Source organism: Danio aesculapii, chromosome 9 (genome assembly GCF_903798145.1).
Source record: "Danio aesculapii chromosome 9, fDanAes4.1, whole genome shotgun sequence".
Taxonomy (NCBI): Eukaryota; Metazoa; Chordata; class Actinopteri; order Cypriniformes; family Danionidae; genus Danio; species Danio aesculapii.
In genome coordinates, this window is record NC_079443.1 from 20,602,495 (window position 1) to 20,674,583 (window position 72,089).

At 34.8% G+C, this 72,089-nt stretch overlaps 3 protein-coding genes across 3 annotated transcripts in view; 2 read left to right on the plus strand and 1 right to left on the minus strand.

The window, feature by feature from the left end:
- The window catches only part of cryba2b (crystallin, beta A2b), a 7,268-nt gene extending 6,214 nt beyond the window's left edge, over nucleotides 1-1,054 (plus strand). Inside the window, exons 3-4 of the mRNA XM_056465032.1 lie at nucleotides 1-35; nucleotides 802-1,054. The exon at nucleotides 1-35 is cut by the window's left edge and continues 108 nt beyond it. Of these exons, the coding sequence (XP_056321007.1) occupies nucleotides 1-35; nucleotides 802-949 (183 nt within the window). The 3' untranslated portion in view covers nucleotides 950-1,054. The remainder of the gene's footprint in view (nucleotides 36-801) is intronic.
- Nucleotides 1,055-3,380: 2,326 nt separating this feature from the next.
- Nucleotides 3,381-7,776, plus strand: fev (FEV transcription factor, ETS family member). Its single transcript, XM_056464880.1, has 4 exons — nucleotides 3,381-3,470; nucleotides 4,300-5,425; nucleotides 5,873-5,944; nucleotides 6,580-7,776. Exons 2-4 carry the CDS (start codon nucleotides 5,338-5,340, stop codon nucleotides 7,125-7,127), a joined length of 708 nt encoding a protein of 235 aa, XP_056320855.1. The 5' UTR covers nucleotides 3,381-3,470; nucleotides 4,300-5,337; the 3' UTR covers nucleotides 7,128-7,776.
- An 11,116-nt stretch (nucleotides 7,777-18,892) lies between these two features.
- cdk5r2b (cyclin dependent kinase 5, regulatory subunit 2b (p39)) lies at nucleotides 18,893-21,440 on the minus strand. Its single transcript, XM_056465081.1, has one exon. It carries the CDS (start codon nucleotides 21,262-21,264, stop codon nucleotides 20,356-20,358), a length of 909 nt encoding a protein of 302 aa, XP_056321056.1. The 5' UTR covers nucleotides 21,265-21,440; the 3' UTR covers nucleotides 18,893-20,355.
- Between the last annotated feature and the right edge of the window lie 50,649 nt (nucleotides 21,441-72,089).

Genomic DNA, 72,089 nt, shown 5'->3' on the forward strand with positions numbered 1-72,089 from the left:
AAGGAGGTTCCCTCAATCAAAGTCAACTCTGGAGCGTAAGTCACTTCTCCACAGCCTTTCTGACACATTTCATATGCTATTATATTATAAGTAACTATATATTAGTTCATAGTATATGTTTAACCAATTTTTCAAAGTCCAAATAAATAAATGATTAAATAAATTTTATAGTTATGTGTTTGAGTAAAACGCACGTATATATTTTTAATTCTGTAAACTACTGATGACTTTTCTTTCAATCATTTTTTTGCCATAAATAACAAGTGTGTTTGTGTTTATAGGTTTATATTCATTTATAAACAATACAATACCACTGTTTTAAGTTCACTTAAAATATCAATAAAACGTTTTTAATAGTCAAAAAATAGCTAAAAAATATCAATATTTTATGGAAAAACCCTGTTCTTTTAGTGTAATACCCCTCATTTTCAAATCAAAGTGAATAACACCATTTCTTTTTTATTCTGACAAACAAAAAAGGAAAAAAAATACAACAAATTACAACATTTTAATTAGAAACCTAGAAGAAATGTTACAACAGCATTATAGAATAAAACAAATATTATCACTCTACTCAAACCCATATCTATTAAAACCAGTAAACCCAGGAATCTTTTAAGTGGTTTCTTAATTTGTTTATTCCATAGTCTTACTAAACTTATTTCTTACAGAGTCTTGCACTTTTTTGTGTATGTGCATCTCCATGTCTTTGTGACAAAATAGTGTCCTTTACTGAGTCTAGCAGCTTTGTGTTATTGGTTATGGGGTGTAATAAATGAGCTTTGCCCTTTTCTCCGACAGCTGGGTAGGCTATCAGTTTCCCGGTTATCGTGGATATCAGTACATCTTCGAGAGAGACAGACACGAAGGAGAGTACAGATGCTACAATGACTTCGGCACCCAGGCACACACCAACCAGATCCAGTCCATGCGCAGAATTCAGCAATAAGAGCCCACCATGTCATGCCGTATCAATACTATAGGCAATAAAGACATTATTCAAATGCTTGTGGCAGTTCCTTGCTTTTTAAATAAAACAGCTTTTCTGCTCAAATCGTGGATCTGCAAGTCGTGATTCTTGACTTAAATGAAACAGATGCTTTTATTTAAGCTGCATGAATAATTCAAACAGGCCGTTCATAATTCAAGGTAAATGAAATAAGCCATTGTACTAATATAAAAAATTTAGGATGTTTTACACCATCTGAAATCAGAGTTTTTCTTAAATATGTCCTAAACATTCTATTTGAGAGATATGAGACTGAACTATTTCTAATAAACAAGAGCATGAATATGTGTTCTTTGTGTATTGGGTTCATTAATTTCAGCTACAGTAAATACACAACATATGAAATCTATTCTATATATATATATATATATATATGGATGGATGGATGGATGGATGGATGGATGGATAGATAGATACACTGTTAACAATTTGCCTAATCTACAGTAACTTACTGGCAGCAGTTCTGTAAATCAATTGCAGTAAATATACTGTATTTATTTACAGAACCATTAATCTTGCTGTATATGCATTTATAGTCTGGTATATCTTTACTGTAAAACAGTGGCCTCAAACTCAAAGTGGAGGAGATGCTCACAAACTGAATAGCGGGTGTGTGTGTGTGTGTGTTTGGGTTTGGGTCAGCGGGAGACAATGTCCTGTAGAATGGACAGTAACTTACTGTAAATTAATTACAGCAAAAATACTGTATTAACACTTACAGCACTATTGTACTGTGTATGCATTTACAGTATTGTAAATATTTACTGTAAAATATAAAGTAATTTTCACAATGCAACTTTAAAATGCGGTAACATACTGCATAATTGTCCTACAGTAAAATACAGTTCACACTACAGTTAAATACTTTGTCATTTACAAAAATTGTCAATAGTGCATTAACAATGTCCTGTAGAAACTATAGTAACATTCTGTAAATCAAACACAGCAAAAATACTGTATTTACATTTACAACACTCTCACTGTGTATGCATTTACATTATTGTATATATTTACTGTAAAATATACAGTAATTTTCACAGTGCAACTGTAACATATGGTAGCATACTGCAGAAATGTCCTACAGTAAAATACAGTTCACATTACAGTTAAATACTGTCATTTAGAAAAATTGTTAAGAGTGCATTGTTAACAATGTCCTGTAGAATCTACAGTAACTTACTGTAAATCAAATACAGCAAAAATAATTTATTTACATTTACAGCTTTGTATATCTTTACTGTAAAATATACAGTAATTTTCATCATGCAACTTTAAAACACGGTAACATACTGCATAACTGTCCTACAGCAAAATACAGTTCACATTACAGTTAAATACTGTGCGATTTACATCGTTTACAGTGCACTGTAATATAATGTGTCTATAATATATACTGCTTGCTTGTATAAACACACACACACACAAAGGAGAGCTATTTGATACAAATCTGATCTTTATAAATATATAAAAAAGTAATATTGGAAAATAAATGTCATGCATTCATGTTTTTGTATACTTGTTTAAAATATTGCATAGTTATTAGGTTACATGTGCAATCTATATATTCAAGTATCATAATTAGGAAAGTGTGGATGTATATAAAATGAATAAAAAATATTCTATTCTATTGTATTACATGACCTACGTATTTTACAAAAAAAAAGATTATATTTACTATTTACACAAGCATTTTTTTATTTATTTATTATCATAATCATTATTTATATATATATATATATATATATATATATATATATGTATATATATGTATATATATGTATATATATATATATATATATATATATATATATATATATATATATATATATATATATATATATGTATATATATATATATGTATATATATGTATATATATATATATATATATATATATATATTATATATATATATATATATATATATATATATATATATAAACTATTACTCATATATAAAGGGGAGGCGTTAAAGTTCAGACTTCAGCAGTTGTAGCTGTCCGAGGTCCTGACCTTTGTGCATTACATGCATCGTAGCCTGCTGTTTATTTAAACATGAAGTTTTAATCGCTGTAAATGAAATGCTGAAAGTTGCCGAGGTTTAACCCAAGACACGGATCGTTTTAATAATTAAGCGATAAAGGAAGTAAGGTGTCTTTTTCAACCAATCTGACGGTCTGCAGCTCTGGATCCGGGTGTGATTCCGCCTCTTGTTTGCGGTGTAACGTTCGGCGATCGGCAGTATTTGACTGCACACACCCAATGCTGGATCAGATGTGGACGCGGCAGCCACTGTTTGAAAACACGTTCGCACACCCAGACCAGGATCTCCTAATAAACGTTCACCTGTACACACCTTTACCAAACACACATTTCACTACGAGCTGATTTAAACTGCTTCTCAGTGAATATAAGACAGACAGGAGTGCTGAAAGCAGCTGGAGCTCAGACATAACAGCAGCGGGTAAGTCCACTAGGCTATATTAGTCCACTGGGCTATATTAAGAGACCAAATTAGGATAGAGTCCGTTACTAGTATATGGTAGACAGTTTATAAAGCTCAAATCAAACCTTAGAAATCCATACTGCAAAAATGGTTATCCATTAACCTAAACATACTGTTTAACATGAAAAAATATGTTTTATTAATAACTTGTATTAAATGAAAATCGTATTTAATTGGCTTAAATAACTAAAAGTTGCATAAATAACGAAAGAGAATTTATATGATATTTTATATAATATCATAATGCTTGCCAGCTACATTGGCTAAAGCTGTTTAGAAATGTAGGCCACATATCCCTAAAATAAAATTAATGTTAAGACCGAATGGCACAATTTACCCCCTTCCAGGAAGAAAGGAAACACGTATTACCATTTCGATTTTGTGATGCGGATTGAATTTTATATTAAATGTATTGTTATTATTATTATTACTACTACAAATAGTACCATAGTAACTCCCAGTTTTATTCGAACAATTTTAACTCAAAATTACATCTGAATTCGAAAAGCAAAGCAAATTAAGTCAGTTTTGACGCGTTTGGGATCTTTTGTACCATTTTTGTATGATTCTTAAAATTGAATAAGCACTTGTGGATTTAGCTTTAAGGAGCAATTCACTTTTCCAGAATGTAATTAGGCCAAATACAGCTATCTCACGTTATGAATACACTATTTAGTATTTATATCGGGTTAATTAATTTCAGATTTACGGCTTCCTCTTTAAATATACACTAATATATTTCTTTCATTAGGCATAATGTACTATTCTTTTTCTTTGTTGCATTTAGGTGTACCGGATTTAATCGAGCCGCTGTGCATGTGGACAAACTCAAACACTGCCTTGTATCCGAGGCTTGTTTTAAGTTGCCTGCGATCTCTTTAATGACTCAGGCAGCTAAAGCAAGTCTGGGAGGCCAGAGACAACACGACAGAAACACACAAAGACATTCAAGATGATGACAATGTGTGTCCTTGTCAATGGGGATGCTGAGCTGCTGATGGGATTCTTCATTTGTACGCAGTACAGATTAGGCGGATTTACATGACCTATTTTATCATGAGATCTTAAAACAAATATTTACTTTATAGCCAGTTTTAAATAATGAACACACACCCCGACAACAGTATACTAACAGTTTAATCGCCACAAATAATAAAGCATATCCTCCTTTTCTCCACAACCAATAACCTTTGTATTTGTATTTTGAGGAGTGTTAGATGGTGAATGTGTTTTAATTATTTGTAACAAAGTTCTAAATTTATCTTTCTTTTTACACAATATTTTAAAGATTGTTGTAATTTACTTGCATTATGTTGTAAGATTGTTGTAATTTACTTGCATTATGTAACAGTCCTGAAGTGACCCCATCTATTGTGTATTAAAGCAGCATAAGTTTGGGCTAAAATGTTCTTGTTTACCATTATGCACTGAAGCATGTTTAAAAGGTAAATATTCTCAACCAACATGGAGCAGGCCTTTCTGTTTGCAAAGAGGTAAAAAGGCGAAAAGAAAGAGGATCTGAACCGGTTTCCATGTCAACACTTCAATTCTCCATAGAAACTCTGATCTTAACGCAGAAACTTATTAAACCTTGATGGTGGATTGATAAGGCCGAATTTTCTATCGGTTCCTTTTTATTGTGGAGACGGGGAGGGATGACAGAGGTAAATTGCTCTTTTAATTAAACCAATGCACCGAAGGAAATTGCTGTCTGAATATTGTCTCAGAGATGGGGCTTGTGACAGTTGCCTGGAAACTTCAATCTGTCTCACATTTATTCCAGATCACAGTTTTGAGATAAAGTTTAATAAAAATCTTTGCACCAATGAAAGCCTACCCTTTCACGTCCACCACCGCCGCCACAATGCGACATAACAGCGGAGGAAGCCTTATGTTTAACATGTATCTCTCAGGTACACAGTCTTTTTGTGCGTAAAATGAGAAATATTGCTGAAAAGAATAGGGAGACGTTAAGGGTCTGCGGGCGCGTGCTACGCGCACCACCGCTGATGTCTCTGACTTCTCCATCTGGAACGCGTGTCCTCTTTTGTCGGAAATCGGATATCCTTTTTCCTGGACGCGTTTCCTGACCTCGACGCTTTAGTTTGGGCAAATACATCGAGCAGCAGCAGCAGGACAATACTCATAATATTTAACCTCTTTTACTGAGAACTGTTATTTATTGATGAGCGAAATTGTGTTTTTTCTCTCTCAAAAATTACAGAGACAAAACACGTCTGATGCATATAATCTGTTATTATTATTGTTACTCCAATATGTATTTTAAAAATACTACAAAATATAGCATAATTAAAGCTGAATTATAATTGTCAGACGTCTTTTAAAACGCTTTCTTCCAGACCCCACAGAAAATCTTCTGAAGGAAAGCAAAAGCTCCTCTTGGACCCCCATCAACACAGGCGTGCAAAAAGGTAAGTGTTGGGTTGAATTGTTGATAAACAAATATTTATTTTTTGCTGATTTCCTTTTTGCTAAAGTATAGTATTGTTATGTGTGCATATGGGCCAAAAAGAAAAACAAAACTATTTTAATTATTTTTTTATCTTTAAATGAAAAGGCTTCTAAATGGGATTTCTCGGCAATGCAGTGAAAAGACCATTTTGTTTGGGAAAATATTTCAAGATAAAAGTATTTTAATTTTAGTGAGTGCAATATTTAAATATTTTACAATTTTATTTACTAAGTACAAAGGAAAGGTTCGATGTTGAAAGCTCTTAATGGAACTATACGGGACATAATATACGGGCTAATACTGGTGTAGATTCAAAAAAACGATGCACCGAGGAACATGTGGAAAATGAAATAAAGTGCTTTATAAAGCAATTTCTTTAAAGTCATTATTTACTCTCTTTCACATAGCCTAAATAAAAGTGTTCTAAACAAGACATTTCGCAGCAAAGCCATTGAGAAAAGATCTTGAGTTCTACATTTCAATCAGCAGTTCCAAAATAATCATTTTATGAAAATATTTTAAAAATCTAGGCTAAATGACAATTTTCTCTACAAAGAAACATGTTCAAATGAAAAGTTTTGTTTTGTGTTTTAGGAAGTGGACAAATCCAGTTATGGCAGTTTCTCCTGGAGCTGCTTTCTGACAGCGCCAACATGAGCTGCATCGCCTGGGAGGGCACGAATGGAGAGTTTAAACTGATAGACCCGGACGAGGTGGCCAGACGGTGGGGGGAACGCAAGAGTAAACCGAACATGAACTATGACAAACTGAGCCGAGCTCTGCGCTATTACTACGACAAAAACATCATGACCAAGGTGCACGGAAAGCGCTACGCGTACAAATTTGACTTTAACGGTTTGGCGCAGGTGTGCCAGCCCTCCTCGACCGAACAAGCTATTTATAAGTTCCAGAGCAACTTCGCTCCCATTCAGTTTTCAGGTATTTCCAAGCTCAATCTGGTTGCTCCGGGTGTTGGTCCGTCGGGCTTCTCCTACTGGCCGGGATCTCCTCCGACTCTCTACCACAGCCACAACCTGCAGCCGCCTGGACCCTTCGGTGCCGTGTCTGCGTCGCATTTAAGCTGCGTTAACAATATTAATAGTTTAAATAACCTCAATAATATCAGTAACCACTATAACTGATTTTCCTATCTGCCTCAGGAGCGCGCGCCGACAGACTAGCCCACACGAGGCTAATGTAAAAGTTCAACAAGCTGATTTCAGTACACGTAGACTAAAATAGTTCAGTGACAGGTAAGAATCAAAATGAATAGGCTTTAATTACTTTACCACATTGCAAAGAACAGTTTGGACATAGCGTTTGGTGGACTTCAGGATAAGAAAACATTTAGCGCCATCTTTTGGATAACAAACACTGTCGCGACAAATTCATCATGTTCAGCTGAGGAACACAAACACGTTTTGTTTGATCTCCAAACCTTCATGGTAAAATTCACAACTAGAAAATCAACGCAGTGTTGCAGGAACGACTCTACATGGTAAGAACAAATTGTAAGCAAAAACGCGTGTTCGCTACACTTGGAATCGAGCATATTATTCACATTGGAGTAGGCTAATGGAGCATTTTAATATATATTTTTTGCTATTTATTTAAACCAATAATAATGAAATAACGGACACTGTATGTCTGAACATCGGCCATACATTTTAAAAAGTGTATATCCTGATAAATTGTAAAGAATAATTATGATTTTTTTTCGTGGTTCACGAGAATCACCAGTCTGTGTTCTTCTCTGTTGCTTGTGATAATATATTAAAATCGTTATTGTAATATCCCTGCTCTCTTTTATTTATTCATTGAGTGTTTGTAACTAAAGTGATGGGCTAATTAATTTGGGTGGTTCATAAAGTAATTTCTATTATTTAGAAAAATCAAAAACTACTTTAGCATATTTTATTATTTAGTATTTTGCACGATTGTGTTTGCTATATTCACACTATTTATCAAAGGAAAATCCATTACAATCTATGAAATGTTCCTATTAAAAACACTATATATATTACAAAGTTTTTTTAGGGACATCAGTTTAAAATAGTACAATTTAGTAATTTAGCCAGAGAACATTTTAAGGTTTCCTAAAGAACCTATTAATAAAAACAATATTTAAACATCCATATTTACAGTTTGAAGAACAATTTCATAATCTGAAGAACTTTTTTCCTAAACAACCTTTAGTGCAAGCAATAAAACAATTGTCATGGCAAGATCCTTTATTTTTAAGAGTGCATATTCCATTGTGAAAATGCACCATGGGTTTATTTGTAAAACTATACAAGATTTTTAGAAGATTGGTTTCTATTTGTATAGATTTTGAATTTAAATTTTGGTTTCCCACGGTTTAACTTCCCTACCCCATGTTTGTTCTTTCATACCATTCAGATAATGGGGTATAGTTCACCCAAAAATGAAAATGTACTTACTATTTTGCTCACTTTTAGGTTGTATTAAGCCTATGTGTTTTTTATTTATTTATTCTGATTACCAAAAAAAGGAGATAAGCTGAGCAGTGTTTATAACCAAGTAATTTTAACTATTAATTATCACATCTGAAAAAAATTCTATTAAAGTCAATGGTATACCAACATTTAAAAAATCCTTGTGTGCTCGAAAGAAGAAACTCGTGAAGGTTTGGAACCTATTGATGCTGAATAGAATTTCCTTTATGGGTGTACTATGGCTTTAACGCAGGTAGTAAATCAGTGGGCAGTTGCATAAGTCTGCTTAGACTAGTTTAGATGTAAGCTATTTTGAATAACAAAAGAAAAAACCTGTTGACTTATTTTGATGGTTAAACAGCAGGTTTTCCTATGCATTGGTATACTGTATTGGTATTGGTATACTGTATTCATTACACTTGACTAAATGACCCCTAAAAAAAAAAAAAAAAAAAAAAAAAAAAAAAAAAAAAAAATCAAAAACAGTACACTTGTTTACAAACAAGTAAACAAATCAAAAACAGTATAACCAACATTAAAGTCACATAAATAAAACAACAACACAGCAATCAGTACGCAAGATGGCGCCATTTAACTGTAAACTAGCAGTAAACGAGAGAGAGAGAGAGAGAGAGAGAGGAGAGAGAGAGAGAGAGAGAGAGAGAGAGAGAGAGAGAGAGAGAGAGAGAGAGAGAGAGAGAGAACAAGCACTGTAAGACATTCTTTTGTCTTCATACATCAAAACACCAAGACAGAGAAATAAAGAAATCCCAAACTTTACTGTAGCATATAAAATGACTATATTCAAAAGTCAGTGTAGGTTACAACTAATGTGGCAAATTGTTTCCTGGTTTAATAGGCTGGTTGTTTTTGATGTCACAGAAAAGGAATTTTCCAGCATTGCTGTGTATTGCGAGGAGACTGATATATGTGATCTGCATGTCAATAGCAACTCTACTGGGATCCACCATTTACTGTATATTTGTTTTACACTGAACTCTAAAGAGGTTTTGGAACAAAGGGACTGTTTTCCTTTAGCCAAATCTATCTAGCATACATGGGAAAAACAAAGAGAAAAAAATGAAAGATCTAACTGTACAAAGACAAATGCAACTACATTTTTGTATCTAACATTTAAGATACTGAGCTATACTGTTATAAACCTCCTTTCTTTTATCCTAAAAAAACATCAAACAATAAAAAACACAGATTTCCCTTGTCATCACTTATTGTCAACATCAGACATTAAAAGTAATCAGGATGTTTTTAATATTTCAAAACATTAAAATGTTAGCAGACAAACTGCATGTTCACATGTGACATTTCATTCATTTGTTTGCTTATAAGACAAATACTTCGATTTTTCTTGTAGATTGTAATAAAATAAATATAGTACAATATGCATCTGATGGAGGTGAACGTTTTGAGTTTGTAGTAGTTTTAATATCAAATATATTTTTTTTCAAGTTTTAGGTTTATAAAAATCTGGCGTTGTTGACATTTTGAGGTTTTATTCACAAAATATGAAGTTTATATATCATTTTGTTTTTTCTTTTGATGGTAGATGCTAATGCAACCTGCTTCAGTGGGCAAAATTACTTAAAAAATGTCAAATTTCCTCAGAATATTTTTTATTTTTATTTTATTTTATGTGTTTAAAATATTCTAAAACTATAAATGCACTACAAAACCCTAAATGCACACAGAGGTGGACAGGTAAGTGGTTCTTTTAGAGTGACAACTGCCCCTCATATTAGCCTAATCTAACTTATGCTGGTGGTGTTTACATAAAATGGGGACACAACTTTGAAATCTTGAAAAACGTGTTATTAAAACCTTACTTTGATATGAGATATCACTAAATGTTGCTTTTGATATAATAAGCTCTTTTACATGAATAAAATAATTTTTTATAAATAATAACTTTAAAAATAATATTTTTGTATCAATTTAATCTGACTGGACACCTCAGACACACTGTTTTAGGGAAAAGTGCCATAAATTATGCTAAAATAGCTAAACCAAACTGCAAACCTGTCATTATCTGTAATGTATCGACTTTGTTTTTACCTCTATAAATAAAATTAAAATGGCAATTTGAAATAAAAAAGGACAAATTGACACTTATTTTTTTTTGCATATTCACAATTAAGTGTTGCCTGAGCCATTAAAAGGATTAAGTCTTATTGTTGTTTTTCTTAAATACTGACATAACAAGGTGATTTACAGAGATGCTGTTTGTTAGAGGTGATTCAGTGTAACAGGATGAAGAAATCAACATAAAATCTGTGAGAAATTACTTGTCCTTTTACATTCTAAGACGACTGCAGTGCTACAGCAAAGTGAGTTCATTTCTTTATAAATTTGATACAAAACTGTCCTTCAGCGTAATGCCCCAAACAATTTTATTGGTAAATATGACCCTGGAGAACAAACCATAAGCGTTCATAACATTTTTGGACTTTCAGATTTATGCATTATCTAAAAACTGACTGAAAAAAGATTTCTGTTGGTGCTTGGATAGTTAGTATCTGGCAATATCTGGCTGAGAATTTGGAATCTGAGGGGTAAAAAAACAACATCAAAATACTGAGAAAATCATGTATAAATTGTCCAAAATAAGCATATTACTAACCAAAAATAAGTTTTGAAATATTTACAGGAAGAAACTCACAAATATTCGCATAGAAAATGACTTTTTAATAAATACTACCTACTTTCCAATTTTTTAAGCATAAAAATAATAGCTAATTTTGACCAATAAAATGTACTTTTTTCCAACACAGTCTCATGGCAATTCGTCACTTTTGTGTTTGTGGCTGATCGTATGAATTCGTACGATCTAATTCAGACATTTTAGTATGATTTGCTCATCCCACAAAGACGGTTAGGTTTAGGGGTGGGGTTAGGTGCCACGCCTCCTTTTTAAAATCGTACAATTTCGTACAACTGAACTCGAATTCGTACGAATTAGCCACTAAACTGACAAAACGTCAAATACTTACGTTTTCTCGTGAGATCAGGCTGATTTTTTCCCTATTACCAAAAATGGGTCACAAAGAGAAAGTGCAAAAAATGCAATTCCCTTGCTGTTTATCCAGATTAATTGTGACAACAAGTCTTGGCTTCTCAAAATACTTATGTGATACATAACATAAATATTTCTAATGTGGTTTTCACTTTCTGTGACCTATCACGTTTAAACACCTTTGATCTGTTTAAGTAACCCCAAAAATTAATTGCTACATCCAATTACTGTAACAACAACAACTCTAACAATTACCTAGTTCATTTGAAAGAAGTAGAAAAATGAAAATATAAACCTCAACAACAAAGAGCATCTAATCTATAGCCTATATATACTATAAGGTCTATCCTCCGCAGGTCTCCTGGGAACAGGAGCTAAATCACTCTTATAATAAGCTCTCCTGAGCCGCAGGGTGTCATTGAGTAGGTGCATGTACAAGAGTTAATCTGCACATTATCTGTGCTAAGTCCACCACAGCAGCTTTTGCATAACACACAGTTGGAAAACATTTCCAACCTCTTCTGCCATAAACACTTCTACTGTATATCATCTAGCATATTCAAATACTCATACTTTATTTTTCACTTATTAATTAATAGCCTTCAGTGGCTGCTCTCAATCTAATGTACATTGTTTTACAATAAGATATGGATACAATGTTTGGTTGAAAATTAAAAAAAGTTAAAATATGAGCTGAAAACATTGCAAGTTGAAGTTGAAATTATTATCCCTCCTGTGATTTAAATCCCCCCAACCCTGATTGTTTAACAGAGCAAGGAAGTTTTCCTTTAAAAATAAATGTTCCTATTTGGCATTAATCTTCAGGGAGAAAAGCATTTTGGCTCCTTGAAAAACATTTTAAAGAACATTTCAACATTTTAAGGAGCATCTATTTCTACTGCGAAAACCTTTTGTGTATATATATATATATATATATATATATATATATATATATATATATATATATATATATATATATATATATATATATATATATACACACACACACACACACACCAAATATATATGCACAGTTGTAGTCAAAAAGCCCTCCTTTTTTGTTTTTCAAATATTTCCTATGTTTATAATATTTCCTAAACTATGTTTAACAGAGCAAGGATTTTTTCACAGTATTTCCTATGTTTTTTTTCTTCTGAAGAACATTGTTTTATTTCGACAAGATTAAAAGCAGTTTTCAATTTTTAAAAAACATATAAGTTCAATACTATTAGCCCCCTTAATCAATATTTATTATGTATTTATTACATGAATTGCCTAATTACCCTAACTTGCCTAGTTAACCCAATTAACCTAGTTAGACCTTTGCACTTTAAAGGGCACCTATGGTGAAAAATCTACTTTTCAAGCTGTTTGCACAGACATGTGTGTAGATATAGTGTATAGACAGTCATATTAGGGTGATATAAACACACCCAGTCCTTTTTTTTTTCAATTTACCAATACAAAAACGGTGGACCAATTGGAGCAGTTTTCAGATTGACTTGACGTAGAAGTGCGTTCCCCCGCCCACCGAATTGATTGACAGCTGTGCGTATTAACATGTCCCGGAAGTCACGTGTATAATCGTATCAACAACAGAGGACGAGCGCAAAGCAACCAAGAATAAAAGATCTGTTCATTTCGCTAGGATCATCAATGATCATCAATCATCATCAAATGTGATCAAGAGTGAGTTTTACAAGTTTAAAATGTTTTAAAACAGAGCACGTGTGTCATGAATTACAGCGATTTAGCTTGGCTTTGCTTCATCAGGACAGCTGTGTGTCAGAACAATTTTAAAGGAAGATGCTTCAATCCTGGTTTGTGGACGTTAAATCAGGTTTATTTTGTACTTTAACATAACAAATATCCATACAGCAGTGAGGATTAACCTGTATCCTGTCACATATGCGTGCAAACAGAGTGGGAAGCTAAACACGCACACTGTCTCTGTCTTTCTCTCTCTCTGTGTGTGTGTGTGGGTGTCTGCGCTATTGGTGTGTGTGTGCATGCGTGTCCTCGCTGTGTGAACTTTGTAATGACATTGTGTGTGACTCATGGTTGCAACTCACAAAAAATGCATCAAATACTGATTGTTAAAGTTCTTACTGTAGTATTTCTCACACACGTTACGTGAGATTTGCTTCCTGAGGCAGCCGAGGGCAGCGATTGAGGCATGTTGCTGACAGGCACGTGGGAACGGTGGGCAGGGAGGACTAGCCTTAAAGGCCCAGTACAAAAAAACAGCTACCAAGCTTTACCGGCTACAATACAGACACTTCAGACAGCTATAGCAAATACTCTGATGGTTGTTTTGTACTGAAACTTTACAGACACATTCTGGGGACACAAAAGACTTATCTTAAATCTGGAAAAAGTGGTAACCTATGTGCCCTTTAAGCTCACTAGTATATTGAAAAATATCTAGTAAAATCTTGTCATCATGGCAAAGATAAAATAAATCAGTTATTAGAAATGAGTTATTAAAACTATTATGTTTAGAAATGTGTTGAAAACATATATACATTACATTGTAACAGTAATGTAACAGTAGATTGTATAGGTCAAAATTATACAACTTTTTTTGTGCCAAAATATTCTGTAAAGGTTACGTGCCGTCAATATATTTTGTGCATTTCCTACTCTAAATAAATGAAAACTCAACTTTTGATTAGTAATCTAGAGGTGAGTTCTTTCAGTTCAGTGTATTTATTTAATATAACCCTCAGAATATTGTCCAATTTGAAAGCATACATCAATGGAAAGTTTATTTATTCAGCTGTCATGTTAAATCCCATTTTTCATCTTTTAATTGACACATTTTGTGGTAAAGGGTCACATTTATTCTTAATGTAAGCAATTATCACATCTTTAATAAGACAATAATAACTTGTTTTAAAAAGTATATTATGTCATACAGTTGAGGTCAGAATTATTAGCCCCCCGTTTATTCTTTCCCCCAATTTCTGTTTATCGTAGAGAAGATTTTGTCAACACATTTCTAAACATAATAGTTTTAATAACTCATTTCTAATAACTGATTCATTTTATCTTTGTCATGATGACAGTAAATAATGTTTTCCTAGATATTTTTCAAGACACTTCTATACAGCTTAAAGTGACATTTAAAAGGTTAATTAGGTTAACTAGGCAGGTTAGGGTTATTAGGCAAGTTATTGTGCAATGATGGTTTGTTCTGTAGGCTATCAAAAAAATATATAGCTTAACTGCTTTTATTCTAGCCGAAATAAAACAAATACGACTTTCTCCAGAAGAAAAAATATTATCAGACATACTGTGAAAATTTTCTTGCTCTTTTAAACATTATTTGGGAAATACTTAATAAAGAAAAAAAAAATCAAAGGGGAGTGACTTCAACTGTATATGACTTCTCAAATAATAACTGTAACTAAACAGTTTTCACATGCAGCTTTTAGGTTTATAGCTTCAACATTATGAAAAGTTATTTAGATAATCCAGACTGAAGGGCGGTACATGCTGCTTTGCAAAAGCAATAACATGGTTTGATTATATCAAAATGACAATGATGATGATGATTATTGTTCAATTGCCATTTCAAATCATTCAGAAGTTCAACTAACACAAACTGAATCTCAGGTGTGTATTTACATTAGCTCTTCTTACTTACCATTCCGCTTAAAAATAAAAATAAATGAACTAATTTCAATTTCAGTGACATAATCAGTGGCTTCAGAGAATTTAAAAACAAATGGATTTTTATAATCAAAGAATCCCATTAAGATTTAACCAAAGAGCCAGAATACTACACTGTTACCAATGAAATATATCAACAAACTGTTTAAAACAGCAAATAAATTATACATTAAAACAGGAACAGTTATATTTGTCAAAATATTTGTCAATGTCAAAAACATTATTCTTGATTATTTAATTTAATATTTTTATAAATATAAGCCCATTGTCATTTTTTAAAATATATTTCTGGCTACTCAGACAAAACGTCTTTAATATAGCACGACAAACATGTGCACAAATCTGCACATTGTTGTTTTTTCATTAACAATTCAGCCACTGAACTCATCATGAGCACGTCTAAATATCTAAATCTGATTGGTCCTCACATTCATAAGCTCAAGAGAAACATGTTTGATATGTTGTAATACTCGAAGTGGTGTCAAGCTCTGAAAAGGTACTTTGTAGTGCAAGAATATTCTACAGTATGCAGCCTGTTCAAATGAATTAAAGGAGCATTCGATGCTATCATTAAAAAAACAAAAACAGAGACCCAGATGCTATTCCTGCACAAACACTGTTGTTTTACAGTTTACGAGCTACTAATTTTTAAGCATGGTGTCACCCTTAAATTAATGCTGTAATTGTGGGTAAAGCAGAAACCTGAAGAGTGATCAATCTAATTGAAGATGGTTACAGGTTAATAACCCCCCTAAAAGGCTGCTGAAATCATTGATGTGGAGTTTCCGGTAAACACAATCCTCTGTGACAGGAAAGGGTTCTTGGCTGGTATTCGGCCCCTAGAGAAACCTTAATGAGCGGTGTTGCTTTGAATCTGTCTGCGTGATCCAGTGACTAACTCCCAGCCAGTGGGTGGCACTGACTGCATCATCCATTCAAGTCAGTCACAGAACGCCCACTCTGACTCTAAACATAGTCAGCGTCCTCCATCTCGTTCTCCCCCAGAGGAAAAACAGACAGAGAAATTACGCCCAGGCTCATTTAACACCAAATGCTTCACATAGTGATAGTTATTACTGTATATCAGCTATAACTCAGAGTGATATTGTAGACTCGTAGGTTAGGGTTAGAATAAGCTGACGTGTACTTGTAGTTATATTTATAGTCAGTAAAACATCTGTTGGGATTGAGGAGACCATTAAAGTAGTGATGTATTTGATATCTAGTTAAAGGTTAGTCAACAGATTTTCTAAAAAATTCAATTTGTTGATGGTTCATTCAAATACAAACATGGGTTGGACACATCTGATTCGCTCCCATTTTTTGAAAGTCAGGAAGGGATGAGGAAACATTTTACATTAAATAAATTGTGAAGAGCAATCAATTAGAGAATTGATTGCTCTTCCTAATTTATTTATTGTAAAATGGAAAAATAATTTTCCCAGTCAAACAGTCGTGTCTACAAACATTTAAATATTTATAAACAATACACGAATAATTACACTGTACAAAATGCAGTATTCCACACAATGGATTTGTGTTTGGACAATAACATTTTGTTTTTAAAAGTAGCAAAGAAAAAGGGCACTAAATGATTCCCTTTTAATTTTTAGCAAATTATTCATAAAGAGGTAAATAATGTTGAGATAACTTACTGTATTAGAGCTTTCACTTGTCTTGATGTGCCCAATGGAAGGTGTTTATTGGTTGACCCGCCAACAGAGTATTACTACTGACACTTGATTTCCAACCTGATGTAACCTGTTTACTCTAATCTGGGATCAGTTGATGGAAAGCCTTAGGTAAGGCTTCTTATATATGGTATATATAGCCAGAGAACAGTGTCAAAAGGTCAAAATGACGCTGACCACTGAAGAAAGCCACCTGACAGATTACAGAACTGTTTAACAATTACAAAAAAATAAAAAATAAATAAATCCTCCTTTGCTTGGCACTTTGAGGTTGGACTCTCTGGGTAATTACTTGTTTACAAAGGAACCAAGAAACCATTACACTGAAAAAAACAATGACAATTGATTAAGTTTACTTTTTTTAAGGTAAGTAGTTGCTAACAATTTATATGGGCTGAATTTAAACAAAAAAATGTAGTTGAACATTACCAAATTTCATTTGTTTAAATTCAGCGCATATAAACTGTTTGCAACCACAAACCTGGCACAAACCTGATTTTTTTTTTTTTATCCAATGAATATTTTTTTTTATCAATCTATCTATCTATCCATCCATCTACCCTGTCATTCATCTATCTATCTATCTATCTATCTATCTATCTATCTATCTATCTATCTATCTATCTATCTATCTATCTATCTATCTATCTATCTATCTATCTATCTATCTATCTATCTATCTATCTATCTATCTATCTATCTATCCTTTCGTTCATCCATCCATCCATCCATTCATCCTTTCGTTCATCTATCTATCTATCTATCTATCTATCTATCTATCTATCTATCTATCTATCTATCTATCTATCTATCTATCTATCTATCTATCTATCTATCTATCTATTCTTTCGTTCATCCATCCATCCATCCATCCTTTCGTTCATCTATCTATCTATCTATCTATCTATCTATCTATCTATCTATCTATCTATCTATCTATCTATCTATCTATCTATCTATCTATCCTTTCGTTCAACCGTCCGTCCGTCCATTCATCCATCAATCATCCTTTCGTTCATCTATCTATTTGTCTATCTATCATCCACCAATCTACCCTGTCGTTCATCTATCTATCTATCTATCTATCTATCTATCTATCTATTTATCTATCTATCTATCTATCTAAGATAGATAGATAGATAGACAGACAGACAGACAGACAGACAGACAGACAGACAGACAGACAGACAGACAGACAGACAGACAGACAGACAGACAGACAGACAGACAGACAGATAGATAGATAGATAGATAGATAGATAGATAGATAGATAGATAGATAGATAGATAGATAGATAGATAGATAGATAGATAGATTTTAATGTATCATGAAAGATACTTAAATGTCTGGGAGCTGAAAAACAACTAAATAGATAACTAAGGAAGAGCTGTGTGTTCTTACAACAGAAGCTTTGAAACAACTCCAAAATGGGACACGTGTTGATTGCGAGCTAATTTCCTACTCGAAAACTACTTAAGGGCATAAAATAGCCTTCTTGACGTATTTATAGAGTGCATGTGGTCGCACGCTACTTGAAGACAAAGTACGTGAGATTCCGCAGTGCTCTGAACGAGCGATCCCGCGGTTACTATAGCGACAGACCGGCGAAATGAAGCCCCGGTTCACGTGTACTCAGCTGACCCAGAGAAACCCCTCTCTCAGACTGCAGCAAATCCCGGCCAATGAACTCCAAGATCATTCATGCCGAGTGCTTTTATTCACAATTCGGCCAGGCATGCTCATTCTTGCTTTCAGATGAACGGGCTTGGCTGATGATGAAAAACTCCTCGTGAAAAAGACATAGCGAGTGAAGTAAACAGGGTGTATCCATTCGTAAATTAATTGTAGATCATTATTGAAAATGTATTACCTTTTCCCCCTAAAGCTATCATCTGAAAAAAAAAGCTTTTACAAAAAGTACAAAAGTTTAAATGTATGTTATAGCTATAATCTAATTTCTTCACATCATTTAATAAACTCGATGCTATCAATCAACAAAACCAGTCAGACTGGGTTTTATTTCATTTAAAACAAGAGCACTGAAAAAATCAAGTCAAAATAGAAAATAAACTCCAACCACCATCTATTCAGTTCTCTCAAACCAGTTTAAATCAAAAACCGTCACGGATTGGCACATGTAGGACATCTCAATGAAGAGAAAACGCATTCAAGTTTTACATTCAGAATGGCTGGAGGCATTGGTCTGTCAATACAGCAGCATGAGCACAAACGGGTCAGCACCTTGGATAGTTCCATTCACAGCTCTTTAAATGTAGCTCTATCCTCCTAAAACCCCGTTTTTACGACCTTTAAGGCTTCGTACGTTTCAAATAGGCTTCATTTCTGTAATAATGTTGCCGATATATTTAGATCATTCGTACTTTAGAACTACAAGGGTGAATATTATCAAGTGCTGGGGTGGCCAGACGCACCTTTTCTGGACAGTCTCATTTTAGGTAAATCTTTAATGCTTAGTTTTAGTGATTTTATGTTTTCTAAAATCACTGAATTTCAGAATTTCAACTATCTCCTGTCATAACATCTTAGTCAAACGTAGTCAATAACTTTTAAAGGCAAAAATTACTTTAAATCAAAGTTCTCTTTGTGGAATAATGTGTAGCGTTTTTATGAAACCCCTAAATTAACTTTTGAGTCTTTTTAAAGAAACATAAACTACTTTTAAGTGCACAAAAACTCAAATGCATGACGTCTTACATAATCCCTCAATCAGTGTTTTAACCGCGAAATGACGTCAATAACAAAGACTGTAAACAATGTCACCACCATGTCACATTTACCTCAGGAAAGGCAGTTAGTGTCCATAGCTCATTTGTTTAGCAATGTTTTGCTAAAAATACCTTCATTCATTTTCTTTTTGGCCTAGTCCCTTTATTAATCTGAGGTCGTCACAGCGGAATGAACCGCCAATTTATCCAGCATATGTTTTACGCAGCGGATACCTATTCAGCCGCAACCCATCACTGGAAAAGATAAAAATATATTCATTAACATAATTAATAGATTTGTTGACTTGTTAGTGTCTTATTAATTTTATAGGCCTATTTTTTAAGAAATTGTCTGTTTTTTTTGTAATCACAGACTAAACATTGTATATATTGATGATTATAACGTGTAGAAGTATAATTTGATGACTGCGGAGTATCTGAGAAACCTGGCCACCCTATCTACACAATAGATACCTAAAAAACACAAGTTTGTTGGGGTCTCAGGAGGACAGTGACCCAGATAACCAAGAAACGGGTACAGAGGATTGACAGTTACATAAGAATAAACGTTAATGTGCGTTCCCATTTTATGTATGACAGTTAATGACAGGTACAAATATGACATGCATTTAGCTGCATCTAGCCATGTTGGCTTTTAAGTACTAGTCTACTTAATACTCTTAAAAACAAAGCCGAATACTGTCTTAAATAGCATTAATAAATCAGCTCATTGTGCAACGCCAGCAGAGATTACATCAGTATTAATTGATCTCTGCTCAGATTTTGATCTCACTCAGCGGTCCAGTTCGCTTGCATCCTTCTTGTAATCTCCTTCGTTTTTTAAGTCTTGAAAAACCTCTGTGAAAAAGTGCGGATCCATGTTAATCTGCAGCATTTTGCCGCTCAGTTTATCGATGACATCAAGCGAACGATCCCAGAACACGTCCTTATTGGTGTCGACCATGAAGGGCTTGAGAGGGTACGAGATCTCGTTGCCTATATAGGAATACGCCAAATAGAGGCAAGTCAGAAAGGTCCCGTGGAGTTCACGTGGACTGTCAACATCATCGGTCACAGTTTCCCTAACGAGCAAATAGACAAACACGAGGTTGGCAGGCGTGATGAACCCTTGGTCCTGCCAGCCCTGCAGAAGCAAAGTCCTGTCCACATTTCGGAACCAGAGGATGACCTCATTCGGGGTGAGTTCCTTCATTTTGCAGCAGCGTTTGCACAGGAATTCGCCCAGGCACCGGAGCAGTTCTCCGGTAGAGGCCTGGACGACCACGCGCCTCGGAGAAATGAGAGACCGACTGCTGGGCTGCTTCTGAACCGACACCAGTTGCTTCGCCGCCGGAGTGCACTGTTCCTGCTCCTGCTGGGGAGGAACCGTGGGAATTGGCACCGCGAGAGGTCCATTTTTCGTTTTCCGCTCAGTGCTGGTCGGCTGTTGGGATTTCCTGGAGTTCTCCTGGTTCAGATGCTCGACTTGACTTTCGCTGCTCGCCGGGAGAGGATTCGGGTTTACTTTCTTGGCACTTTTTTTCTTGCTTGACGCAGTCACTAGCCGCTTAAATGTGAGCGTGGACACGATCACCGATTGCTTTTTAAAGCTTTTCTCTATTCTCCCATCGGCTTCGTCTCCTCCATCTTCCAGAACGGAGCCTTTAGTTGCTATCGGGGATATAGAAAGCACGGTCCCCATAACTCAGAGCGCGCGACAAAACGTTGCGATACGGCCCCGCGCGCGCGCGGAAACGTCGAGCTCGAGCGTTTATCAGATCACAAGTGATGCTCCATTTGGTTAGTAGAACAAGCAGGTGGACTGACAGTCCATCAGAAAGTGAATTCCAGTGCAGTCAGACACTCCCTCCGCTTGTTCTGCAGTAGAGATCGCAAGACAGTCCTGCATAGCTTGCCTCAACTAGAACGGATTTGTGGTGAGCCAAACCAATCTGACATCAGCTTCTGTTAACAGGGATTATCCCATCGTGTCTGGGTAATTAGCCAACCTCAGGGCTACTGAAGACGAATGACAGTCTGGAGCGCCAATAGAAACAAAGGCCCGTGTCCACATTATCACTTCTGAAGGTAGCACTTTTAGACCGCATAAACCAAGTATAGTCTTGCTATTCCCAGACTGGGCGCAAATCTCTGATTAGCTATACTGCATTTCACCTGCTTAGTACTGAAATAGTATGTGTAACACCAAAGAATAAAACAAAGGCAAATATCGAGAACGTACATGTGTGTCCTGAAATTGTCTTTTTCATTTCAGTTTTTCACTTATCATTGTGCCTGTGTTTTGATTAAAGTTAATTGACATTTTAATATCTCAACATCATTTCCTTTCACAAATTTGTTTACACTATGATTAATAGTTACAATGGGGACTTTAAGGACATGTCATTACAGCAAGCAATTAAATAAATAAATAGATAAAAATGGTAAAAGGATATTTCTCTGAAGAATGTTGGTGAATAATCCCTTAATTTGACTTTAGTCTTGTTGGAAAGTTTCAGAACTAAATACATTTTAATTGCATTTGTACTATGCTTTGTATACACTGCGCAAAATAACTACCCTATCAAATGTTGTTCAATGTATAAATGTTATAATCTTCTTGAAGGATATTTAAGAGTATAATGAATAAAAATAAACAATGCCATTATGTGAACTGTAATTTAAAGGTTCAAAATCTCTAATAATGAATGACTTTTAATAGTTTTTATTAGGATTAATAAAGAAATATGTCAGTAAAAGTGGAAAGAATATAAATATATGAGCTTTTTTTTAACAAAGGACTAAATGTGTAACATTTTTAAATTGATGCATCAGGTTAAAAATAGTTTAAAAAAAAATTTAGAAAGAAAAATCAACCTAAATCAATTATATATATATATATATATATATTATATATATAATCAATAATAATAATAATAATAATAATAATAATAATAAATAGGACACAATAAACTGTGTGTACAATCTACAGTATATTCATTTGACAGCTAAATTTTGACAGACAGATACATTGGGTTGTACTTTGGGTCAAAGGAATTGTCCATAAAATTATTTGATAATATATGACCACTCTAACACACTGCATATTTTTTTGAAGATTGAAAACAACTTACTGAGAGCTAATTTCTAACTTTGTCCTGGCAGAAATGCACGTTACATGAGTAGTTTCCATGAGATTAGGAAAGGACCCAAATTAATTCCAGGATCAAGCAGCTCTATCTCTCCTAAATCAGGATTAAAGCAGTCAATATTAACCTTTGCTCTATAGTTAGCCTGACTATAACATGCTTCATCTAATATTTATTTAGATAAAGTGGTAAGTGTATAGAGCAGGGGTCTCAAACTCAAATTGGCAGGGGGCCATTGCAGTGACTGACAATTCGGTGCATCTTAGGACAACAGACATGATGTTTATTTCAAGCATTACCTGTCATCAGTGATAATGCAAATCAGCAGATTTTTCACGTCACACAGCTGCTGAAATATATCTGTGGCTGTTGTGCACTGTTAATAATTTTTTGCCAGTAACTTACTGTAAATCAATTACAGTAAAAATACTGTACTTATTTACAGCACCATTTATCTCACTGTACATTCATTTACAGTCTTGTATATCTTTACTGTGAAATATACAGTGATTTTCACAGTACAACTTTAAAATATGGTAATGTGCTGCATAACTATTCTACAGTAAAATACAGATCACATTACAGTTAAATACTGTGTAATTCACAAAAATCGTTAATAGTGCATTGTTAATGTCCTGTAGAATCTTCAGTAACTTACTGTAAATCAATTACAGCAGAAATACTGTATTTATTATTACAGCACTCTCACTGTATATGCATTTACAGTCTTGTATGTTTACTTTAACATATACAGTTATGTTCACAGTGCAACTTTAAAATACGGTAAAATGCTGCATAACCGATCTACAGTAAAATACAGTTCACATTAGTTAAATACTGTGTAATTTACAAAAATTGTTAATAGTGCATTGTTAACAATGTCCTGTAGAATCTACAGTAACTTATTGTAAATCAATTACAGCAAAAATATTATATTTACATTTATCTTAATGTAATTGCATTTACAGTATTGTATTTATTTCTTTATAACCTTTATTTTACCAGGAAAGACACATTGAGATTAAAAATCTCTTTTACAAGATCTCATGGCCAAGATTAGGCAGTACACATGTCATGTGGGTCTAAAAACAAAAAAACAAATAACAGTTAACATGAATCACACTGACAATCTATTCAAAACATCTACAAACCTGGGTTCCAACTTCTACATCGTTTATACTCTTTTTAAAGCATTTAGTGAAATCAACTCTTTAAACTGCAACTGTGTTTGCAGATTATTCCATACAAAAGGTGCTCCGTATTTAAAAGCCTTTTTCCCCCCCATCTCATTCCGCACTTTAGGAACAGACAGTAAATAAACATCCTGTGACCGAAGGCCATAGTTAAGAACAGGTTTTTTTACAAATAGATCTCTGTAAATATGATGGGAGTAAACCCAGTATAGATTTGTAAACAAGGAAAAATGTCAATGCTTGAACCTACGAATGGACAAAGCAGACCAACCTACCCTAGTATACAGCACACAACGATGAGTAAGGGATTTAAAACTAGTTATAAATCTTAGTGCACCATGGTAAACAGTATCCAATGCATTCAGCTTTGAGACGAAGCATGCATATAGATAACATCACCGTAGTCCAATATCGACATAAATGTTGCATCAACCAGCTTCTTTTTAGCATCAAAAGAAAGGCAGTTCTTAATTCTAAAAAAGAAGCCTAAAATCACTTTTCATTTTTTCACCAATTGTTGAATGTGAGAACTAAAAGAAAGCGTATCATCAATTAAAATCCCAAGATATTTGTACTGCAATACCAATTCAATCTTTGTACCATGAGTAGTAGTAACAGAACCTAGTTTTTGCTTAGTTTGTTTTAAATTTGAAAATAGCACAAGTTTTGTTTTATCGCCATTTAAAACTAGTTTTAACTCAGATAAATTATGTTGAAGTACATTAAAAGGGATCTGTAGTTGAGAAAGGGCTAGATTGGGTGTAGATGCAGCTGTGTATATGACTGTATCATCAGCATAATAATGAAAATTTGCATTTTGATATTTGTATCAATATTATTTATATATATATATATATAGTAAAAAGAAGAAGCCCCAATACTGAACCCTGTGGAACTCCTTTAGTTACATTCAAAGTACCAACCAATGGCATGATCAGATAAACCAATTCTTTTGAGGCGTTGTAACAGCAAGCTTTAGAGAGGTTGATGAACAGGGCTGCACAATGTTTTTGAGAGTCCACAGAATCAATAAAATCATTTAACACCTTTAAAACCGCTGTAATAGTGCTGTGTTGCTTTCTGAAACCTGATTGAAATTTAGACATAATACTATTTACTTCAAGAAAATCCTTTAATTGATTGTTTACCAATGATTCAAGGACTTTAGCCAGGACAGACAGCTTAGAAATGGGACGGTAATTAATTGTTTGTGTGGCGTCTCCCCCTGTTAAACAATGTTGATTTCCATATCACTGGGACTTCATTTGTTATAAGTGAAAGATTCAAAGTATGAGTTAAAGATGGAGCAATAAAATCAGCTGCTAAATTAAAAAAATAAGTTTCTAAACATCTAAATTCTTAAGGGCTTTACAAACCTCAAAAGTTACAATTGGTGAAAAATTAAAAAGCTGGCTTGACTGGCTTTCAATAGATGAAAAATTACAAAGCTGGATAGACCTCTTAGTTTCTGACTAGCTGACTCATCTACCTGGGTACCATTTAGTGAGTCAAACAGAAATCCAGATGTTATGAAATGTTCATTTAAACAATTGAGCATTTCTTGTTTATCACTAATTGAATGACAGCTTTTCATAATGTGAGATGGAAGTTCTGTGTTGATTCTTTTCAGTTAGGGACTTGATTGTTTTCCAAAATTTTGATGAGTTATTTAAATTATTAGACAAATTTAAAAGAAAATACTCAGATTTAGCTTTCCTAATTGCAACAGTGAACGCATTCCATAATTTTCTAAACTCAAGCCAGTCCTAAACTCAAGTCTGATTTCTTTCATAAAGCATATTTGCTAAAATTGGAGAGAACCATGCATTGTCCCTACCCTTCACCCTGTAACATTTAAAAGGAGCATGCTTGTTTACTATTTGTGAAAAAATGTCAGAAAAGAATCCCCAGGCTAGTTCTACATCTGGAATTAAAGTAATTTGTTCCCAGTGCAAGATTTTCAGCTTTTGTACAAAGCCTTGTTCAGAACAAATGTTTCAAATTACGTTTAGTTATAATTCGCGGTTTGTTTGTTTTTTGGATATTTGCTTCTCTAACTGTTGCAATGACACAGTGATCACTGATGTACAGTAATTAGCAAAAATAGATGCAGATGAAGATTTATGTGGTGCATTTGTTAAAATCAAATCTATTATAGAAGATGTTCCTGGACATTTCAGATTTGGCCTAGGGCTGTCAACAATCTGAAACATGTTTAATGCATCACAATAGTTTTTAAATTCATCAGAGGGTGAACGGAGCCAGTTCCAGTTTAAGTCACCAAGGACTATCAGTTCTTTAGCATCAAGATCTGACAGAATCTGAAATAAAGAAGTTAGAGCACAGTTCTCTGCTGATGGAGGTCTACAGCAGCCAACAACTGTTAATAATTGAAACTGTTGATAATTTGCAACCTCAAGTTCAAGAGCAAAACATTCAAACTGTTTACTCAGCAATTTTGAAAGACGCGATTTAACATGAAAACTTTTCTTTATATAAATAGCTACTCCCCAACCCCTTTTTGATCTGTCTGTCCTATACACATTGTAACCTTTGATGCAAACGTCTTTGTCTACAGCTGATTTATTTAGCCAAGATATTGTATATCTTTACTGTAAAATATACAGTAATTTTCACAATGCAACTTTGAATTATGGTAACAATGCATAACTGTCCTACAGTAAATACAGTTCACATTACAGTTAAGTACTATGTCATTTACAAAAAAAATTGTTTATAGTGTGTGTATGGACGAGCATTAAACACACTTAGTCATTCTTCAACACAGCATTTGCAGTCAAAACTCTAGCTTTTTGTTTCTTGTTGTACATATTAAATGGGGTAGTTTAAATTGCTATAAAAATACTACAAATAATAGGAATACATATTATTATTATCTCCCAACAAATTGTTGCTTAACCAAAATTTTAACAGATAGCGTAAGAACAGCAGAAAGCAGTTTGGGTAGTGACTTTACTGGCAATTGTTCTTCTCAATATCTTTTATTTTTTATTTTTAACTACAACAAAGAGGGGGAAGTATGTATATATTCACATTTACTGCAACATGTTCAATTCAACAAGAAGGAAAATTTTACTAATAGACACTGTTTTTCTAAAAATTAATCACATTTTTACACCACTAGCATAGGGGGGAGTTTGTGACCCCTAGTGTTGAAAACTTCTAAATGCAATCCAAATGTGAAGACTCTTAAAAATAAAACATTCTTTAATGGCAACAATGAATCCATGAAGTGAATTTAACATCCATAAACCATTTCCTTTCCACAAAATGGCTCTTAAAAGTCTGAATTAACAGGAAGTTGCTGAAACTTTTATTTCGGTATGTTGATGTACTTCCAACTCAAATGGAATATTGAGTAGGGGGTGAGGCTTTTAGGTGCAAATAATTCCCTCAAAGCACACTAATGGTAAGAAGGGCATGGTTGAGAATATTGCTATGCAGTTGCTATGGAAGCCCTAAAGTTGAGTCAACAGAAGGACTCCCACACCAAACCAGGAAGCAAATGGTCAAAATTTGATTGAAGATTACCAAAACTAAAACTTCAGTGGATTAACTTGTACAGATAAATGATTCCCTTTAAGAATAACAATATGAGAGCAAAATAAACAATGTACATTTTGATTTCATGTGGGCTTTAATGTTCTTTACACTAAGAAAAAGAACATTTTTGGAGTCTGCATTTTTAAGAGAGAAGTGCATTAATCCCCAAACCCTGTTTTTGTTTTCCTGTGCAAGTTCAATGATATTAAGTCTAGTCTAATGGTTGTAGTCTTTGTCTGCAGCTACTGACCCCATGCTGCTCCCCCATCTGTGGCTCTAACGAATGACAAAAAGCCCTGTCTGATCATAACAGCTGGTAGGACAGATCACCGGCAATACACTCAGAAGTACCTATAAATTATGCAGAATTCTAAAGAAAGGAAATCAGGGAGGCATTTGGTAAGTGTGTAAGTGTATTTGAGATTATCAGGGAACTGGCTGTTGCATAATGCAGTTTTCAGTATTTTAGATGCTATAGACCTCAAAGATTATTTATCGATCCACAATTAAAGACCACCATTAAAACAAATGTATATTATCAATATCTGAAATTTTATTCTGTAAATATTTAGTTTCAATTGCATTATTGCATTTATTAATATATTTAAAATAATTAGTCAGTAGTACTCAATAAAAACAATCAAATCAAATATATAACGAAATAATCACTACTCATTTTTGTACTGTGTTTATATTTATATTTCATTTTTAAACATTTATTAACTTATTTTAATAATAAAAATTGGATTCTAAGATTGCCACATTTTTTATTATTGTATAATTGTTGGATTATTTTAATCCAGTTTAAATCTTTTGTTGGTTTATTTAACATTAATGATATTTTGAAGAATGTTGGAAACAGGTAGCCATTGATTTGGATAGTATTGTTTACTATTATTTAATGCTATAGCGTAATGTTGACAAAATGTCATTTCTGGTTACATTTGGTTCATATTTTCTGTTTGTTCAAACTAAGTATTTAAAATGAGCTGAATCAATACAATTCTTGAGTTTTTTAGGGTCAACTTAATTGAATTACGTTATATTACAGTTTTAAGAAAAAGTTTGGGCACCCGTGATCATTTTCAAAATTGCAAGCCGTAGCCTGCTGGCCTTTCAAATCAGCAATTTCATTTGGATATATTTTATACCCTATAGGGAAAAAGCAACATTTCAGTTCTGACATAGCATTTATTTAATCAAGAGATGCAATGCAATTTAAGTTATAACAAAAACAGACAGGTGCAAAAATGTGGGCACCCCAATAGAAAAATGAATATCAATCTTTTGCACAGACACCTTTTACTGAAATAACAGCCTGTATACAGTTCTTATAGCCAAGGAAAAGTTTCTGAATTTTTGCTAAAGGCATTTTGGACCATTTATCCTGTGCTGATGTGAATGGCCTTTTTCAAATCTATCAATAGATAATTAAGTCTGGGGACTAGGATGGCCATTCTAAAACATTGTATTGTGTCTGAGGATGAATTCCTTGGTGGATCTGGAACTGTGCTTTGGGTCATTGCCATGCTGAAACATCCAACCCTGCTGTAACTTCCACCTCTTGACTGATTCCTGCACATTGTTCTTCAGAATCTGGTTATAATGGGTGGAATAATGGTTGTGGCATCTGTCCACAGTATATTTTTCCAAAATGTACAGGCCTGTCCAGATGAGCCTTTGCATACTTCAAACGACTCTTCTTGTTGGTAGAATACAGAAGGCTTCTTCTGCATCACCTTCCATTGAGCTGTTCTATGAGAAGAGTGTGCTGGACTGTGAACTGATGTACACTGACATTATTAGCAGCAAGATGTTCCTGAAGCTCTTTGAAGGTGATCTGTGGTCTGTCTGTGACCATTCTAACCATTATTCGCCTTTTCCTTTCAGATATTTTTCTTGGTCTACCACATCTTTTGTTCACAAGAACTGTTCCTGTGGCCTTCCATTTTCTTACTATATTTCTGACTGTGGAGATAGAAACTTGAAACCTTTGTGATAGCTTTTTGTATCCGTCTCCTAATTCATGTTGATGAATTATCCTTAATAGGTCATTAGTAGGGGTGTAACGGATCACGGTTGATCTGTGATCGGCACTGATCACAATTTACATTTTGGAATGCACATGACCCATGGATTAATATCTTTTTTGAACTTGTAGGTTAATCCAACATTTATAACAATTGCACAGAGATCACCTCCCGTGTCATTCAAATCACATGTATGAAAGCATTTAGGCTTCCCTGTAAAATATAATGATGACGGAAAAAATTGTGGTGGGACCTACCTAAATGCTTTCTTAGGCTATTAATTAAAGGTGTTTTCTGTTACTGTTTGTTTAGCCTGCATTAATGCACTCAGTGTAAAGCTGCACAATTAAACGTTAAAAGATCGGGATCTCAATTCAAACCTGTTTAACATGAACGATAAATTTGCATATGTTTATTAATCATTCTAAGCTCTGCACTGAATAGGTTTTCAGAAATGATACACCTACAGTAATGAAACGTGAAGTTTTATGTGTGAATTGTTGAATAATTAATTGAAAATAAATATGATCTTGATTTTGTACAGGATGTTAGATTTCTATATTTATCATTATCAGCAACAGTAGCAAAGATCATTTTACGTATTGAATATTTTCTTTTTTTTCAGCTGGTTCTTTCTTGATTTTTATTTTTTATTAAAATTACAGGTTCTAAGTTCTGTTTGTTAAAACCAATGGTTTTTGCAGTAATATTTTTGTATAAATGGAAAGCAAATGACATTTGTCTCCTCCCATTTTTGCTGATGCGAAAAATGGTCTGATTCTTGACTCAAAAACTTGACTCGGTGTGATCCGAACCGGAAGATTTGTGATCAGTTACACTGCTAGTCACTAGGACGTTCTTTTGAGGTTCCCATGTTGCTACTTTCAGGTTCACAATAAGAAAAAGCAAAACTAGCAATCAGGATATCTTAAATATCTTTTATCATGGTTGGTTCCACCTGTGTTCGGATTGTTGAAATCCACACAAAAAGAGAGGGTGACCAAACTTTTGCATAGACTATTTTTCAGTTTTAATTTAATTTTACACATGTCAATACTGCTAGTATTTCTGTCTGAAAAACATGATATTATCCGGCTTTCTCTAGAAACTGAATGGAATTTCACTGTGATCTTCTCCTATAAAGAAAGAGCACATTACTATGCAGCCACAGAGGGGTGCCCAAACTTAGCATAAACTGTATATTCAATCCACTTAAATTTGTACAAAAAATAAAAATAATTAATTCCTTCGTGTTGCTCCAACATAAATCGATTGTTTAGAACGCAGCATTTTTACTTTATTTTGTGGTTTTAACATATATAAAAACACAGGTATAAATATCAACCTTCGCATAAACAGTTTAGTTTTATAAAGTTTATTTTCATGCTCAAGAAAAGTTTAAGTAAGAGCTGAGTTATATAACATGCATTATATTCAGCAGTCTACATGTATTTGTTGCCTGATTACAAACATACACGCAGCAAATTTCACAATATACTAACAAAAGATTAAGTTAAACGGATCATATGGCTCTTGAAGGGGCACTGAATACATACATTCATTCATTCATTCATTTTCTTTTCGGCTTAGTCCCTTTATTAATCCGGGGTTACCACAGCGGAATGAACCGCCAACCCATCCAGCATTTGTTTTACGCAGTGGATGCCCTTCCAGCCGCAACCCATCTCTGGGAAACATTCACACACACTCATTCACACTCATACACTACGGACAATTTATTCTACTTAATTAACCTGTACCGCATGTCTTTGGACTGTGGGGGAAACCGGAGCACCCGGAGGAAACCCACGCGAACGCAGGGAGAACATGCAAACTCCACACAGAAACAGCAACTGACCCAGCCGAGGCTCAAACCAGCGACCTTCTTGCTGTGAGGTGACAGCACTACCTACTGCGCCATTGTGTTGCCCCACTGAATACATCTGAATCCATTTTTCCCAAGTTTTACATTCTATGATGAGCTGCAAAGAAATTAAGATACCTCATGCCTGGTTGCATCACCAAAGAGCTCTAGAATGCCAGTCTGGTTTTCAAAGTAAGAGTCCCACAATACAAGTTAAACTTAAAAATAATGTTTTGTTCAGATTGACCTTATTTTCACTAGTATTTTACACTCATGGGATTTACATGAGAATTAGAAAACAGTAGATTACCTTTAACTTTTTCACCATTGGTGTTTTTTTTAAAGTTTCCAGCCTACTCCAGCTTTTTTGATGGCTTCATCGAAATTTGACAGCCCTCATAATATATAATATATACCCCCCCCCCCCACACACACACACACACACACAAATATATTGCATGTTCCAATGCATAAAATGTGATACACATAAATTAATTGTGATGATAAAACATCTTCGAGAAAATAGGACACAGTGAACCTGCGAGACACAGAGGATTTGGCCACAGTGCAGCATTACACTCATAGCACTGCAGTCGGAGCAGCTCATAATGAATATGTAGGAGAAGGGTTATGAATATTCACCTACTGCAGCAGCTGCGGAAAGCAGTGTGACTGAACAGAGAAGTATGTGCTCGCTCGTATCCTCTTGTCTGTAAATCCAGTATGTATATTGTTTTTATGTATGCATGTTGTTTGAGCAGAAGCATCGATCTAGTTTTAAAAACATCTTAAAGTCTGGTAGGGTATTTAAATACAGATTTAAATCAGCATCTTTGTATATTACGACAGTTGAGACATAAATATTCTGTGAAGAGAATTACATCCCAGATTTACAGAAATTGTTATTAAAATATTCAATGAAGCCTGATGAGCAGACACAGCACATCACCATTTTTCTCAGAAAACTTTCTAAAGGGGCCGTTGACATCAAATTTTCCCTGGATGTTGGTAACAACCAAATAAATCCACACATGCAAAGAAAATCCAAGTAGTTTACAAATTAAGTAAAGTCCATGTGTAATAGAATGAAATGACGTAAAGAAAAAAATATTGAACACATGAAAAAAGAGGCCCAGACAGCAGGTGAAACCCCTTAGTGGTTATTCAGCAACTCTCTGTCCTTCCTCATTGTAAATTAATATTACCTGCTTCAATCCAACATCTACATTACTAGGATGATGAATATGAAACCAGGGTGGACATTTCAGCAAGACATAGATCCAAAACACAGACAAGAAAACTCTCAAATGCTCAAGCTGTAGAATGGCCCGGCCAATCACCTGATTTGAAACCAATATAAAATACAAATTAAAGATCAGATTTGACAGACGAGACCCACAGAACCATCAAGATCTGTTGAAGTCTGAAAAAAACTCACACCTGAGCAATTCATGTGACTTCATTCCCCATAAGAGAGGTGTCTTTAAGCTGCCAACACCAAAAAAAGCCTTTTATATAAAGTATTAAATACGCTTCAGTAGTTCAGTACTTTCTCCTTGTGTCATTTCATTGTTATTACACATAACTAAATTATTATTTATTTATTTACTTATTTTTTGCTTGTATTGTTTGGGTTTTTACCAAAATCTGGTTGAATTCCATGTCAACAGTTCCTTTAGAAATATATTATTCAAAGGAAAAAAAACATGACGTGTTCAATACCTATTTCCCCCACTGTATAGCATGTAATTCAAGGCTGTTTTCTGCTTCTGACATGTTTCCTTTCTACAGACACTTCCTGCACTCTTTCTCCACCTTGTGGTCAGTTGTGTTTTTAATGCAGTCTACCACATTAATAAAACAAAGGAAGATGTAAAATTGGGAAACACTTTCCAGCTGCCTGGCAAGTATGCAGTTTTCTTGCAAAATTGAGCTACTTTTAAATTGTTATTGTTAAAGTTTGACAGATTGTAAGAATTACATTTGAACTAAATGCTTATATTGATATTTTACTCATTTTATATTGTAAATCTGAGATGGGTTTTATGAGTATATAAGAAAATTTAAAATAAAGTTGCATGTTAGTATAACAATTTTATATAAAAACAAGGCTAAATACGATTATTTCTCACAATTTAATTGATGTGTGCAAATTAGATTATGCCAGATACAGTTGAAGCCAGAATTATTAGTCCCCGGTTATTTTTTTCCTAATTTCTGTTTAACGGAGAGAAGATTTTTTTCAACACATTTCACAGTTTTAATAACTCATTTCTAATAACTGATTTATTTTATCTTTGTCATGATGACAGTAAATAATATTTGACTAGATATTTTTCAAGACACTTCTATACAGCTAAAGTGACATTTAAAGGCTTCACTAGGTTAATTAGGTTAACTAGGCAGGTTAGGGTAATTAGGCAAGTTATTGTATAATGATGGTTTGTTCTGTAGACTATTAGTTTTGACCTTAAAATGGTCTTTAAAAATGTAAGAACTGCTTTTATTCTAGCCGAAATAAAACAAATAGGACTTTATCCAGAGGAAAAAATATTATCAGACATACTGTGGAAATTTCCTTGCTCTGTTAAACATAATTTGGAAGATATTTAAAAAAGATAAAAAAATTCAAAGGGGGACTAATAATTCTGACTTCAACTGTATATGTTCATATATAAAAATATAGTGTTATGTAAATAAGGAATACTTTTCCCTGAACAAATACAAATGTGATTGTGTAGACAGCATATTTAATGCGAATATTTCAAATAATTAAAAAAAAGAGTTCAACTATAAGTGAAACAATTGTTCATCATCCTTCAGTGTACCATATTTTTATGTTAAAAAACATATGTAAAATAATGAGATAATTTTCTCGTTATTTCTTATTGAACAAAATAAATTGGGTAACATCTAGTGATTTAAAAGATGTTTACAAGGTATATAAAATATAAATGACAATTAATTATTATTTTGGGGTTGCACTGTGATAATTGTTTCTTGTAATATCCCCCAAAATGAACCTTGCTCTAAACAAGCCTGACAATATTTTTTGCTGTATAGTGTAAACTATTATTTTACTGAATAACATTATTTTATTATATCATGTATAACCATTTATTGTTTTGCTCTGAAGAAATACATGAAACGGCACATTCTAAATAACCAGGCTCATTCTGAAAACGTACCTCTGTATACATTTCTAGAGTGCGCCAAATATGTCCCAGGAGCTATGTTTTTTGCAGTTTTTGTTTTCGCGAATCCGCGAGAGGCCGCTGTTTACGTTTTTTGAGATCTCAAATTTCTCTCGTGAGTGCCATTCGCGCCTGCTGTTCTCACATAAACCCACCAGAGGCCGCTGTCGACTGACTGTTTGGCTCACTGAACGACTGACCAATCGACTGACCTATCCTCCCCCTTCCCTAAACCAAACCAATAATGTTTTCAAAAGCACCAATTGACCCGCTCACCCACTTCCCTTAACCCAACCGACAATTTTAAAAAGCACTCCAGAAATTTTGTTTTCAGATTTTACCACATTCTCACCCTGTTATTTACTTGTTTATTTTATTTTTCAGCTTTTGTTTTTATCTTACCCGCATTCTGGAACCGTTGTTTACTGAACCTGTCGTCGTGGTCAATTCCGCTCTGCGTCTCAAGTCCACCGACGTACTTGTCGAGCTACAGGAAAAACTGTTAACCGCGGGAGGGCGGTCCACATGGAGGCAAGCGGTCAGCTGTAAGCGAGAAAAGGAACGATGTCATAGTGCACCGTAGCAGTCAAAAAACGTTTTTAAAGACGAAATGCAGCCTATGTTGCTCTAAACTATACATTATCAAAAAATATATATTATTTACTCATTGATTTGTTTAGGTTTACAATTAATTGTGTTTGAACTATCAGTGGGTTAGGGAAACGAACTTGATGGCACTTGACAACAAAAGTAATCCAAATGTAGAAATAGGGAAATGAACATGCACAACTGAATACCAAACCCTAACATGGATAGCAATAAAAAACTAAATGTAAAAACGCACCAATGTGATTCTGAAATACATGCATTTATAGGCTTTCCCAAAGTATTTTAACGGCACTTTTCAGTTCATTTAATCACAACTTGATCTTAAGACAGAAGAGGGCACCATCTACTAACTCTCTGGAGTGCAACTGTTTGGAAGAAGTGCAAAATCCAGATGATAGAGAGAGCTGATGATAGTCCTTGTCATCAACGGCCTTCAGCACCTCAGGCTAATATTTAATAACCCCAGGCAAGAGCTAGCGAAATTATACACCCTCGGGTCCCTATCTGTCTAATATTCTCGCTCATGACAGAATCCTGCTTTCAGCCGAGGAACTGCTGCCAACAGTGAAATCTTGAACAAATGCTGACTATACTTTCCCAGCTGTTAGCAGAAGAAAAAAGCTCTTCATATGAAGGACAACCATTTATTCAATTTGTTCACATTTAGGTGGAAACACTTGGAACAAGCAGCATGAAATTTAAAGGTGTTGAGGTGAGAAACTAGAAGCAAAAATAAAAAAAAAAAACATTTTCACGCACCTGTTGATTGTGAGATTTTGTGCCTTTTGCCTTTTCATAAAGTGTCCCCCCCAATCTAATATAAAGAAAACATCCAAAATACAATTCTAAGAGTTTCTTTTGTTGCACTGTTTCTACGTAGATTTCAGTCAAAGGGCAGTTTTTCCAAAATGAGTTAATCTCTTGTACTTAACTTCATATATGACTTCAGAACACAGAACTTAACACTTTTATTCATACCTATATTCTGAAGGGTTTTAGGTTTTTTAGGATATGCTGAGACTGTGTGTGTTTATATTATATTCATGTTCTTTTCGGCTTAGTCCCTTTATTAATCAGGGGTCACCACAGCGGAATGAACCACCAACTTATCCAGCATATGCTTGCCGTTTTACGCAGCGGATGCCCTTCCAACTGCAACCCAAGACTGGGAAACACCCACACACTCTTTCACACTCATAAACTGCGGCCAATTAAGCTCATTCAATTCACCTATAGCACACGCAAACACAGGGAGAACATGCAAACTCCACACAGAAATGCCAACTGACTCAGCCAGTGCTCGAACCAGTGACCTTCCTGCTGTAAGGCAATTGTGCTACTCACTGCGCCACCTTGACACCTGTGTGATTATATACAACATCTAATTCTACATTTTTGGGGGACTGTTTGCAGCATTTTTTTAATTATCGAGTGATAAAAAGTAATTACTGCTAAAATATTCAAAAGTAAAAATATTAGACTTGTGTGTGTGTGTGTGTGTGTGTGTGTGTGTGTGTTTTTAAATAATAAAAAACAAGTAACCTGACTTCATACAATCTTAGGACATTTGTGCTACAACACAAAAACAACGCTGTGTTTTGTTCAGCCTGATCTCATGAGAAAACCTAAGTATTTTATGTTTTGTCAGTTTAGTGGCTAATTCGTGCAAATTCGTTTAGTCATAAGAAAATGTACGATTTAAAAAAAAATGGCACTGCACCCCCCCTCCCAATCCCAACTGTCATTGGGTGATGAGCAAATTGTACTAAATTGTATGAATTAGATCTTACAAATTCATATGAATTAGCCACTAAATCAAAAAGTTACAAACTGCCGTAAGATTGCGTTGTTTTTTTTGTTTTTTTTTTCATTTGTATGTGATCCCATGTAGTTTGTGCACCTCTTGTATAATATAATAATAAAAATAATAAAAAGAACTACTAAGGCAGTCATTTTGACCATTTATAAATTAGCTAATTTAATAATTTGCCAAAATTAAACCCACATATATACCCTGACTTTTAATCAACTGGGGAAGTAACTTATAATTAGACCCACACAGAATCTGTATTTATGTATTTACTTGTGTAAATGTGTGTAAATTTATATTTATTCAGTTTTCAAATTCAATTCACAATTTTTTTTTGTGATATAATAGTAGTAATATTAAAATGTTCATATGATTAATTTACAATACAGCTTTTAAAGTCATATTTTGTCTTCCAGTATATATTATATGAGAGACTTGCTTTGTTTACCAAATAAGTGGATCTAGATGGATTTGCATTTTAAACATTAAATAAAAGTTGAAAATGTATTATTTTTATTTCATATATTAAGTTATATACGCATAAATCTGCAGATTTTTTGTAAAATTCTCAGCAGAAATAGCAAAAAATGTACGCAGAATCTGTCTGACCCTATATAAATGGTAGCTCAGTGTCCCCCCTATTCACCTGCAAAGTCTTGTCTTAAATGTATAGCAGATCATGGACCTTATCAAAATGCTTGCATAACTTTATGCTTAGAGTCTAAATTCAACTCTACCGTAAACAATTATCAAACTTGTTAAAGGGATAGTTCACCCTAAAATGAAAATTCGGTCATTTACTCATCCTCCACTTGTTTCAAATCTATTTAAGTTTCGTTCTTCTCTTGAATAGGAAGATATATTAAATATTGCTTCGGGGAAAAACAGTTATGACTTCCATGGTATTTTTTGTTCCTATTAAGGATGTCAATAGCTGCTTTTTTCAACATTCTTCAGAATATCTTTTTTAGAGTTAAACAAAAGAAAGAAATATGTACAAGTTTAGAACCACTTGTGTGAGCTAATGGTGAGTAACTTTTCATGTTTTGGTGAACTATCCCTTTAGGGGATTAAATATGAAATCTGTGTCAGTGGTAATAAAGGGAAAAACTCAATGAACTCAGCTATGTCACTGTTCACAATAGATTGTGGCCTGTTTCATTTCTCTCTTGCCCTGTAAAGCAGAAGAATCTGCTCACCTCTTTGTTGTGGGTCACATCAAAAGCAAACACAGAGATCACGTTGCTCTTATCACAGGGTTGTCCATCAGGACTCCAGAAACGGCTTAGCGGCACAGCCAGGGGCAGGTGGGTGGACAACACATCACTGATACTGCAGCTGGACAACACTGAGACGATAAGACACATGCACACACAGCACAGAGCATGAAAGAGTGTTCAAACAGAAACAGGTTATAATTCTTACAGTACATGTTTTTTAATAGGAACTTTAAAATTATACAATTAAAATTAATTTGTTATTGACATTACATGACATGTTATGCGATTGAACATTACTAAATAATCAACAACTAATAATAATTAATTAATTAATTAATATGTTGAAAAAAGTTTTAAGACTGTCTGAAGCAAAACGTGTGTCACCAGCACATTTAACAGCTGATCGTTTTTCTCAAAAAGGCAACATTTTCACACAAGATGTGAGCTTATCGGCATTCTCACAATTCTGACCTTATCTATTGTTTATTGTAAGAAAAACATTTGATTTTCTTATACTATTTTATAATTCAAACTAGGGCTGGGCCGATAAACAACATTATATTGAATCACAAATTCGCAATAAAATTTATGCCAATAACAATGATAAGCTCTGGTCTTTTTACTCTATACTGATTTAAGAACCTCACACACAACAGAAATATGCGACAATGGGAATCTAAAAGTATGCTGATATTAGAGATGTACCAAATTTTCGACCACTGGAAATTTAACAACCGAAAATATGTTATGCCATTAAATGTACCCTCTAATTTTTGTGGCTTCAGTCATTGTTGGGGTACTCTTTTAAATCTGGAAGCATTAACAGCTTATATTGAAATATATATTGTTATCGTTCAACCTGGAAAAAAATTAACGAGATTGTATTTTTGCCATATCGCCCAGCCCTATTTCAAGCTACAAGATACTGTCCTAACTCACAACTAGGGAATTGTAAATAATTTATTACTTGATATATTACTGCTAATACATAATATGATTTCAAACTACAAAAAATGTCTACATATGTAACTTTGTTAAACTGAACAGCTACTGTACATTTTAAACATAAAAAGCTGATACAGCAGAGATTAGGGTCACATAATGCAATTTGAGTGTGTACAATGAAAACACTAATGGATAACATGATACAAACTGTTTTTACTCTTAATATTGCCTGAGAACAAAAAAAAATCTAATATAGCAATTGAGTTTATAGCTCACTATAGAAAAAGTCAGAATGTGTGAGAATGTTTACTTGAATAATAAAGTTTATATAATCACAATACAAGCTTTTACATACAAATACAAATTCAGAAATGAGACGCAAATTTGCAGTTCCACGAAACAATGCCAGATTTATGATGTAAATAAAATTATAAAAAAGTCTCTTAATTCTACTTCCCTACTATCAGAATCCTATTTCTGACATTTTAGGGGTTTCTTTTCAAATAATTTTGTTGTCAGTTGTAGGTTTACATGCTTTCTTTTAATTCTGAACATTTATCGCAATTCTGAGGTCGATATTAGGGCTCCACGATACTGGAAAAATCTGACATTACGATATTTTCTCATTCTGCGATATAAATATTGCGATATGAATACAATTTCCCCAGATGACTCAACTCTATTTGGAAACAATTCATAATTTTAGATCAAATGGGATGATTCTGCAGGGGAGTAAAATCTCCATTAAATCTAATAAACAAATTAAAAGCATACAATAAAGTTACAATAGAAACAAACAGCGTTTTATCATTTTCAGAGTCAAACTGTATTCATGTTCTGTAATTGAATAATAAAAATGTTAAATCAATAAAATTAATGGTTATTAAAGTTACACTTTCTTGTGCCTGAATGCTTTTAAAATTACATGCAAATGATACATTATAATACAGACCTAGCATTGTAAACTAGGCATGGGCCGGTGTAAGATTCTGATGGTACGATAACCTTGGATAAAAAATATCACTGTTTCACAGTGTTGTGGTTACTACTAAGTCCGGCCAAAAAACAACAACCCCCCCCCCCCCCCCCTTAAGCACAGTATTTTTATTTTGAGAAACATTTAAAATATTTTGGAGCAGTAAAAATGTCAGGCTAAATAATTCTAATGAAACATTGACTTCTTCTGCTTTCTTCATTTGTTTCAAAAACACAGATTTCTTACAATTTAAAATGACATGTTTGGAAATCTTTACTACTGGTGATACTGTTGTCCTAAGAAGCAAAAATGTGAATAAAAAAAATCTTACACATACCTTAGAAATGGTATTAAAGAAAATTTTGGCAATTTTAAAACTTTGACTTTTCCAAACCATGGTATACCTTGAAAACGGTTATCGTCCCATGCCTATTGTAAACCCTGCGAAATACAGTCATGCTGAAACGATATACTGTGCAGTCCCAGTCGAGATGTTAAAAATAGGAAACTTAAACAAGAAAAAAATAATTTCATATAATTTGCTTCAACATTCGATTTAAAGAGAGTAGAATGAACCCATAAAAACATAATAAAACAGTAACTTAGTTAAATAAAATGAAGCACCTAAGAGTTACACTGTAAAACTAACTAACAATGATTAGCATACTGTCCCAAATGGCACACCTGAGGACGGTGAGAACAAAAGGTTAGACTAACAACTTTGAGAAAGACAAAACCACAACATAAAAACTTTTGTTTATTCGCCAACGAACGAAACAACAAATAAACACAAGCGGTCAGCTTTGTTTAACCTCACCGAGTCTGAATGAAGATCAAACACTGTTTAATACTAATACAGGCTCAATTTAAGTGAACACAGACACACCTGCCTTAGATCAAAGCCTGCTGTCTGAAAGCCACAGCGCGACGCGGCGAGGGCCTGTCATGCAAACAAACCTGCCGCTATATTTAACCGGCCAGCGATCACTTGAAAGGCCTGCTTGTTTGTTTTTATCTGAAGCTGAGAGACATCAGACGGCATACGCGGCCTCGGGAAAATGACTGCGTTATTGCTAAAGGACAACGCAACGTGACAAAACTACAACTGTCATGTAATAACTACCAAAAATATGTTAATATCTACAATGTAGCTTAAAAAGCACTCGACTTTCTGTAGATATCGTACGCCAGGGACAGGTATTGTCACGTGACTGTTCTTATGAGTGAATCAACGAATCAATTATTCAACCGATTCGTTTGAAAAGACAGATAGATAGATAGATAGATAGATAGATAGATAGATAGATAGATAGATAGATAGATAGATAGATAGATAGATAGATAGATAGATAGACAGACAGACAGACAGACAGACAGACAGACAGACAGACAGACAGACAGAAAAAAATGCATTTATGGCCAAAAAGATGTGAAAACACGAATCATTGACTCGACTGATTCAGAAATGACTCATCACTGCATGTTGCGCAAACACATGGCATCGTTGTTAAGTTTATCATTTCATTTAAGTTAATTTCATATTTTCGTCGTAGAAACAAAAACTGACGAACAGAAATATCTAAATGTACATTACTCGATGCCACTTGCTCGCTGTAGTTTAATTTCGTTTGCAACGTGAGCCTGGATTTCTGGACTTTATTCAGGCTATTAACACCTAAAGTGGAAGATGGACGACAGAAGATTGATTGCAGGAAAAAGGTAAGCAGCGTCTTTACTTTATTTAGTGATTGGTTGGGTTGAAAGATTCTTTTGAATCTTTGACTGCCCCGTGCATGGTTAAAGCTACTGGAAATGATGGAACCAATTGAAGTTCTAGTACACCACCACTGACCAGTCTCATGTGTTTTGTATTTATATCAGCACTATTTGCTTCTTTCATTCACCCTCACCATACCAGCATCCATGTGAAAAGAACGGCATCTTGTTTAACTTTGCTTTTCATGAAATGGAGTTGCCATTAAATGTCAGACTCATTCTAAGTATATTTCTGTAAGTTATATTTTTTTTCTGTGTCTGCTAGGTGCTGCTTATTGAACAGAAATAGTTTTTTGAAGTAGAACAAACAAACATTTTTATAAAAATGCTTAAAGTTATTATCTTTTTTTGTTATAGTAAAAAGTAGTAACCATGTCCATGTTTGCGTGTATGCAAATTTATTACCATTTTTACAGCTACACTTACTGCAAATGCATTGGTTAAACTATGGTTATAGTATATAGCATTATAGCTTTCTGGTCAGTTTCAAATTTTGACTGTTTAAATATTTCTCTGGATATAATGTAAGATTCTGTGTATTTAAGCTAACACTACATCAATATATCTTTCATTGGCTCGGTGCAAATGAGTTAAAGTACACATTAACAAACTGCGTCAATGTCCCACTGATGAATTCTTGCTGATGGGCTTTTGGGTGATTGGGTGCAGGTGATGCAGAGTGAGACCCCCCAACTGGAGCTCTGTTTAACTTCATTTCTCCATAGTCTAACTACTAACAAAGGAAACTTGAACCACAGCACACTCACAGTTTTTCCTTTATTCCTCATAAAGAATTCTAAATCAGCTGTATGGGATGAAAGTTCAAGAACAGATGTTAGAGAGTTATAGAGAGGTGTTAAAGATGTAAACAGAAGCCGTTTCTTCCTTCACTCATTTATGAACTGCAGTGATAAAAGTATTTCAAAGGGGGAGAAAACCAGGAGGGCATAACTAACATTTGACCAATTTTTCAGGCAGGCCAAAATCTGATTTTAAATATGATTTCAACATTTTATAAATTTTTATAAATAAAAAATTTATAAATGTGTACATGTATAGATGAAAGTATACTTATTGCACACCATTTTAACATTTATTCATAAATACTTATACCTCACAAATAAAAAGTGCATTCATAAATCCTAAAAAAAAAAAAATATATATATATATATAGTGATAAAATAAAACAGCACATATAAACCGGGTTTATGTCAAATTAGTTATACGTGCATCAAATTAGTCTTTTGTTTTAGACAAATATTAATATTAATGTTTCAGAAATATTAGCTTTGACCTTATTAAAACATGTCACTGTTATGTCCTTTTGGCACCAATTTGCTTGGATTGTTTACAGTACAGTCTTAGTTTCTAATGAATAACTACATATACAGGTGAAGTCGATTAGCCCCCCTTTGAATTGTTTTTTTTTTCCTTTTTTAAATATTTCCCAAATGATGTTTAACAACACAAGGAAATTTTCACAGTATGTCTGATAATATTTTTTCTTTTGGAGAAAGTCTTATTTGTTTTATTTCGGCTAGAATAAAAGCAGATTTACATTTTTAAAAACCATTTCAAGGTCAAAATTATTAGCCCCTTTCCGCTATATATTTTTTTCGATAGTCTCTACAGAACAAACCATCGTTATACAATAACTTGCCTAATTACCCTAATCTGCCTAGTTAACTTAATTAACCTAGTTAAGCCTTTAAATGTCACTTTAAGCTGTATAGAAGTGTCTTGAAAACTATCTAGTCAAATATTATTTACTGTCATCATGGCAAAGATAAAATAAATCAGTTATTAGAAATGAGTTATTAAAACTATTATGTTTAGAAATGTGTTGAAAAAATCTTTTCTCCGTTAAACAGAAATTGGGGAAAAAATAATTCAGGGGCTAATAATTCTGACTTCAACTGTATATTGTGTGGTTTGTCTGTCTTTTGTACTATTGGACCTAGTGTCTAATAAAGAGAATACAAATGTGTCACAAATAATAAATACTAATGCAAAAACACAAATTTATACAAACAAAAAATGTTTCTTTTCAAAATGCATTTCCCATTTAATTTTTAAAATTCTTATTTTGTATTATTAAACCTTGGCCATGATCTTTAGGTGAAATCTTGAAATATAGGGGACATTCTACCAGAAATGTGCATTTTCACTCATAAAAATGTGACATTTTATGTTAAATTTAATGCAAATGTGACAGGACTGACAGAATGATGAGGACAATTGTAAATTTATTTGTATTATATACTTGTAGTATTTATTTGTAGAATTTATTATTAATTTCATGTTTTTAATCAGTTGATGTGAATGATAACAACTTAAACTTGCTATTTCTGAAGTATTTAGCATAAAAACTATTAAAGTGTAGGTTCAATTGGGCTGAGGACAAGAACAATGACAGAGTTTGTAAAGTGTTCTTAATAAAGAACAAAAATCTGAGAACAAAATAAATGAAATTTACAGAACAACTCGCATAAATCAACCATCAGTCCATTTTAGAAATATTTGGGATGAAATACCTTGTATTCACTGTATTTATGTTTCAGGGACAGACGTACGTTTCTGGTAGAATGTCCCATATATTTTCAACAATCAAGTGGTGTAATTAATTTAGCTCAATATCAGACAGAACTGACAGAAATTCCAATAGCTTTGTTTTTCTTTTAAAACTATTCTGTCAAATTGTAATCATGCTTTCAAAATGGAGTTTGACCAGCAGATGGCATTGTTGTCTGTTTATGGACAGCATGAGTGTTGAGTGCTATAAATCACTAGACGGCACAGGCCATGTGTTTGGGGACAAGGTCATGCTGAATGTTGTGCCACTGCCAGAATCAACAGACGGATCCTTGATTCCATTTAAGTAATGCGGCTCATGAAAGGCCAAACCTCTGTGATAAATCCATTACACACAACTCCTGTTGTCATTGTCCCACCTCTTACTGGCCTCCCAAAATAAACCCTCAAATCTTCCTCTCCCAGGGCTGGGAAACTCACTCGGACGTCCGATCAGCCGGAGAAATGTTCAACGCTTCATTTCAGGGCGAATGCATAAATACGTTTATAAGATCATCACTTGGTGTCCTGTGGTCTTTTATGACACCAATGAATGACAAAGTGAGGGTGAGAGACACAGTGAGCAAATTCCTGCGCCCCAGGCTCATTTATCTGCACGTTTGAAGTTTACAGATTGACGTGGGACGCACATGAAGCACAACCACGTGTGTCCAGCAGTAGGTCTTCAGCAAGAATGATGATAACATCCTCCTGATACAACTCTAAATTAATGGAAAGAAAAATGTTTGGAAAAATGTAGGAAAAATGTGTAGATGCTATTGATCGAGTACCTGCTTTAAAACAATACTGTTCCTCTGGTTTGCAAAATGGAAGGCTGCCGGTTCAAACCTCACAAGGAGTCATTCATAAATAAATAGCACTTAACCCCAAGTTATTCCAAAAGATTATATAAGTAACCAGTAAGCTGTAAATTGTTTTGGATGAAAGGCATAAAAAAATGTCAAATTCAAAATGTATTAATGGACAAAGAATTGTAGGCTACTTAGTACTTTATGCACACTTGTGGTGTTCTTCAAATCCTAAACGTACATTAAAAAACTGCTTGGTAATATTAAACGACAATAAAAGACATTTATCATGATAAAGCACATATATGTAGCTACGTTTTAACAAGTTTGGTGTTAAGATGTATTTTACAATTTTGGTGGGGCAGCGTTATTTTCTTGTGGTTGGTCTCTCTCTTTAATTTAAATAAAATGCATTTAAAGTATGCTTACAGAAATATGTTTTGCAAAAAAACATGAATTATGTGCAAAAGATCAAATCTCTTAATTAATGATTTTTATTATAATTTCATAAAAGATCATAAAGCCACTTGCATATGGGTTTGCATATGCAGAAGATGGAAGACCACACTATAAAACCCTACAGTCCACTTTTTCAAATGAAATGAGTGTAGTTAACTCAAAATGAGTTAATTCTACTCATTTGAAAAGAGTTTTGAACTTGTGAGTGTTGAAGAGTGTTGAAGGTAATGAGTTAAATAAATACCTCATTACTCAAACTTAAATAGAGTGAGTTCACAGCACTCATATAGATTAGTTTTTTTAACTCAAATGGTTTGTAGCAATCGGTTTCCTCAAATGGTTTGAGTTGCCTTGACTTATTGAGTTTTACAGTACTCAGTTGGTTTGAGTTCTCTTCATTTATTGGGTTTTAATGTGCTCAAATTGCTTAGTTTGCTCAAATGGATTAGGTTCACAGTACTCATTAGGATTAGTTTTTAAACTTAAATGGTTTGTTGCAATCTGTTTCCTCAAATGGCCTTAACTTATTGGGATTTACAGCGTAAATAATGTTCAAAATCTGACCTCTTCTCCCAGCCCTATACCCCTACGTTATTTGAATAATGCTAAAATCCAGTTTTTGATGAACCATAATGTGAAATTATACTTCACAACTGTGCACACTGTAAAAATCTGTTAATTAACGTTTCCATATTTTGTGATTCATGGGTGTTTTTCCATTTATTTATGGTTATGAATTGCATTATGAGAACTTCTGTTCTGTCTTATTTTGATGTTGAAAATTGACACAATAATCTCTGCTGTTTAACAGTGTGACTAAAACAATATTGTATTAGAAAGAATTAAGTCTGTAAAATTACTTATTACCAGGTTATAGGTTGTTTTCACATGACATCATTGATGACGCGTGAAATTCAGATGGAGGGCAGGAAATGGTTCTTCTACATAGGAATTGCTATCAAAACATCAAAATATTTCTGTTTTATGTTGTTTATAATCATTTAAATCAGCCAAAAGAAGAAATGCCGAACAGTTTTATAGACTGCCAAAAGTCTTTGTTCATAAAGAGGGAAAAGTTCAAAAAACGGCGGCATGCAATAAACATTTATTCAATACATTCATGTGTACAAACTTTTTTTGAACGCGATAATTCGTTTGACAGCACCATACTGTAACGTTAGTGTAAACTGTGGTGCACTGTGATGGTGTATAATTATAGTGTAGAAAAGCCTGTTGAATAATTTGTTTATTACTATAGTAGTGTTAAACCACAGCAACAAAATAATTACTTTTTAACTCGCTCCTCTTCATGATGTACGGATCATGCCCAACACATGTGGATATTTTCTGTTAATTTCTTCTTTGAAACATGGTATAATTCGCAAAAATATGGACTTTGCTTTCCTCTATATTTCCGATTTAGTTTTTTTACTTCCTGCCCTCCATCTGAATTTTGCACATCAATATATCACTTCAAACTATTTAAAATGTCAACAAAAGTCACTTTTCCATTTTTTTTAACATCAAAAAGTTGTAGAAGTAAAGATTAAGGTTGTCAGGGTTTGTGTTGTTCCATGTGCTTCTATTGTCATCATGTTATCCCTTTTTTCTGTTTTCCCGCCTGTTGTTAGTCTCATGAGTTTCACCTGCGTCTCTCCCCTGTTTGTAATCAGTCCTATGTGCTGTGTATTTAAGTCCCTGTGTTTAGTTCATTCCTTGTCGAGTATTACATTATTATTACATTATTACATCATTATGTTGCTGGAGCAGGGGGAGAGAAGCCTTGAGGACCATACGAGAATGTTTCTGCTACTAGCGAACATCACCCATTACCCGGACGACGTGCTTTGTGGATTCTACAACGCAAGCCTGAACAATGTCTGCAGAGCACGATCATCTGAAAATGGTCCTCAAGGCAATTTCGCTGATTATGTGGAATCGACACTGGTGAGAAATGGATCTACATTCAGAGTCCACGTGGAGGAAGACCTTGTCAGTGCCACTCCGGACCCAGTGACCAGCCCAACACCACCGATCTGCAGGAAGCGCTTGCCAGAGCCCACCGCAGATGGAGAGCCGCCTGCGATGTGCGAGCCATCACCATTAAGAGTGACAGAGCCAAAAAACACAGACCAGGAGGACCTCAGCCAACTATCTGACCAGGTGCATGAGCTGGCAACATCGCTCATTGTGAGGATCCTGGTGGACATCGAGGGGCTGAACGGGGGTCCAGCCCATCCCCCTCTGCAGATGAGCAACCGCTGGACACTGGGAAGTTGCTCATTGACTTCTGGAGCGAAGTCGTCCCTTCCCCGCTATCTCCGCATCTACTGTTCCCAGACAGTTTCCTGGTTCCTGAGTTTCCTGATGATCCAAGCTCGTGAGTGACTTCCCACCCATCCCACCCTCTCCACCTCTACTGATACCAACAACTGCAGCCAGCCCCCCAGCTCGCCCTCAAGTTCCAGAGGGGGAGCTTGCTTTGAGGTGCTGCCTGCCTGCATCGCCATCTGGAGGGTGTCGCCCAGTGTCAGCTCCCCCAGCCACTGAGTTGCGGACTCCGCCTCGGCCCTCCGACCCTACGGCTCCACGTTGGCTTTTATCCCTCTTCTCCTCCATGGGTTGTTGGCCCGCCAGCTCCTCCCTCCCTTGACTCCGCCCTAGGCTGTCCTCCTGGCTGTGTCCTGGGTCTTCTGGCTCCAGCTCCCCTCCCGGTTCCTCCATCCTGTGTATTCTCCTTGACTCCTTGTTCCCCTGCTTGTCCCCTGGCTCTTCCCTCCTAAGACTCCTCCCTGGCTCCTCCCCCTCCTGGCCCCTGTGTCTTATTTTTGTTGTTTAGAAGGCGCGAAGACTTGCCTTTAAAAGGAGGGGGTAATGTCAGGGTATGTGTTGTTCCATGTGCTTCTGTTGTCATCATGTGATCCCTTTGTTCTGTTTTCCCGCCTGTTGTTAGTCTCATGAGTTTCACCCACGTCTCTCCCCTGTTTGTAATTAGTCCTATTATGTGCTGTGTATTTAAGTCCCTGTGTTTAGTTCATTCCTTGTCCGGTATTACATGTCATTATATGTGGTCTTCACCCCAAGAGTTCTGTGTGTCGATGCTCCATTGTTTCCAGTGAGTGTTATGTAAATAAATACGTGTTTTGATCATTCCTGCGACCCAGTGTGTTTGTAAGAGGAGTCGTGACAGGTCTCATACTGAAATTCAAAAGCATAAATAAATTGAAAAAAAAAAAACATGAATCACAAAATACGGAAAACTGTTAATTTTCTGATATTTTGTACAGTATACACTGACCACTACAAGACCTATAATAAATCCTAAAATAAAACGCCACTTGTCTGTTTGGTAGAGATCAATTAGATTTCCGCATTCCAGTCATCAGGTGGTGGAACTGACCTCTGAATGGGTTCTGGCCTCACGCTGGGATCTCTCACTGCCACAGAGGGAAGGCCCGTTCCCTGGTCTGCAAAGCACTTCAGACACCTGGTCCAAAATCAACAGCACATGTTGAAAAGCACTAACAGCGGCCTGTTCCATGCTGAGCGATGATGTCACCTGAGCCTGCCATACTGCAACACTATGACTTGTCAAATTAAAGAGAGAGCAAACCACAGAGATGTGTACCCCTTGGAAGCGATGAGGCCTTTTTCTGCTTTCCTTCTGGGAAATGGAGATTGTGTGTCGGGAGGCCAGTTTCCAAAATCCACCTGCTGCCAAGCTTTAATGGTGCGATAAACAAAGAGAAATCGTTAGAGAACATTAAAAACACAGACCCTAACCCGCATGAGACTTCAGTTTATGAGAAAGAGGCAAACGCTCTGCTCTCTAAAAGCTAAGAATAGAGGCTCTTATACCGTTTATATATCGGTTTACAATTTATACAGCTCACTAAAGCAGAGAAATTGCAACCTTGTAAACATTTTTCATTAAGCATCCTTAAAGCAGCTAGAATTAGAATAAACTTTCACGATACACGATATGGTCATAAAAAGGCCAATATAGAGAATGAAATAAAGCTTTCCATCAAGCAAATAGTGAAAACAGCATGTGTATTGACGGAAAACACTTGCTCTTAGCAGCTATTAGCATGGTTAGCCGCCTTAAAGGGACGGTTCACATAAAAATGAAAACAACATCTTTATTTTCTCACTCTTCACTTGTGCCAAACCGATTTGAAATTTTTTCTTGTGTTGAATGAGATATTTGAAAGCCATTGGCTTTGTATTGCAACTACATGAAATAGAGGGGGTAAACATTATTACTATGTTATGACTATGTTATTACTAGGCCTACACGGAATTTGTGTGCGCAGAAATCTGCAGATTTCCGCAGATGTTTTGCCCATAATTGAGTCTATTTATTGTGTAAATGTGTGTAAACTCATATTTATTCAGTTTTTTAAATTAATTTCAGTAATATTATTGACTAGCATGAAACTGTTTATTTGATTTAGTTACGATACAGTTTGTAAAGTAATATTTTCTTTCTTTTAGTCGATATATGAGAGACATTAAATAACAGTAATATTTTATATATTAAGTTTTTAGTTACAATAATCCCAAAATCATTACGCATAAATCCGCAGATTTTTTTTTTTTTTACAATATTCTGCGCAGAAATAGCAAAAAATGTCCGCAGATTCTGTCTGGCCCTAGTTATTACTATATTACTACTACTTATTAACATTATTAATAAATAATTACTACGCTGATAATACTGAAAACCAATGTTCACCATGGGAACTAATAAAATTAAGGGGACGAAAATAACAAAGCGACTTTCTCAAAGCGCTGACAACATTTGCTTTCCAGGCTATAACACCATTTTCAGCATGCAACCCTTGATGGAGCTGCCAAATATCACCTGATTTCTGGACCGTTTCCTGCCGTTCGCTCCAAATTTCAGTTTTTAAATGCAAAAAGTAAATTATTGTAGCGGTTCTTTTATCCTTATTACAAGTTGTGTTTCTCTTTTCATGTGTCTTACTAACGATCAATCTACAGGTTATTTTGTGCAATAACACATTCTTGAGTTTTTCAGTTTAAAAATAAATCAGATTAAAATCCCAAGAGTTTCTGTGGGGCTGAAAGAAACACTGTTATTTATTTCCCACTGCTAATAGCCATAGCTTATTTTTCACTTCTACATTAGAGTTTTCACTCTTTTAATTCATGTTTCATTAAATTAATGCATATTAATAATAAAACATTTTAAAAATTAATATTCTGCATTGTTGGATTGCTGTTGAAACATTTGAAACGCTATTTAATGTTTTTGGCAAAAATATAAAAAACAAAATGTGTTTGGAGCTAACATTAACAAGGTCAGTCAGATGTTTTTAAAATAAACAAGATTAAGCCAGTAAATCAAGCTTATATTGTTGTCCTACTTTTGACCCACGTGTGTTACTTTTGTCCCTGCCTATGGGGTCAAAAGTAACAATGTGCAACTTTTGTTTAAAGTGAAGTTATATTGGATTTGTTCTACATTGATCCAAAATAACACCTGACTTTGATAGAGCACTCTTATGAGTTAGCAACCACAGTAAAAATATATTTCTGCTGAAAACTTTGTGTTTTTAAAATTAGGTTTTTATGAAAAATGTTACTTTCGTCTACACTCTTCCTATTCGTTTTTCAAACACTCTTCAAAACGTGTGTATTTTTGGTGCCAGTTAAAGGAAAAGTTTACCAAAAGGTTAAAATTTAGTTGTCATTTACTCACCCTTTACTTGCTTTCAAACCTTTATACTTTTCTTTCTGCTGTTAAACACAAAATAACCCATTTTGAAAAATGTTGGAAACTGTTGGAAGAAACAAACTCATAAATGTTTGTAACCACTCGAGGGAGTGCAATAGCGAGTAGGGGAGCGCTGGGCACAAAGTAACGTGGGGTAAAATGTAACAGAGTTTTAAGGTATTTGCTCAGAATTAACCATGGCATGCTTCTGAGGTTTTCACCACAGTGTTGGCAGACATCTTCCTGCCTATTGTTAAAAAAGTTTGGTGAAATTTGGATGAGAAACACGGGAGAAACCATTTTTGCCGCATAAAAGTATTTTTTATTATAGTGGATATTTAAAAAAAAATTGGTGAAAGTATGTAAATAAAATCTTATATTGTTGTGATTACCGTCTTGAAGACTAAAAGATGTAAAAAACACACATTGACTGCTAGCCAGTTTTGAGGTGACCACGACACAGCGGGGTTAGTTGTAAATAAGCAACACACTGTTGGACACCAATTAAACTAACAAAATAATTTTTACATTTTGAGTGTAATGTTGAGAACTTTTTATATAAAAATGTTTTTTTAACAGAAAATATTTATTAATAGAAGAAAATTCATGTTATTGCTAATAACTCAAATAAATGCATTGTATATTAATATATAAGAATGCAAATAAATACAAATGGGTTTATCCAACAGATAAATAAACATGTTTAACATGCGTAAATATACTATATAAAGTAAACTAAATTTAAATTGATTGTTTGAAATCTGACTTCATAAGCATGTCTTACAACTAACCCTCTGTCTGTTACAACTTGCCCCGCAGGTGGGGTAAATAGTAACATTTTTACTCCTGGCACTTTTGGCAATGCTGCATAGAAACCATAGGTCCAGTGACCACACAGCCAATGCTTATTCGTAGGTGAGGCAAAGGTGCTGAAAAAAAAATGGTTTGTCTAATCCCATTACTTTTTTCGTTATTTGGCCACAACCAAAAAGTGTTAGTTTGTGCCCCACTCTCCCCTAATTTTTTTGCCAGTTAAACGGATTCTTAAAGGAAGTTGTAGTTTACCTATTCTTTACTTGTTTTCAACCTTTGAGTTTCTTTCTTCCATTAAGCACAAAATAACACATTTTGAAAAACTTTCATGGTCTATTTGTTTTTCCTACTATCCAAATTAAAAGTTACCGGTTTTCGCCATTCTTCAAAACACTCATAAAAGTTTGTAACCACTTGAGAGAGCTCAAAAGTGAGCACATTTTCATTTTGGGGTGAACTATCCCTTTAAGGGTGAGTAAACAGTGAGTAAAATGTCATTTTTCCTTTAAAAGATTCTCCAACAGAGGGCAACACACACTCCCATACCAGATGAAACGCATGAAATGCGTGCTTCATAATCCCGTAATTAAGTCTCCATAAATGACATTTCTTATTTTAACTCGCCCACCAGAATGATTCATCAAAAATACATCACCAGCAGCTCAGTGCAGGCCAAAAACATAATCCATGTCAAGTGTACAATATTAACCGAAGCCAATAACTTCAGCATCTGTTCTCATTACGCCTAACTGAAGAGTAATTGTTTTCAAATTTGAAAAATGTGGCAACGGAGCTCTCAGCTACTGCTAATGTGGCTGTTGTTATTTCAGAGGGACCCAAAGGAGTATTTAGGCAGCTGCCGAAGCCTCCGTCCCACAGCCCTGGTATCATCCCCCCATCAGGCGCTCCTTGAAGTGGTTTTATAAGACATGACGAGGGAGTCCGGGCCGAAAGTGATCAGCGGGCGACGCACATCTGAAACCCATTTCCCGCAATTAAAGGGGAGAGACTATCAGCTCCAAACATCGCCTGTTTCCACGGTATCGGTTCAAACATTCGCCTCGCGCACACATTCCCATAAAAAGTGACAGAACGTTTCCAAATATATTTGTTTAGAGAAAAAACACAGTGACCATTCTAGCTGGGCTACAGCACTGGCTTGTATGGATCAATAAAAGACAATGGTTTGGATGTTTGAGAGCTGTCCCAGCATCCAGGGGTAGGATATGGTGGCTCGTTGAGCAGCCCCGGTGCATGTGTCCAGATTGAGACGTGGTACCCCTGTCGATCCCTTCACTGGCTGTTTTCTCTCATTTGGAAGCTCATCAGACTTCAAACACAATAAAACAAATACCAGACATGCAGCTAGTGGTATGGCAGACCTGATTGCTATCAGAAACTGCAATCAAGCCAATTTCGCTCAGAAATGCATTGTTTTAATTCCAACACGCAAAGAGATAGTAAACAACTTTGACTTTGCATTGTTTGGTTCATTGCTCCTCATGCTGAAATCAAAAAATGCTTTGGCTGAGAGCATAAGAACTTGTGAAACTTATTTTCTGAGATAGAAATCTAATGCTTTGCTGAAGAAGCACTGCTAGATCCTTTTTTTTTTAATATTAAAGTTTAATTACATTAAAAACTAAGGGCAAGGACAAAAGTAATGCATAAAGTCTTTTTATTTATATCAAAGGAAAATATTAATTGAGATGTGTTCTAAGACCTTTAACTTTTTTTGGCAGAAGTTGAAAAGCATCTGAAGTTTTAAAAAGCAGCTTAATCTTTCCTTAATTTTAAATTTAAAAGAGAGAGGCTGATTTCAAGATGTAGTTTAAACTCATTGATGAATGACAACAAAGGACAGCGTAATCAATATCATATCAGTTGTTATCTAAAATAATCTACCTTTATTGAAATCAAGCAGAAATAAAATAATTATTAGATTAAAATTTTTTTTTAATAAATGTTAAAGTGTAAACCTAAACCCAGTGAAATGCTAAAATCAAATAAATAGTGAAAATCTAAAACTAAAGCATAATTCATAATATTAGCAATAGTGAACACTAATTAATGCAGTGTAAAAATGTTCCTATCTGAAATTGAATCAGTTAACTTGCATTACATAAATTTTACTTTGAAATGCAGTTAAATCTCATTTAACCTAAAAAAAAACCTTAAGGTGAACTTGTTTTAGTAAGTTTAACATTAAAACCATACACTCAATGGCCACTTTATTAGGTAAACCTTACTAGTACCAAGTTGGACCCACTTTTGCCTTCAGAACTGCTTTAATCCTTTGTGCCATAGATTTAACAAGGTACTGGAAATATTCCTCAGAGATTTTGGTCCATATTGACATGATGGCATCATGCAGTTACTGCAGATTTGTCGGCTGCACATCCATGATGCAAATCTCCCATTCCACCACATCCCAAAGGTGCTCTATTGGATTGAGATCTGGTGACTGTGGAGGCCATTTGAGTACAGTGAACTTATTGTCATGTTCAAGAAACCGGTCTGAGATGATTTGTGCTTTATGACATGGCGCTTTATCTTGCTGTAAGTAGCCATCAGAAGATGAAGCGTTGATACAAGGCAGGATAGATCCATGCTTTCATGTTGTTGATGCCAAATTCTGACCCTACCATCTGAATGTCACTGCAGAAATTGAGACTCATCAGACCAGGCAACGTTTTTCCAATCTTCTATTGTCCAATTTTGGTGAGTGTATGAGAATTGTAGCCTTAGTCCTGGTCTTAGCTAACAGAAGTGACACCCGGTGCGGTCTTTTGCTGCTGTAACCCATCTGCCTCAAGGTTCGACACGTTGTGCGTTCAGAGATGCTCTTCTACATACCTCAATTTTAACGAGTGGTTATTTGAGTTAATGTTGCCTTTCAATTAGCTCAAACCAGTTTGGCCATTCTCCTTAGACCTCTGGCATCAACAAGGCATTTGCGCCCACTGAACTGCTGCTCACTGGATATTTTCTCTTTTTCGGACCGTTCTCTGTAAACTCTGGAGATGGTTATGCGTGAAAATCCAAATAGATCAGCACTTTCTGAAATAGTCAGACCAGCCCATCTGGCACCAACAACCTTGCCACGTTCAAAGTCAAAGAGTTCAAAGAGTTGCTGCCATGTGAGTGGCTGATTAGAAATTTGCGTTAACGAGCACTTGGACAGGTGTACCCTATGTACTAGTAGTTGTAGTGTACCTAATAAAATGGCTGTGAGTGTATAATGCCTTAATTCCTTGACCAATTTATATATTTAAAGTGTGATAATGCATAATATAATAAACTAAATTAAAACTGTTAATTAAATTTTTTAACTTTCTCATTGTATCATTTGGGCATATTGTAAACTTTTTGAAGCATTTAGCAGTGAAATTGAAAATGTTAATGAAAGTAAAATGATTAAAGATGGCTTGTCTCTGTTGAACACTATACAAAAAGTTTTAGCTCGGTCATATGAAACAGATTTCCCTGTGGTCAGACAAGCTCTCCGTAGCGGGCGGAGGGCAGATGTCCCTGTGCTGTGGACTTGATGGTAAGAGACAGAAATGTCAAAAGCAAGACTCTCATGGGGGGATGATAAGGTTCATCTTTGGGCCAAACTTTGCCTATAAGCTCATTATAAATATCAGACAGGAGTTGTTCCTTGGCTATCTAAACTTTTGTCTGGACACGGTGAAGAGATAGAAATGCAGAGAGGATTCTTTGTGAAGTTGTCACGTATGCTCTACAGCATGTGTGGTCTTCTGTCATGAATGGGTAGGAAAAATCATGAATTTGATCTGACATGCATATAATATCCATACAAAAAGGTCTAAATAAAAAAGAACAAAACAAAAGAACTAAATCACCCCCCCCCCCCCCCCCAAAAAAAAAAAAAAAGAAGTATTTTTAAAAAGTTTTGAATGACATTGAGGCATTGATTCATCCGTTCATTCTCCAAATGTCTTATGTAGGGACATGCTAGAGCCTGTCTCTAGCATCTCTGCCTACAGGCAGGGAAAACACCCTTAAAAACATTACACTTAAATGTTATAGTGTATTTTACAATTTGAAAAAATTGTTGATGACCAGCCTTGAGAAAGTAATACACACCCAAAATAAGTGACGTTTTTAAAAAAAATTCAGAAGTCCAATTGTTCTCTGAAGTTATTGTTTCCATATTTTAAATTGTACAACATTTGTCAGATATTGTTCATGAAACACTCTTTTGTGCAGAGCTAGTTTCTTGTGCACCTCATTAGAGCTAGTAGTAGAGGCTCGAGCCTTAACACACTAATGCAGTTGCTATTTAGAGAGCGATTGTCTGCAACTATTTGATTGATTGATTGATTGATTGATTCATAGTTAATGAAGTCTGTGTCTCACACCAGTAGCTGCGTTTTTTATTATCCTTCAAATTGTGAATTTGCAGTTTTGGAAACATGTAAAATATAAAAAGGTCTCTTTTGTGGAACTCTTTAGAGATGAAATTGTAGGCAGAGTACTGAATCGTGAATGATTTTATTGAGATTGTATAAATTCATACAAATTAACCACTAAATATAAAAGTTGATGTGAGATAGCGTTTATTATACAGAATAACGTACTTTTTCAAAAGGGTCATTTCTAGACTATTTTTTTAAGACCCTTGAAATGATAAATCATTCAGAGCAGGGATATTGAACTGTAATGCGGTTTAGACCTGCCTAGAACAACTTTAGCTGTGTTTCCCTAAAAATAACATATATAAATAAATAAATAAATTAATAAATTAATAAATAAATAAATGCAAAATATAAGTCCTGTAATGGACTGGGTGTTTATGTAGGGTTTTTTCTGACTCCAGCATTCTTATATAGAAAAAGCAGTTTGGAAAATGAACAGACAATATAATATAGCATAATACAATGTATTGCAATATCATAAAATCTAATTAAATTGTACATTTTTAAGTGAAACATTTTACAGAAGAGAAGTTTGTGAAATTTTAAATAACACAGTGAATGAGCTGCTGAAATGATAACTTTCTAGATGTCAGACATGTCCACTGTGTGATAAAATGCACGTGTTAGGACGTCTGTGTGAACGTGCCACTGAGCAAAAACGGTTAGACAGTTTGTAAGTAATGTATATTTATTTATACTGAAATGAAGTGTTCACCTCAAAAAAGTGTTGATTATTTACTCACCTGCAGGCCATCCACCAGTATATGATCATCTTGTGAACAAACTAAAGGAACCCCAAAAAATGTAAAATTAAATAGTAATATTTACTCTCCCTCAAGTGGTTCCAAAGCTTTAGGATTTTCTTTCTTCCGCTGAGCTCAAAAGAAGATATTTTAAAGAAAGCCGAAAAACTTGTAACCAATGACTTGCATAGTAGGAAAAACAAATAACATGGAAGTCAATGGTTACTGGTTTCCAGCTTTCTTCAAAATATCCTATTTTGTTTTCAACAGTAAAAAGAAATCCATAAAGTTTTGAAACAAGTAAAGGGTGAGTAAATAATGACAGAATATTATTTATCGGTTGAATTGTATCTTATAGGCATGCGTTAGTGGTTTACTTTTCCCTGACACTTTTGTTGTAGAGGTCTCAATTTGTCTACTGAGGTCATGTGAAGTAGATTAAGGCCCAATCTAGAGCTGCACGATTCTGGCTAAAATGAGAATCACGATTTTTGTATAATTTTTTTGCTAAAGATCACGATTTTCTCACGATTCTGTAGATGTAAAATAAAGCTTAATATGAGTCGGCAATTATTATTGTTTTTTCTCAAACATATGGTAAAACAACAATAATACTATTATGTGTAGGTCTACTGGTTTCTATAAATAATTCTATTCTACTTATACATAATTCTGATGTTGAATTATGTTTGAGAATTATGTTTGAGATATATATGCTTGCAGTCTGTCATTAACAACGTTATTAGACCATTTTATTCACTGATAAAATCAACATTATATAGGCTAGAGTAGATATACTGACACTGTAAACATTTGTTTTAATGAACAACTGTGTGTTTCGCTATAAAAGAAAAAACTGATCAAATGCTTGTCGCAATCATACCTCTAAAATGCAAAATGAACATTTAAATGATGTGCACGCTTTAGGTTTCATTTTCACTGCTAAGTGCTGTTTATACTTCGCTCGCGACTCTCAAACGATCACTCTGTGCCACAAACTGAATATTATTTACAACTTCATTACCTGTTACTCACAGCCTATGCAGGTTGTGTTCATTAAAGTAGAGGTGCGCGTGTCTATCATTAAGTAGGTTGCGCGCCCGCCCTCTATGTGGTAACAGCTCACGGTCAGCAGCTCACTTCATGTGTGATTTCCTGGCCAAAAAAATACAGCATTATATGAAGACAAAAATGACATTTTTAGGTGAATTATACCTTATAAATACAGTATGTGACCCTTTCAACATCATTTGGAGGTGTCCATGTCGCTGAGCAATGTATGTGAAACATTGAAGACTCATGCAGCTGCCTTTGTTTCTCTCCTGAACTTCGTCCTCCTGAAGATCGTCTAGGGGGTCGAATCGAGATCGCGATCTTTTTTCGATTAATTGTGCAGCTCTAGCCCAATCCCAATTCTATCCCTTAGCCCTTCCCCTTACCCCTCATTTTGCGCGTTCATGTAAAGGGGTAGGGGTGTCCCAATTCTCTTTAGCTTGAAGGCATAGGGCTAAGGGGAAGGGTTAGATACAACCTTCAAATGGAGATTTTTCAGGACCACACTCGAAACCAAAGGGTAAGACAATTTCCCAGAAGTAAGAAGATCCACAAATTATAATTTCTTTGTCATTATTATGATTTTTTACAACAAACAAGCACATGTTTTAATACATTCATAACCGCGTTCGTATTTTACTGTCATGCTTTAAAAAAGAAAACGCTAAAATAAAAACTGCTAAATTTCGCTATCTATAATCCATAATAGAAACTCCAGCATAGCCATCCCAACTTTCTGTTACTTGATGACACTGGAATACCCTGTCAGAAAAGTCTAATGGCTGGGAATTCCCTTTTTACTGTGTATGGTATAATGTTAATGTTGTGTTTGTGTGTTTACATTGATGAATATGGCCACTGTGTACACAGAACAGTTACGATCTTATTGCCTCATTATATCATTATGATAACATGATATTGTTGCCTTCAGTGATTTTTCTGAAGATAAATAACAAGAAATAACACAACTGGAAAAACTACAGCAGTTGCCATCGTCGATCTCATATGAAGCAAGAGATTGCGATGACATATGACGACGTGTGCAGGTGTTGCTGTGCTCTCCCATTTCTTAAGAGTAAATTTTGAAGCCCTTCTAAGGGATACAAAAATAGAATTGTGACTGGGCCTAAAGCTGCTTAAATATGGATTTTTTTAGGATACACCCAAAATGGTGTATGTTGAGCCCGTCACATGTTTTTGATAGAGAAAAGTTGAAGCTGAAGGACGAAAATTGCATATGTCTTGCAAAGTTTCATCTTTGGCTGAACAGCTTCTTTAACATCCAGATTTCTATTCTTTTAACTTTCCGTCTGCTTCTTAAAGATGACATTCTTGTGATTTCATGCACATCGAAACGACATTGTTGAAGTGTTAGGAGGGCAGCTGTATGTGCCAGCGTTAGCCCATAAAATGGCCAGCAGCGAGGCCTCTAGTTGCTGTAAGGCAATATGAGCATCTCAGCGAGGGCCTGCTAGACTCATCCATCTCTGTCCGGCAGTATTGTCTGCCTGCTGGCTGGAGCTGCATCTGGTGTCACCGTCTCTGGGAGAGTCTGCCTGCAGCCCCATAAACATACTAATCATTAACACAAGCCGCTTTAGCCAAGAGCGCTCCACTCCCACAGCTGCGGAGAGCACTAAAGGAGAACATAAATCTGTCCCGGGAGAAGCGAGCAGAGGACACGCTCTCTGGTGGGCACTGGGAAAACGGACATTTGTTGCCGTTGGGATGGTTGCCGTTGCTTACGGGAACAAAGGTAACCTTTTTGGAGCACGGAGAGGCTTAGGTGCCTCGTTAGGCCCATATGGCTTCATGTGTTTATGCTTACATTAAACTTTCCAATGAGTTACCAAGCCTATCTGTTCCAGACCAGAAATTTGGAATGATACATGTCGTTAAAATACACGCAGATGCTCCAGATGTTGATTATTTTTGTGCCGGACTGAACTATGAAAAATGGGTCAAGGGTAATGCAGCATTTTGCCCCACTGAGAATCACTTGACTCTTTCACATTATTCGATTGTTTTCCGTATTTTTGTAACTCATCGCATGCCATGCTCGCTTGGAAGCCAATACCATCACTGTTATGAAGCAGCAATAATTGTGGATGCCCAGAAGGAAAATACAGCTGCGTAAAACAGCACAGAGACACGTATGTCATCAGTTCATCAATTGAAGAGACAAGTGGACCAATCAGAGGGGGAGAGCTTAAATAGTTTGTTTGTGCGGTTTCTGAAGGCACCAGAAGGCAAAAAACATTAGCAGTTTCTGGCACCATTTCAGCGTGATGCTTTGTGCCTCTAGGGTTTCTGCATGCGAAGTTCTTGTTATTGGGTAAAATATAAACTATAGAAATAGTTATATAAGCAGCAGACAAAGACAAGCTTTAACTAATTTGTGCTCTGTTATTTAGAAGACAGCTTGTAATTCTTGTAATACTCATTATGTCCTGTGGAGGGAGCACATCCTGAAGCTCTGCTCTGAAAGCCATCCAGTGATGCTGAAACCCACCTGCCTGCCAGATGTCACGGTGCTTTTTTTTTCCCCCCAAAAAAAATCTTATTCTGCCTTAACCGTTGATGGTATTTCTCTTACCCTGGTATATGTTTACAGTAGCGTATTGACCTTGGAGAAGGTGAGGCGAGGTGAGGGAAATTACACCTGATGACAGGGTGACTTTGGGGAATCCCGGATGCGTCATCATGCAGAGGCTGTGTGGTTATGGTATATCCAACTCTCTCCACATCTCCATTTATTCATCTAAATGTTTTAGATACACTTATGTCTTTTGACACATACTTACAAATGTGTTTATTTTGGTTGCCGGGGAGATTCAGGTGTTTATCATTTCTGCAACATACAGTATGTAATGTGATATGCATTTATTGTGTATGGCCATACACCCTAAGGGCTTCACGATCATGAGGGGGGTCTCTCCACACCACCACCAGTGTGCTGAATCCCTTTGGATTATGCGACGGCAGCCACAGGACCAGGGCCGGCCCTGTACATTTGGGGGCCCTAAGCAGATTAATTTTGGGGCCCTACCTTGCTCTAAATAGTGGAGTATTGGCATTGCAAACAACCCACAATTGTTTTATTGCATGGTAAAATTCAACAGTCCACTTTATCAAATGAAATGAGTGTAGTTAACTAATTACACTCATTAATGGAGTTAATTAAATACTTCATTACTTCAACTTAAATGGAGTAAGTTCACAGTACTCATGTAGATTAGTTTTTTTAACTCAAATGGTTTTGTTTCAATCAGTTTCCTCAAATGGTTTGAGTTGCCTTAACTTATTGGGTTTTACAGTACTCAGTTGGTTTGAGTTCTCTTCATTTATTAGGTTTTACTGTGCTCAAATTGCTTCGTTTACTCAAATGGATTAAGTTCACAGTATTTATCAGGATTTTTTTTTTACTTAAATAGTTTGTTGCAATCGGTTTCCTCAAATTGTTTGAGTTACCTTAACTTTTTGGGTTATTAAACAGTGTGCTTTTTTAAATGTACAATCAAACAATCAAGGAAACAGTAAAGCATGATTACTTCTACTTAATAACCGTCTGAATAATTCAGACATTTTAAAACAGCACTATTTTTGTCAACTACCAGCTTCAAAAATGAAGGACTTACATAAAACAATCTTTAATAAAGGGAACAGTGATTCCTACTTTGCATCCTTTTGGAGTGTTTAAAAGATATTCTATTACTTAAGTAAACCGATTTAATATTCTATAAAAGATTCTAGGCTGAGTTTTTATTTTTTATAAATTTTAAAAGCAAAAACCCTGCAATGAAACAATAATTAGACGAAAGATTCATCCATACATAATAAAACCTTTAAGCAAATAATATAAAGTAAATATGAAAAAAAATATTAATATAAAAAACATATAAGACATAGGGAAGCAACAAATACTGGGTTAATGTTAATACTCAAACACAAACTTTATTATTTTCTTTAGTCACCTTCCCTGTTCCTAATATATGAGATGCAGGGTCCACAGCTTATATTAAACTATAATTATTAAATTAGGACTTTTATAAACATTTCAGTAAAATGCATTTTAGACTTAAGTTTAAAAAATGGGTCTGTAAAAACAGGAAAAAAAAATAATATACAGTTAAAGCCAGAATAATGAGCCCCCCTGTATTATTACTCCCCCTGTTCATTTTTTCCACTAATTTCTGTTTAACGAAGAGAAGATTTTTTCAACACATTTCTAAACATAATAGTTTTAATAATTAATTTCTAATAACTGATTTATTTTATCTTTGCCATGATGACGGTAAAAAATGTTTTACTAGATATTTTTCAGGACACTTCTATACAGCTTAAAGTGACATTTAAAGGCATCACTAGGTTAATTAGGTTAACTAGGCAGGTTAGGGTAATTAGGCAAGTTATTGTATAATGATGGTTTGTTCTGTAAACAGTAAAAAATATATATATAGCTTAAAGGGGCTAATAATTTTGACCTTACAATGGTGTTTAAAAAATTAAAAACTGCTTTTATTCTAAGCCGAAATAAAACAAATAAGACTTTCTCCAGAAGAAAAAATATTATCAGACATACTGTGAAAATTTCCTTGCTCTGTTAAACATAATTTGGGAATTATTTAAAAAAGAGAAAAAAAATCAAAAGGGAGCTAAAAATTCTGACTTCAACTGTAAATAGATGACGTTTATTAATGTGTAATTGGCTATTTTGATAAATGTGCTAGGTTACGTCTTTAACATCAGCACTTAAAAGCGATGCTAAACAGATTTTGTACTCATCTCTTCTTGTCGTCATTTTTCTCCTCAGTTTTTCTGAATGACGTTAGATTAGTTTCATTTTCGCAGTCCAATTTCCAAAACCAATTAGGTATATAAACGTGGCAGGCTATGAAGCAAAGGCAATGGCTGTGTCTGTGTACGGATTTGCGTTCTTGGTGTGGTGACCGGTTGGTCTTGCAGGTTACGTTTACAGAACAAACTCGCAAGAACACAGAACACATATGAGAAATGAGACGCTGCGAGCTTCCTGTTGATCATGTGACCTTCACATGAAAACTATTTCAACTTTAATAAAATTATTTTATTTTCAATGAAAATGTATAAATATTTTAAGTATAAAGCACTATCAATGAAGATAATTTATAAAATTCTAATAAAAGCTTTTTCAGCAAAGAAATGACTCGCACCACTAGCGGGTTGTGGAGGCCCCCTAGTGGCAGCAGGTGCCCTAAGCAGCCACTTAGTTCGCTTAAAGGGAGGGCCAGCTCTGCAGAGGACAACTGCGCCAGTGCACTCACCACCCACTAGCTATTGGTGGAGTGGAGAGAGAGTGATAGAGACAATTCGGTGTATGGGATGATTGAGAGGCCATGTTGGCTAAGGGCAGATGGAGGGAATTTAGCCAGGATACTGGGGTTATACCCCTGCACTTTACGAGAAGTGCTATGAGATTTTTAATGACCATAGAGAGTCATACCACATCTTATCTGAAAGATGGCACTCACTGACCATATAGTGTCCCCTTCACTATACTGGGGCATTAGGACTCACACAGACCGCAGATTGAGTGCCCCCTGCTGGCCTCATTAATACCACTTCTAACAGCAACCTAATTTTCTCATGTGGTCTTCCATCCATGTACCGTCCAGGCTCAGTCAGCCCTGCTTAGCCTTAGTGAGTAACCGGTCTTGGGCTGCAGGGTGATATGGCTGTGGCTTACTTTTTTTTTTTTTTTTCTTTCTTGAGTGGCTTTGTTTAAATAACCAAGTTGTTCCAGGTGATCCAGGTGTTTGTATTATTTATTTAAACGTGCATTTTTAATCAGAATTTTTTATTGACGCACCTGTATGTTAATGCATAATTTAAAAGACTACATGCCAAGCTATGCCTTTTGAACATTCAAACACATATTTTCTGTACGCACGCTGACAGGTGGCTAGTGGTGCAGACTAAGGGAGGAAGTTAGAAAAAAATGGTGAGCTATTGATATAGTTTTCCAATAAATTACATTATACTAGGCTTTGTTAACTTGCATAATAACTTCACTCTTGGCTGGAAGGTTGTGCATTGTGCATATGTTTTAGAACAGCATTCATTTTTTATGTAGCTTGAAAAAGGTATGCGTGCTTCATAAGGAGAACAGCAATTTTTAAATACCAATTTAAACTCGTTAATAACATTTTGTTCATTCTTGAAGGTAACTTTTGCATGTTTGGTAATTAGATTATACGTTTTAGACTGGCCACCTTAAATCAAACATCATCTGAAGGAAAATTTGCAGTCCTGCTTTATATTAAAGGGATGGCTTACTTAACTTATTTACTCACCCTTCACTTGTTCAAAACCTATTTAAGTTTTTCTTTTTTTCTGCTGAACATTCTGGCATATGTTTTATGCGGCACATGTCCTTCCAGCCGCAGTCTGCTTATTTAAAAAGAAGATATTTTGAAGACTGCTAGTAGCTGGCACCCATTGACATCCATAATATTTTTTTCTACTACTGTATGGAAGTCAATAGGTGCCAGCAACCAGCATTCTTCCTGATATCTTCTTTTGAGTTTAACAAAAGAAAGAAAATCATAAAGGTTTAAAACCACATAAGCAGAGTAAATTATGTCATAATTTTCATTTTTTTGGTGGACTCTCTCTGTAAGTAACCCTGATTACTATGTACTTACATTTAAATTAATAAATTGGTACAATGCACTTATCATGTACACACATGTTTTTATATTGTTCTTGTGTTTTAAAATTATCTGCCTGTAGTTACATGTGTAATTAAATTCTGTAATTGCAATTTGAATTAGACTGTTCACCCTTAGGCTACACAATAACCCACCAAACCTGTCCCCAAATCTACCCTTACCACACCTCAATAGCATCAAAAGTGTTGTGCAATACATTATGAACACAGTAGGTACACTGTATTTATTTTTTGATGCAGATACCTTGTAGTTAAGGCCACTTAATATAAAGTGGGACCCTTATATCTGTCTAAGACAGAAAAAAACCTCCCTGGTAAACACTTTTTCATTCGTTCGTTCATTTATTCATTTTTTTTATTTTACAAAGACAGTAGCCAGAAAAGTTGGCTACCATATTTATTGTTGAAATGGATTATTGAAAAAGTTTCCTCAGAAAAGTTTTTTGTTTTTATTGTTAAAATGGATTGTCTCAACAATTTTTTTCACAAGATTGTTATGAGGCGTTTAATAAACATCATAATCATCATTAGCATCGATTTTAAATCCTTGAACATTTTTTTGATTTTTATTTAAAAAAAAAAACATGTATATTCAAGTGTATTTATTAATGTATTATATCATCTTTGCATGAAATTACAAAAAGGAAAAAAATAGCCATTTATTGCGAGGCTTTTGAAATGCAGCATGTATGGGCGGGACAGTAAATTTGACTTTGTTCTCTCTTTTGGCTGCTATTATCCATTTTTTGAAAGTCTTGATAACACCATTGCGGGGGTTGCAAAATTTCTAAATTCCTGGTAGCCCTTCGGGCAGGCACTCTTCAGTTTTTGGTAGCCTGAATATAATGTTAAGTAGCCCTAATAGAAAATACATTTAAGATTTTATATATTTTATTTTTCCCTAAATAAATGTCATTTTTTAGACTTTACTGAAGTCATTATTTGGAGCTGGCATGTGAGCTAACGGAATGAATCAGGATGTTCATGCTGCTGCTATAGATGCATGTTAAAGGGATTTAAATATAAAACATGATTATTACATTTAAACTTAGCTTAGGCTATTTCTGTGTCTGAATCGTTGTGTCAGTGTGATCTTTGAGTGAGGGACGACTGTTTTTGTGCTTCAGTGCCGTGCATTTCAGTACAGAACAAGCCATTGACAGAAACACTGCATTATTTGGGAGGTAATTGTTTATATTGTGGCTTTTCTCCTTAATTATTAACAAGTGGATTTATTGCTGCTGTATCAGCAGCACAGTTCATACATAATTATCCAATTTGTGAGACAATGTAACGGCATTGAAATATATTTTTCCTCCCACTGGCCCGCTGGGCAGTTGGAGATGGATCTTGGTAGCCGGACTAAAAAAGCAAAGCCCTGGGACGTCGGGCTACTGGATTTTGTCAGGCCTGCATCGTGGAGGTTTTCTTTTATTACTTCAGCAAATAGGACTGTAAAAAAAAATGTTGTTGTATTCTAGGGCTTGGGCGATGTTGACCAATTTGGCATCGTATGATGTCTAATGTGAAACATCGTGATGGACGATGACATCGTTGTTGTAGGCAGCGGTGAATTAATTAATTATGAATAATTAATTAATTGATAACAAATACTTTTTTTTTGTATCCTACCGTTTCAACTACCTGAACCCATTTGGTCTTTGTTTTACCCATAACCAAATCATAAATAAGTTACACACAAATTATCACCTGTCAATCACTTTTTCTGCGGGACTCTGGCAGGAATAGCCAGAGTGATTTGTATCGTTATAATGGCGTTGACAAACTTGGTTGGTAAAAAAGGTGCACAACCAACAGCAATCAACCAACAGCGTCTGAGGTTTTTGCTAAAATTACTAAGTACAAACGTGAAAGCGAAAGATTTAAGCAGTGTACTGATGCTGTGACACGTTACCTGATAGATTCAAAAGACTGAAAAGTCGGTAGATAAAGACAAGATTAATTAAATACCACGTTTAACAACTATAGTGAGACGCGATCCAGTGGTACGACCTTGATAAACTCTCCAACATGCACTGCTCTCTGGGTTAACTGCTGGAGCTCAGACACTGCAGCGCATGACAGAGTTTGTGTGTGTGTGTGTGTGTGTGTGTGTGTGTGTGTGTGTGTGTGTGTGTGTGTGTTTGTCTCAGCAGTGTGGATGGAGAGATCTTTTTAAAAATGCTAGGTGAATCGCCAGTGTGGACATTTTAAAACTAGGACGTATTAGTGTAAACGGCGCCTAAGTGTGTGTTTTTCGTGAGCGTGTTGCTGCTGCAAAGAGGCTGAGGAGTGCAATGCCGGCTCAGCATCGTGATGGACGATGACATCGTCTATCGACCCAACCTAACCGTAGTTAGGGTAGAATGATGAGTTCAAATACCAAATATACCAAATTTTCTCAAATTTGTTATAACCTGTGTGTGTTTTAAATTAAATCAATTCTATATTATATTATGTTTTGTTTTTATTATTATTTGCTTTGCCTTGATCATTTCAGTTATGGTTATAAAATCATTTATAAATCTAAGTTATTCATTCAGTCATCCATTTATTTGATTCATATTTTTAATAATTTATGTTTATCATTCATTATATTAATCATTTATTGATTTGATTGCTTTATTTCTTATTATTTGCTCTGCTTTTAGTGCTTTTTTTTCATTGTTTAGCCTTATTTTGATGGTGTTTCATAAAATGTTCTTCTCCACTAATGTGAGATATGAGGGTATGCCTCTAATTCAAGGTCTTGTGGCCTGATGTATAATAACATCTGTTATGTTTGTGCTGTTCGGTATGAGAGCGCACTGAAACTAAGATTATTCAATAAACCCTGCTCTTTTATTATCATCACTTCATCTCCTGCTTCTGCTCTTCTCTGGCTTCCTTCCACAGTCAACTCCTATATTCACTTAAAAAAAAATCCGTAAAAATACGAAGAATGTACTTGCAGAAAATTACCAGCACATTCTCTGTTTTTTTTACAGAATTTTCCTTCTTTTAGTAAATGAAAAATTCTGTAAAACTTCCGTAAAAAACTGAGAATATGGTGTTTTTCTGCCAGTACATTCTCTGTTTTTTTATGAAATTTACTTCTTTAAAAAAACCTGAAAATCCACTAATTACAGTAAATCCTCAGTACTATTTAGTTTTTTCTGTAAATGATTATACAGAAATTTCAGTAAACTTTTAAATAGAAACATTAATTTGTAAAAACACTTCACCCATAAAAGTTTGCTAAAGTATTAAAATATCATTATAAGGCCCATTTAGCTTTGCAAACGTAGAACAACAAATGAAGCACAATGTACACAAAACTATTTATTTTTTTAACATTGCATTCAGTAATTTATTACAAAAGAAGAAAACTGTAAGCACTGAAATTGAAACAGGTAACAGAAATAAATGTCACTGAAGGAAAAGTTAGTATTACCTGAATTTACATTTGTATAATCGTTTCCCTTTGTTGTTTTCTGCATTTACTATATTACTCCTTAAACAAATAAACAGGGAATCTGTAACAAACAGGCCTGTAAAAATCCACATGCAAATTCAAAAACAAAATCACATAGAACATACACATTTCTCGTGAACGTGTAAACATACAGTAGTAGACTGTTAATTCAGTTGAATACTGGTTAACAGATTTGGGTATTGTAAACTTTGCTGACTTGTTCAAATACCAGGAAAAAATTTCCTGAAGATTTGGCGTCCGGGGTTGGATTTTATGTATCTGGCGTGGAGACTGTGATCTAACATTTTGAAGATGTTGGGTAATTTTATGTGTAAAATGTGCATCGCCGCCTTGCTGCTAATTTAAATAGACCTCAATATAATAATTATAAGTCATAATTATGATTGATCCTGCTACTGTGCATACGGGTGAAAAACATTGTTGTTCTGAAAAACCTTGTTGAAACACTAAGCACAGAGTAATTATCTTCAGTTTATGGAAGCAGTTTGCAGCACAACCACTTGGAAAAGAAGCAGAGAGGAATACTCAGAAGGCTTTACAGTAGACTATAATTGCTTGCTTACTGTCAAGGAAACCTGCCAAGCACAATACTAATTTGATTACTTGTGGTATGAAGTCACTTAAAGTTCACTTTAACTTCACTGCATGAATGTCCAGTATACAGTGCACTCGCAAACAATTTAGAGCCAAGGAAAATCCAAAAGTGTAATTCAGACTGATTAACAAGAAAGACAGAGGATCAGTTAATGAATCGCTTACACCAACTTGCTTTTTTTGTGCCTACACTGTAAAAAGTGCAGTGGTGGAAAGAGTATTGAAAAATCATACTCAGGTAAAAGAACTAGTGCTTTCCAAAATGTAATGCAAGTAGAGTAAAAGTATCTGTTCTAAATACTACTCAAAGTATATGAGTTAAAAGTAGCCCTTCTAAAAGTACTCAAAAGTAGTGAGTGAGTATTACGCTGTAAAAATGAGTCAGCCTTATTGTACAAATGAAAAATGTAGCCTTAGACTGTTTCTAAGTGTAAGTAAAAATATTTGCCATTCATGGACTATAAGTTAAAAATATAATATTAATTTGATCTGAGAATGCATTATATTAATATATGTAAAACATGTGGATCAAAATAACCTAATAATCAAAGAAATCACATCGGGGATATGTCTAGCCTGTGACGATATTGTCTCGGTAACCAAGTAAAGTACCCACCAGACACACTAAAGGGCACTCTATACAGCACAACTGCCACTGAACTGGACTACACATCCCATAATTCTCAGCACCTCACACCTGATGTTCATGAACTTTGATTGCACACACACAGCTGAAGGACTTCATCACTGATTACATTGACCATATATACACCACTCGCACACACAACCAGTCGCTGATTCTTGTTTTTTTTTTCTTGCGTTTTCCCTGCCATTGCGTGTTTTGACCCTTTGTTTGTTTTTACTGTTTATGAGTTTTTCCACCTGCCTTGACCGTTATGCCTGTTACACCATTTACTCTTTTGAATGTCTACATGATGCTGTCTGCTCCTGTATCAAAGTTTGCTGCCTGACTACCGAATTAAAGCTACATTTGGATCCCACCCCTGTCATCAACCCCATTGTAAGACATATGTCATATAGACATTTTATAGATTCTTAGCTTGTGCACTTTGAACCCTGACTAAAAAGCTACTAGTATCCAGGGTAGGGTTGCACCAGTTGTTTGCAAGTTTTTTCTTAAACTGGAATGTAAAGTCCACACTAGGGACTTAGTAACTACTAGCTAGTTTGTAACTAAATTCGTTCTCACTTCGGTTGTACCACATGTTCTTAAGGCAAACCGTAGTTAGTAGGTCGTAAGCTCTCCGTAAAGTTATGCGTCGTCGCATTGAATGACGTAATATCCAATAAAAAGCATTTAAATCGTTAAACTGCTTTAAAATTCTGCAACTAATGCTTCTACTGTGTATATATAACTGTCCTATGAAAATTAAATTAACAGTCACGTTTTATAGTACATTAAGTTACAGTAACTCACTAATAGCAGACGACGCACACACCTGCATCGCGAGCCGTGAATGCACGCAGAATACACATGAAGTTATCAAAACATTAAACTTGAATTTATTATATCCTACACATGAAAGAGAAAAGAGCAGGAAGAAGAACTCGGTCATGAAGAAATTCTCGTTTTAATTGATGTGTGCAATTAACACAAAACAAAAATAATGAAACTCTTCTTTCACAGAGCGAAAAAAATGCGAGATTTGGGAGAAAAATAAGGCAGTGAGTAGCAGGAGATCATTCTTTATTATAAGCGTGAGCTTCTCAATGTAAACTAATCTCGCTGTCATCTCTTTTCTACCGTTATACATGGGGGGAGGCTGACGTAAATATTTAGTTGGAACATAGCGTTACGTTTAAACTAAGTTCAGTGGTGCAACACAAAATATTTAGTAGTGTGTAAGTTGTAACTTAGTGTCCCTTTAAGTCACAACTAGGCTATGTTTTAACTTACGCATTGCTGGTGCAACCGGCCCCAGCAGTTTTACTGCAAGCTAAGCTTGCGCGGCACTAATAGAACACTAGCAATTTGTGCATGTATTTGAAAACATAACATTCTATAGTGCATTTAGTAATTATTTAAGGCCATTTGCAGATTTCAGTCATTCTCATCAGTGAAATGTAGTCCTAAAAGTCTCTTGGTTGTTGCGTGTAACAATTTTGCATCTCCTTCAGTGTTTTTAATGCCTCTAAACATGTTTGCTGCATTTTAAAAAAGAGTCTTGAGGTCTATCTGTCTGATACAATTTTTCTATGGGCAAATCACAGGAGTAAATATTCAACTTTAATCATCATAGACTAAAAAAAAATTAACATAAAAAGGGAAGTGAAGGAAAGCAGTGCAGTAAAAGTACAGCACTAAAAATTTACTCAAGTACAAGTACACAGTTTGTAAAGTACTTCGTTATTTTAAACTACTTCATTTTTTGCAAGTCGTGTGAAAAACGACTCAATTGCAGTCATATTTACACAGCTGGAAAAGCGATTAGTTGACTTTACTTAAAAAAGTGTGTAAACCCATTGCGTTAGAATTAAGTAAATAAACTGTGAATAGTTATAAAAATGAGCTTGTCAACTTAAGAGTTCCCTCTTTTTTAATAAACTTAACTTGTAGCTTTTAATGTCACCTGTTTACTCACTTTTGAAATAAGTGCGTTTTACGGTGTAGCATATTGGTATTGCTATACATGGTGGGTGAACACAAATTAGACAATATTTATTGGCTATAGTACTTGTAATTTCACAATTTAAAGTCTCTACATAGACATTAGTAAGTAGGATTTTATATTTACCGCATTGATTGTACAGGCACCAATAAGAAA

What these genes read in the sequence shown, in the direction of transcription:
- cdk5r2b (XM_056465081.1), bottom strand. Translation starts at nt 21,264, where the DNA reads ATGGGGACCGTGCTTTCTATATCCCCGATAGCAACTAAAGGCTCCGTT.
- fev (XM_056464880.1), top strand. Translation starts at nt 5,338, where the DNA reads ATGAAAGCCTACCCTTTCACGTCCACCACCGCCGCCACAATGCGACAT. An exon ending in GTTTAACATGTATCTCTCAG is followed by an intron (nt 5,426 to 5,872) that starts GTACACAGTCTT and finishes GCTTTCTTCCAG; the next exon opens with ACCCCACAGAAAATCTTCTG. An exon ending in CAACACAGGCGTGCAAAAAG is followed by an intron (nt 5,945 to 6,579) that starts GTAAGTGTTGGG and finishes TTTGTGTTTTAG; the next exon opens with GAAGTGGACAAATCCAGTTA.